Source organism: Carassius gibelio, chromosome A1 (genome assembly GCF_023724105.1).
Source record: "Carassius gibelio isolate Cgi1373 ecotype wild population from Czech Republic chromosome A1, carGib1.2-hapl.c, whole genome shotgun sequence".
Lineage (NCBI taxonomy): Eukaryota > Metazoa > Chordata > Actinopteri > Cypriniformes > Cyprinidae > Carassius > Carassius gibelio.
The window spans coordinates 34,304,955-34,377,043 of NC_068371.1; the positions used below are offsets into that span (position 1 = coordinate 34,304,955).

A 72,089-nucleotide genomic window follows, 5' to 3' on the forward strand; every position below is an offset into this window, starting at 1 on the left:
GCCGAAGAGACTCACTCGGCAACGGCGGTGCCCATGACAGGAAGCAGATCTGCTGCGACGTCTCTACTCAGAGTGAAGACGGAATCAGAGAACTGTGATGACGACACAACGGTAGCAAACAGCTAATCGCTAAACTGCTCATTAGTCACATGACCAATAAAACCAAACTTATGGATGTGCCGTTCATCATTCTGATGGTGACTGATGTGTACTGTAATCACATATGAAAATGATCTGTAGAATGTGGCATTAGGATGAAACACGTAGCATAATGCTGTTATATCTTCTGTTTTATTTATATTTGTAAATGTTTTGTTTCATATTCTTTTTTGATCAACAATGTTGTGTCATCCATGTATTTTTGGCAATGTAATATTCTGATTTTTAGTGAGGATATGTAATTAGTTTGAATAAATACTCAAATTAGTAAAAATATCATTACTTAAGTTCTTTGTGATTAAAGACCTTCTTAACGGCACAGCAATGCAATGTCACATGAGCGTAACTGTGATAAAGATGATAATTCTACAATTTATAACGGTTGAAAAATTCACTATGAAGGTGACTTTGAGATTAAAGAAAAATACAGATAAAGATAAAAAAGTATATCCAGCTATATACAGGCCTTAAAAGAGCATATCCACAAACTTATAGAAAATAACAAAAAGATTAACTAGATTAACAAATAACCAGACGCCACCTGATTCAAATATTCCATCAACGTTTAAAAGTAATGACTTTATGACTTCAATGATAAAATAGGTAACATTAGAAATACAATAGCGAATGTAGATTCTACAGCGTCTAACACTTCCAACGTTTCATCCAACGAACCCAAGGATAAACTGCAGTGCTTTACAACCATAGGACAGGAAGAGCTAAATAAACGCATTACTGTATCTAAACCAACAACATGTTTATTAGATCCTGTACCCACTAAATTACTGAAAGAGTTTTTACCTGTAGCCGAAGAACCGCTTCTCAATATCATTAACTCGTCGTTATCTTTAGGTCACGTCCCAAAACCATTCAAGCTGGCGGTTATCAAGCCTCTTATTAAGAAACCAAAACTAGATCCTAGTGTACTGGCAAATTATAGGCCCATTTCAAATCTTCCATTTATGTCTAAAATTTTAGAAAAAGTTGTGTCTGCTCAATTGAGCACCTTCCTGCATAAAAATATCTGTATGAAGAATTATCATTTTTCAGGTCCCACCAAACTGCACTTGTTAAAATTACAAATGACCTGCTTCTTGCGTCAGATCAAGGCTGCATCTCATTTCTAGTTTTACTTGATCTTAGTGCTGCGTTCAACACCATAGATCTTGACATACTCATAGATCGATTACAAAACTATACAGGTATTCAAGGGCAGGCTCTAAGATGGTTTAGATCCTACCTGTCCGATCGCTACCATTTTGTTTATTTAAACGGGGAGCCATCTCATTTATCACCAGTAAAATATGGAGTGCCACAAGGATCTATCCTAGGTCCTCTGCTATTTTCAATATACATGTTGCCCCTTGACAATATTATTAGAAAATACAGGATTAGTTCCCACTGCTGCATATGCTGATGATACTCAACTATCCCCAGGTCTCATGGGAAGTTGTAGCCTAGTGGTTAGAGAGTTTGACTCCTAACCCTAGGGTTGTGGGTTCGAGTTGAAGGCCAGCAATACTGCGACTGAGGTTTCCTTGAACAAGGCACTGAACCCTTAACTGCTCCCTGGATGCCGCAGCAAAAATGATGCCCACTGCTCCAGGTGAGTGCTAACTGGTGTACGAACATCTCCTTAACATTGTCAACAATCTCAAATTGGAGAGTGCGCTGCTCGGCCAGGTTAAGCAGCCATGGCCAGTGTGGCCAAGAAAATGAGAAGATGCACTTTTAATAGCGAATGGACCGCATCATACTCTTGGTTAAGACCTGTAGATGGTGAAGCAGAGAGAGCTTTTTTTTCTGTGGGACATGGAGGAGAATATGACGTGAAGCAACATGGTGCATGTGAGTATCTCAGAAAAAAAGTATATCATCAAGAAACATTTAACTCAGTGCAATCGTTTTCCAATAAACCAAATGACCCACAGGCTGACAAAGTTCCTATCATGCCATGCATCACATACATTCATATCGCTCGACTGCAGTAACAAGTTAGTCCCAGTCATTTTTCCAGATTCTGAAATAGCTAAGAAAAAAGCTGTAGAAACTTTGGGTGATATTTTGAGTCAGGTAGTGTCTCAATCTTTTAGTAGGTGGGTTTAAAAAGAAATATAGGCAATATATTACAGAAAGCTTGAAATGTCTATAACAAAAATATTCAAACCAAAATAAATAGGCTATTTCTAACTTTTTAAGGGTAAGTTGTGGCATAGTGGTTAGAGCGTTTGACTCCTAACCCTAGGATTATGGGTTTGAATCTTGGGCTGGCAATACCACGAGTTAGGTGCCCTTGAGCAAAGACACCAAACCCCTAACTGCATCATAAATGATGAACAGTGTTCACAGCTGTGTGCGTGCACTTTGGATGGGTTAAACGCAGAGCACGAATTCTGAGTATGGGTCATCATACTTGGCTGAATGTCACTTCACTCACTTAATTATAGACCGATCTTGAATCTCCCTTTTCTGTCCAAAATACTAGAAAAGGTAGTATACTTACAATTATATTCCTTCTTAAAGAAAAATGGTATCTGTGAGGATTTCCAGTCAGGATTAAGACCGTATCATAGTACTGAGTCTGCTCTCCTAAAGTTACAAACATTCTTTTGCATAGACTAGGCATGGTTTAAATCATACTTATATGACCGCCATCAGTTAATAGCAGTGAATGAAGATGTATCATATCGATCACAAGTGCAGTATGGAGTACCTCAAGGCTCAGTACTAGGGCCGCTACTCTTCATGCTTTATATGTTACCATTGGGAGATAACATGGTGTTAGCTTTCACTGTTATACTTATAATACTTAGCTCTATATTTCTTAGTGGACGGGTGAAACATGCCCAATTTGAAAAAGGGAATGCATAGTCGACATAAAAAAACTGGATGACGAGTAATTTCTTACAGCTAAATTCAGAAAAAACAGAGGTGTTAATTATAGGACCTAAAAACTCTGCTTGTAATAACCTAGAACACTGTCTAAGACTTGATGGCTAGTCTGTCAATTCTTCGTCATCAGTTAGGAACCTAGGTGTGCTATGTGATCGCAATCTTCCCTTAGAAAGCCACGTTTCTAGCACTTGTAAAACTGCATTTTTCCATCTCAAAAATATATCTAAATTATGGCCTATGCTCTCAATGTCAAATGCAGAAATGTTAATCCATGCATTTATGACTTCAAGGTTAGATTATTGTAATGCTTTATTGGGTGGTTGTTCTGCACGCTTAGTAAATAAACTACAGCTAGTCCAAAATGCAGCAGCGAGAGTTCTTACTAGAACCAGGAAGTATGACCATATTAGCAATTTGATAATACCTAGAATATCAAAATCAACTGAGGGCGACAGATCCTTTTCCTATTTGGCGCCTAAACTCTGGAATAACCTACCTAACATTGTTCGGAAGGCAGACACACTCTTGCAGTTTAAATCTACATTAAAGACCCATCTCTTTAACCTGGCTTACACATAACATACTAATATACTTCTAATATCCAAATCCGTAACAAGATTTTTAGGCTGCATTAATTAGGTAAACCGGAACCGGAAACACTTCCCATAACACCTGATGTACTTGCTACATCATTAGAAGAATGGCATCTACGCTAATATTAGTCTGTTTCTCTCTTATTCCGAGGTCACTGTAGCCACCAGATCCAGTCTGAATCCAGATCAGAGGGTCACTGCAGTCACCCGGATCCAGTACGTATCCAGACCAGTTGGTGGATCAGCACCTAGAAAGGACCTCTACTGCCCTGAAAGACAGCGGAGACCAGGACAACTAGAGCCCAGATACAGATCCCCTGTAAAGACCTTGTCTCAGAGGAGCACCAGGACAAGACCACAGGAAACAGATGATTCTTCTGCACAATCTGACTTTGCTGCAGTCTGGAATTGAACTACTGGTTTCGTCTGGTCAGAGGAGAACTGACCCCCAACTGAGCCTGGTTTCTCCCAAGGTTTTTTTCTCCATTCTGTCACCGATGGAGTTTCGGTTCCTTGCCGCTGTCGCCTCTGGCTTGCTTAGTTGGGGTCACTTCATCTACAGCGATATCATTGACTTGATTTCAAATAAATGCACAGACACTATTTAACTGAACAGAGATGACATCACTGAATTCAATGATGAACTGCCTTTAACTATCATTTTGCATTATTGACACTGTTTTCCTAATGAATGTTGTTCAGTTGCTTTGACGCAATGTATTTTGTTTAAAGCACTATATAAATAAAGGTGACTTGACGGCACTGATGTTCATTGGCATAAATATTTATTTTCTGAGAGAGGAACTAAAGATTTTGAGTAAGTTACAGGCTTTTGCAGGTTATCCATTTTGCGGTGTTGTTTGTACGAATTGTTTTGAAAAAATGCACATACTTCTTTGGAAATATTAAGGATGATTTGAGAAATGCACCAAAGTGACGGAGAAAAACTGTAAAGCAAGGACCACAATGGAAATACATGTAAATTACTGAAACTTTATTGTGTGATCCTTGACAAGAAGCTTGTAAAAGTGAATTGCTTCTGTTTGTCTCAGATAAACTCAACTCAATGAAAAGTACTAGAAGAGATGAGTTCAGAGACCAAACAACTGAATAAACATAAAACGCATTGGAATACTGTCAGTTACATTACAGAAATAAGTCAATTCATTCAGCATCTCCTGCCAAACTACATTACAGTATTGGTAGTATCCGTTTTTTTTTATAGCAGTTTCGTAGTCCTCTGACAGAACACTTCTCTGTCAGAGGGTGTATAACATGTGCTGCAGTATTTACTGTACATTGAATAATGAAATTTCTCTCATCTGAATTATTGTAATGATATTGTGTGTGTACAGTCGTGGCCAAAAGTTTTGAGAATTACAAGCACTTCATACGTTTCAAAGGCTTTTATCGACAAGTACATGACATTTATGCAAAGAGTCAGTATTTGCAGTGTTGGCCCTCCTTTTTCAGGACCTCTGCAATTCAACTGGGTATGCTCTCAATCAACTTCTGGGCCAAATCCTGACTGATAGCAACCCTTTCTTTCATAATCACTTCTTGGAGTTTGTCAGAATTAGTGGGTTTTTGTTTGTCCACCTGCCTCTTGAGGATTGACCACAAGTTCTCAATGGGATTAAGATCTGGGTAGTTTCCAGGCCATGGACCCAAAATTTCAACATTCTGGTCCCCGAGCCACTTAGTTTTCACTTTTGCCTTATGGCACGGTGCTCCATCGTGCTGGAAAATGCATTGTTCTTCACCAAACTGTTGTTGGATTGTTGGAAGAAGTTGCTGTTTGAGGGTGTTTTGGTACCATTCTTTATTCATGGCTGTGTTTTTGGGCAGAATTGTGAGTGAGCCCACTCCCTTGGATGAGAGGCAACCCCACACATGAATGGAGTCAGGATGCTTTAAGCCGGGCATACACTGTGCGATTTCTGTGCGATTTCGGCAAGGTACCAACTCACACTGTACGGGTAGATCGCATGCGATGTAAAGCCAAAGCTCACGATTTTTGTGCGCTCACTGTACGGTCCGAGTTGCGATTTGACTGCTCACACTATACGTGAGGAATCAACTGAATCAACACGTAGGATCCCTCAGAACCCGGATGTTTGTGGCCGTTTCAGAATAAACATGCTTTCCCGGGATAAACGAACTGCTTTGGTGATATGCGCAAAGCACAATTATGTGTGCTGAAACGTCCCAAAAAAAAAAGAAAAAAAAAAGGCGTCGGCGTATCTAGACGCGCAGGTGGCTGGGAAGACGTGGCCAATATGGTCAATCCATTTTGCAACGCGAACTGGAGGGAAGCAGGCGTTTTTTTCCCTCTTTATTTTTCTTTGCCATAACTCCACAAGTTATCCCTCCATCACTTCAGTCCACACTACACGCTGTGTCAGGTGTCACCATGGTTTCGTTTATGGTTTCACGCACGCGCAGTGAGGGAAACGCGGAAAATTGGTTCATAGCCCTGCTTCAATAGTGCGATACCCCACGAGAGGCAACCAAAATTTCTGACATATCAGAAATCCATCCGACCAACCGATTGCCGGTTGGGAGAGGCTTATCGCCTCTTGTTTCTCCTAGTACACTGCACGAACACTGCACGATAAACGACCCACGGAAATGCTGAAATTTGGCCCGACCCGAAAAAGAGTCGCACGAGTCAGAATTCGGCTCAAAATCGGATGAAAATCGCACAGCGTATGTCCGGCCTTACTGTTGGCATGACACAGGACTGATGGTGGCGCTCACATTTTCTTCTCCGGACAAGCCTTTTTCCTGATGCCCCAAACAATCGGAAAGGGGCTTCATCGGAGAATTTGACTTCGCCCCAGTCCTCAGCAGTCCATTCACTATACTTTCTGCAGAAGATCAATCTGTCCCTGATGTTTTTTTTGGAGAGAAGTGGCTTCTGTGCTGCCCTTCTTGACACCAGGCCATCTTCCAAAGTCTTGGCCTCACTGTGTGTGCAGATGCGCTCACACCTGCCCGCTGCCATTCCTGAGCAAGCTCCGATCCCGCAGCTGAATCCTCTTTAGGAGATGATCCTGGCGCTTGCTGGACTTTCTTGGACGCCCTGAAGCCTTCTTTATAAGAATTGAACCTCTTTCCTTGAAGTTCTTGATGATCCTATAAATTGTTGATTTAGGTGCAATCTTAGTAGACACAATATCCTTGCCTGTGAAGCCATTTTTATGCAACGCAATGATGGCTGCATGTGTTTCTTTGCAGGTCACCATGGTTAACAATGGAAGAACAATGATTTCAAGCATCACCCTCCTTTTAACATGTCAAGTCTGCCATTCTAACCCAATCAGCCTGACATAATGATCTCCAGCCGTGTGCTCGTCAACATCCTCACCCGAGTTAACAATAGATTTCTGAAATGATCTCAGCAGGTCCTTTAAATGACAGCAATGAAATGCAGTGGAAAGGTTTTTTTGGGATTAAGTTAATTTTCATGGCAAAGAAGGACTATGCAATTCATAACATTCTGGAGTATATGCAAATTGCTATTATAAAAACTTAAGGCCATGACTGTATTGTGGGAGTAGTTTTGAAACCCTGTAGATGAGCATGTAGTGCTTCGTTTTTCATCAGGAACAAATGACCTTTGACCACATCCCCTTCATTTTTATATCCCCCTCCACTTCCTCTTTGTCTCCCACTACCAGAACTCATTTTCCCAAACTCACAATCACCTGTGCTCCTGTTCATATCATCCAGAGACTCGGAGCGGTGTCATCAGTCCTGCTGCCGAATGGTCACACATGGATAACTGTGTGCTGTTTGAGTTCATTTTTTGACGCTTGAGTTAATTATATTGTGTGTTTGTGTTTTCTGAATGAGTACATGGTTAGACCTTTGCAAAGATTAGGCCGTTCTTGTGTAGAGGTTTGCAGAAAAAAGATTTGTGTGTGCAAACAGGTGAAATGTGTTAAAAGTTTTGAGAAATGTGTCTTTGTTTTGAGAACTGTATGAATGGTTTGAAAATAACTCAGTATCTCATTCAGTTAACTCATTTATTAATATTGATTGGTTATTCATGTCTCTTCTTCAAAAGACTAGAAATATTCAGTGTAAAAGTTACTTCCAGAACAATTTCTTTGAGATTAAGAAAATAGCTCAAGAAGAAAAAAAGATCTAATCTACTTATAAAATCAATAAAAACTATAATAACTCAATATTCTATTTTATTTTTATAGAAAAAAGGCCCAAATAGCAGAATAAATCTGGGTTATTATAAATAAACTACAATTTAAGTCTAGAGAAAAGACTAGACACTGGACAAGCTACACATGTTGCATCTCTCTGAACTAAACATACTGCACTTAAATCATATCTTCATACCACTAGACTATTAAAAGACCATTTTAAGCTTCTTCAAAACAAACATCTTTTGTTGTGTTGATTCTTCAGTCTTTGGAGGGTCAGGACTGGAGCTCTTTCTCTGTGATGTTGCTCTCGCTGACTCGGTTTTCTTTAGCATTCACATTCATGAGAGGAGAGTCTTCAACCACAGTTACACTTTCACCCTCTGGAAAAAACTCGTCAGGGCGATTTCGATTAAAAAACCCACACTACACACACACACACACACGCACACACACACACACACACAGATTAGAGAAGAATTTGAGAGGTGAATGATGAGAACAACTCTTAAGGTGACTTGATTGGACCTTACCTTCAGCAGAAGGATCAATATGATAATGAGGAAGAGGAACCCGCCCACTACACCGGTGCCAACAATCAGCAATCGACTGGGAGGAACGACAAACTCCACCTTCACTGTAGTCTAGAGGAAAATCATCACAACCACTGGCACTAGTAAGGTTTTTATATTTTAAATACATAAACACATAAAATACATACGGTATATTTAAATGTTAAGTAGAAAAAAATAAAAACATTTTCATGGTTTAATGGTTCAAATTTACACTGAAAATGAATGATATGGTTGGTACCTGAGATCTGTGGGGATTGAACTGCAGAGAGAAAAAGCAATAGATTCTAGTTAAATATATGTGATAAAACACTCTGCTTCTCTAACACTGTGAGATGAGCTGGTGAGCTGCAGGTCTGTGCTGTGAGTTCAGACTGACACTGATGATACACACACACACACACACACACACAGCTGCTCGTCTGTAGAGGGCAGCACAAGCACATCAACAATTATATGTAGCTGCAAAGATCATCTTTCCCAATTCATTAAGTTATAGAAGATGATTCACCGGCGCCTGATTATTTTTAAAGGATCTGAAAGTGTGAAATGGAACGCAGATTATGTGAGTGACCTCCAGGTGAAAATAAGGGACAGAATAAAATTTAAATAAAATATATTAAGCGTGTTAAAAAGGTTCTCAGAAAGAACCACATTTGTTTTGTTAAACCTATGCACAATTATTCTAAAAATAAAGTTTGTCATACAAAAGATGTCATGCAAGTGTCAGCCTGAGTACATTTGACCACTATAGATTGTGACTGCATAAGTGGTGTAGTAACTTGGGAGTAGCTTCGAGTATACTGTGAAATTACATACAATATTGCATACAATTTTAAAGTATAACAACAGAACATCTATGAAAATTCAATAAACAAAGCATTTTAAATAATGACAGTTCCTTTAACATTTTAGTTCAAAATATTAAATATGTAGCCTGTGAATTCATTAAAATTAATATTTGTTTCAATTAAAGATAACTTGTGAGTGTGTGTGCTGCTTTTGGTGCTTCAATTTCTTATAATATTAATAATTAAATGAGGTCCAGGTTTAGGAATATGCTAAACATTTTTTTTTTTTATGTAATTTTCTCTATTTAACAACATTAACAACATTAACTTACAATAGTGAAAGACATCTTCCCTCAGGTAGATTGCATTTGTCTTGTCTAGCTGGATGTTGTGCTTATGATCAATAATCAGTTTCTTTGCATGCACCCAAACTGATTGGGTGAAATAAAAACACAAATGGTGAAGGGGATTGCCTTTAGCATGACTGACTAGGCAATAAATGATTCTGCAAGGTCTTAAAGCCTTCCTGAGTGACTACATTCACAATTCAAACAATGATTTGTGCAAAATGAATGGTTAATTTGATATTATGGTGGTCGAATACAGCGAATACAGAAAAAAACGGCGTTCCGTATAGCTTTCATACAGAACGCTTATCTGATGCCTTAAATACAGAACAATTCTGTACTATACAGAACAGTTGGCAACGCTACCTGTAGATCTCAGATTTGTGTTAACATGAAACAGCAATGAATTATTGGTTCATACCTGATGTGAACTCACCTTTAGTTCGGTTGATGTCTGGTTATAGCGGCTTGTGTTGTAGTTGAGCTCAGCGCTGATGTTGAACACATGATCCCTTCTGAACTCATAGAAGGAGTATTTCTACAGCAGAAGAAAAGTTTCTAAGTTAATAATACATTTCATGTTAAACTTGATTTAGCAGTGCTGTAGTTCAGGTGTTTTTGATTGTGCAGTGCTGTAGTTCAGGTGTTTGTGATTGTGTGGTGCTGTAGTTCAGGTGTGTGTTTCTGGTGTTTATGATTGTGCGGGGCTGTAGGTCAGGTGTGTATTTCAAGTGTTTGTGATTGCGCGGGGCAGTAGGTCAGGTGTGTGTTTCTGGTGTTTATGATTGTGCGGGGCTGTAGGTCAGGTGTGTGTTTCAGGTGTTTGCGTGGTGCTGTAGTTCAGGTGTGTGTTTCAGGTGTTTGTGATTGTGTGGCGCTGTAGTTCAGGTTTTTTGTGATTGTCCAATGCTGTAGTTCAGGTGTGTGTTTCAGGTGTTTGTGATTGTGCGGGGCTGTAGGTCAGGTGTGTGTTTCAGGTGTTTGTCCGGTGCTGTAGTTCAGGTGTGTGTTTCAGGTGTTTGTGCAGGGTTGTAGTTCAGGTGTTTGTGATTGTGCGGGGCTGTAGTTCAGGTGTTTGTGATTGTGCAGTGCTGTAGTTCAGGTGTGTGTTTTAGGTGTTTGTGATTTTGCGGTGCTGTAGTTCAGGTGTGTGTTTCAGGTGTTTGTGGGGCGCTGTAGTTCAGGTGTGTGTTTCAGGTGTTTGTGGGGCGCTGTAGTTCAGGTGTGTGTTTCAGGTGTTTGTGATTTTGCGGTGCTGTAGTTCAGGTGTGTGTTTCAGGTGTTTGTGGGGCGCTGTAGTTCAGGTGTGTGTTTCAGGTGTTTGTGATTGTGCAGTGCTGTAGTTCAGGTGTGTGTTTCAGGTGTTTGTGATTGTGCAGTACTGTAGTTTAGGTGCGTGTTTCAGGTGTTTGTGCGGTGCTGTAGTTCAGGTGTGTTTCGGGTGTTTGTGGTTGTGTGGGGCTGTAGTTCAGGTGTTTTTGATTGTGCAGGGCTGTAGTTCAGGTGTGTGTTTCAGGTGTTTGTGATTGTGCGGTGCTGTAGTTCAGGTGTGTGTTTCAGGTGTTTATGATTGTGCTGTGCTGTAGTTCAGGTGTGTGTTTCAGGTGTTTGTGATTGTGCGGTGCTGTAGTTCAGGTGTTTGTGGTTGTGCGGGGCTGTAGTTCAGGTGTTTGTGATTGCTCGGGATTGTGCAGTGCTGTAGTTCAGGTGCGTGTTTCGGGTGTTTGTGATTGTGTGGTGCTGTAGCTTAGGTGTGTGTTTCAGGTGTTTATGATTGTGTGGCGCTGTAGTTCAGGTGTTTGTGATTTTGTGATGCTGTAGTTCAGGTGTGTGTTTCAGGTGTTTGTGATTGTGCTGTAGTTCAAGTGTGTTTTTCAGGTGTTTGTGATTGTGTGGGGCTGTAGGTCAGGTGTGTGTTTCAGGTGTTTGTGCGGTGCTGTAGTTCAGGTGTGTGTTTCAGGTGTTTGTGGTTGTGCGGGGCTGTAGTTCAGGCGTTTGTGATTGTGCAATGATTTAGTTCAGGTGTGTGTTTCAGGTGTTTGTGATTGTGCGGTGCTGTAGTTCAGGTGTTTGTGGTTGTGCGGGGCTGTAGTTCAGGTGTTTGTGATTGCTCGGGATTGTGCAGTGCTGTAGTTCAGGTGTGTGTTTCGGGTGTTTGTGATTGTGTGGGGCTGTAGGTCAGGTGTGTGTTTCAGGTGTTTGTGCAGTGCTGTAGTTGAGGCGTTTGTGATTGTGCGATGCTGTAGTTCAGGTGTGTGTTTCAGGTGTTTGTGATTGTGCTGTAGTTCAGGTGTGTGTTTCAGGTGTTTCTGATTGTGCTGTAGTTCAGGAGTGTGTTTCAGGTGTTTGTAATGGTGCTGTAGTTCAGGTGTGTGTTTCAGGTGTTTGTGATTGTGCTGTAGGTCAGGTGTGTGTTTCAGGTGTTGTGCGGTGCTGTAGTTCAGGTGTGTGTTTCAGGTGTTTTTGATTGTGCGGTGCTGTAGTAGAGGTGTTTGTGATTGTGCAGGGCTGTAGGTCAGGTGTGTGTTTCAGGTGTTTGTGCGGTGCTGTAGTTCAGGTGTGTGTTTTGGGTGTTTGTGCGGGCTGTAGTTCAGGTGTGTGTTTCAGGTGTTTGTGGTTGTGGGGGGCTGTAGGTCAGGTGTGTGTTTCAGGTGTTTGCATGGTGCTGTAGTTCAGGTGTGTGTTTCAGGTGTTTGTGATTGTGTGGCGCTGTAGTTCAGGTTTTTTGTAATTGTCCAGTGCTGTAGTTCAGGTGTGTGTTTCAGGTGTTTGTGATTGTGCGGGGCTGTAGGTCAGGTGTGTGTTTCAGGTGTTTGTGCAGGGTTGTAGTTCAGTTGTTTGTGATTGTGCGGGGCTGTAGTTCAGGTGTTTGTGATTTTGCGGTGCTGTAGTTCAGGTGTGTGTTTCAGGTGTTTGTGTTTGTGGGGCGCTGTAGTTCAGGTGTGTGTTTCAGGTGTTTGTGATTGTGCAGTGCTGTAGTTCAGGTGTGTGTTTCAGGTGTTTGTGATTGTGAAGTGCTGTAGTTAAGGTGTGTGTTTCAGGTGTTTGTGATTGTGCAGTGCTGTAGTTTAGGTGCGTGTTTCAGGTGTTTGTGCGGTGCTGTAGTTCAGGTGTGTTTCGGGTGTTTGTGGTTGTGTGGGGCTGTAGTTCAGGTGTTTTTGATTGTGCAGGGCTGTAGTTCAGGTGTGTGTTTCAGGTGTTTGTGCGGTGCTGTAGTTCAGGTGTGTGTTTCATGTGTTTTTGATTGTGCTGTAGTTCAGGTGTGTGTTTCAGGTGTTTGTGATTGTGCGGTGCTGTAGTTCAGGTGTGTGTTTCAGGTATTTTTGATTGTGCTGTGGTGTAGTTCAGGTGTGTTTCAGGTGTTTGTGATTGTGCTGTGCTGTAGTTCAGGTGTGTGTTTCAGGTGTTTTTGATTGTGCTGTGCTGTATTTCAGGTGTGTGTTTCAGGTGTTTGTGATTGTGCGGTGCTGTAGTTCAGGTGTGTGTTTCAGGTGTTTGTGATTGTGCGGGGCTGTAGTTCAGGTGTTTGTGATTGTACGGTGCTGTAGTTCAGGTGTTTGTGATTGTGCGGTGCTGTAGTTCATTGTCCCCTTTTAAATAAGGAGGTTCAGTCAGTAAGTCAACTCAGAGTTCAAGTTTTAATTCAAAGATGGGAATCTCTGAATCACTAAATATCTTATGTAATTTACTAATATATAATTTAGAAGTATGAAGTATTTCAACATCACTTGCGCTTTTAAAATGTGGAGCAGACTGAAAGAAAACTTGATCCTGACCAGGTTAGGTTCATAGGTTCCCATGGTAACTAACTCAGATTATAAATTAGCTCTCTTTCAGAAATGGGCTTGACTTAAACCTGCTTTCTCAGGTTTGACAAACCTCCTATTCTGAAATGGGAAAACCAGAGTTTCCCTCATTTTATGGTTAACATACTCAAAGTTTCCACTTAACCTCCTTTCTGAAAAAGGCCCCTGGTGTGTGTCTCCTGTGTTTGTGATTTTGCAGTGCTGTGGTTCAGGTGTGTGTTCATCACTCACACTCTCGTATTCCTTCACGTTTTGGAAAACTGCTTCTGCTTTCAGGTTAATCCGAATATCTGTAAATTGCTCCAGTGGAAATTCATGACACACAAAACCACAGCGACCATCCTGAAACAAAACAAAAAAAAAAACACTAAGAGCAATAAACCAGAGAAAATCAAGGGGCTGAAGTGGAGAAAGAGGTATGACTGCATGTGATCTGATCTTAATAGGAACATTCACCTGAAATTCATAATTCTGTCATTTATTCATCCACATGTCGTTCAATTCACATTACAAAATATATTTTATGAAATGTTTCAGTGTTTGTTGGTCAGTTGTTTTTTAATGGTATGAGAGTGAGACAAATTATGACCAAAACATAATTTCTCTGTGAATGAATACCAGTTGTAAAAGCGGTCCATATTCTCTTACCTGTGCAACGGACTTGCTGCACAGCACTGAGTTCTGGAGAGAAGAAAAGAAGATGTTTACTCAACAAACACATGATGATTTGATGGTATGAGTTGATGAGCGAGTGACGAACCTCCTGCATGCTGACTTTGTGAGTTGTTAAGGTCACATGTGTAGTTTGACAGGGCAGGCTGAGTGTGACCGACACGTTCAGACCTTTAACACCCAGATTCTCCACCTGCAAACACACAAACATATACACTGATACACCGTAATCTGATCACTCTGAATCATCTAGTGTCACATCTGTACTCCAGTTCTCAGATAGATCATTGTAATGTAACATGAAATAAATGCTATACTCGAGGGAAACTGTACATGTTTGTTTGACTCCCTGACCTTGTAGGTGATGTTGAGAGATTTTGGACCTCTGTCCTCCAGAGAGAAGTTCAGATACGTCACAGAGTCTTCAGCCACTCTGACAAACAGTAACGTTTTGTTTAGTCATAGCTAAACACTAAACAAGTAGCTGACACTACTTTAAAAACCAAAGCAATGTTGTTTTCCAGACGTGTTAGATTTAATTTGAATCATTCGGAGCTGAAGAGCAGATTAAACTGAAGAAGAAAAAGAGAAGAGTGTGATAAATGTTCCTCACAGACTGATGGCCAGATCAACGGCGAACTGCACCGGGATGCTCCCCCTCACCACCGTATCACTCACGTTCCCGTTATTATCACTGCCAACAAACACAGAATTTACTCATGGATAAACCTCTCACTCATTGTGTCTTTAAATGCAGTATAGTCATACATCTTAAACTTAGGGTTAGGGTTAGGGTTAGGGTTAGAAATAGATAGAATCTACGATCTTAAATAGATCGTAAGTCCATATCTCTTAATTTTGTTGTAGTCTATACTTAAATTGAAAACAAACTAATCTGTCGCTCTTTCAGGATCATTCACCTGTGAGCAGTGATCATCATCTCCATCCTGTCGGACCAGTCATAATCCCATTTCGTCACGCGGAAAGTTCCCAAAAATTTAGTCTAGAACACAGTAGAAACCATAGAAAATATAAACCGTAGAAAGATGTTGGTAGCTATGTAGAGGAAATGACTGAACTGATAGAATGAAAAACTGAAATTCTAAATTTAAAAGAAAAGAGGTCCCTAAACTCTCACACTGTACCAACTCTATGGAAGAAGGCAATCATTACTCCTTGTCTACGGGAGAACAATGTTTTAAGACCTTTTGCTTTAACTTCTGTTGTGATGAAGTGTATGGAAAAGTTTATTGCAAACAACTCACACTCTCTCTCTCTCTGTGTGTGTGTACGTGTCTCTATGTGTGTGTCTCTCTGTGTGTGTGTGTGTGTGTGTGTGTGTCTCTCTCTCTCTCTCTCTCTCTCTCTCTCTCTGTGTGTGTGTACGTGTCTCTATGTGTGTGTCTCTCTGTGTGTGTGTGTGTGTGTGTGTGTGTGTGTGTGTGTCTCTCTCTCTCTCTCTCTGTGTGTGTCTCTCTCTCTCTCTCTCTCTCTCTCTCTGTGTGTGTGTCTCTCTCTCTCTCTCTCTGTGTGTGTGTGTCTCTCTCTCTCTCTCTCTCTCTCTCTCTCTGTGTGTGTGTGTGTGTGGTCTGTCTCACCATGGTGCCGCTGCGGTACACTGGTAGATTAATGCTGCAGGTTGTTCTGTTTGTAGCACCGCTGTCACGATCACCACAGCTGCTTCGAGTCCGACTTGGCTGTTAAAAAACATTCATTGCAACATTTACTTCTCTACTTAGTTTAATTCTACTTCCTTACGCTGAGATTGTAATTGTGCATTCATGCAAATCTCATGTTTGATACCAAATTCAGGAAGAGAATTTAAAAGGTATTCTCATGTCAAATTCTCAATGCTCTGTTTAAGATCAGTGCTTTACTGGACACAAAATAAAACCCTTTTCTTCTCGTAGAGACAGGTTCTAAATCACGTGTAATCAGTTAAGGAAGCAGAATGAGATCATCTGATGGGAGTTTAGCTTAAACCAGTTTGAGGAGGGCTTTAGTGTGACGCGCAGACAGCAGTACCTTAACAGCTTCAAATTTAGAGAGCGAGAGGCCTTCTGGGTAATGCAGCACTATGCTGGTGTTGAAGGAGTCGTCACCGGGGTTTGCCAGGGTTACTTCCACTGTGAAATGAGCTTGATTCACCACCACTAATGTGCTGTTCCTGCAGAGCAAACCATCATCAGAAAAACTAAACTAAAGAATGCTAATATTCAGAACCATTTACAGTTATATCTCACATAATAATAGGTCTAAATTATTTAATGCTTCTCACATAAAATGTAAGCCCAGCTTCAGATCAGACACGCAGCTGGTATTTGAATTACAGCTCCTTTGAAACGGCACCTGGTCGCACACAAAATACAAACTTACTGAGCTTTTGAATGTCATGGGAACTTTATACAATAAAGAAGAAAAACTGTAGACACTTAAGAGTTGACCGACACTGAATATCTAAATAAAATCTGATATTAGTAGACTAACCTCGACATACTCCTCCGTCCTGCTGTGAACGTCAAGAACAGCCAAAGAGTTTCCAGACGACATCTCAGTTTGTGAGAAATTCATTAGTATCTTCAGAGGAGATACGGTGTCTGCAACACAGCGCTGAAACAAACACAACGTTCCCCGTCAGACCGAAGCTGTGACAGCTGAAGCTGTGAGAGACCACACGTACCAGCATGAAGATGGGGAAGTTAAAACAGGACGACCCAGAGTCCAGCAGGAAGGACTGCTGCAGAGTCCTGGACGATGAAATCCTGTGATCAAAGAATCCTCGACTCACTCCTCGTACCACATCCACATTCAGATTCAGAGAAACATTCATCTTCTTCTCCAGAGGACCTGACAGACATGAGGAGGTGAGACACAGAGGCCGTGTTCTTCACACGACAGAGAGATTCACTGATGTTACCTGTGCTGCTGGTCCGCTCCGTCACTGTGAAACACAACGTGAGATTGAACGCATTTAATGCCTCTACACCCGGACATTCAAAGTAGTTCCGACTGATTTCCACTGGACTGAAACTGAGATGCGCAGAGACAGACATCACAGGACGAGCGCTGAGAAGAGAGAGAAAAGAGTGAGAAAGCAAACACACTAAAATAATGCTTCTTATAGGCTGGCTTGAGAAAAATCCCATAGACTTACATTGACAGGATGTTCAAATGAGCAACAAACATTCAAACTGCAATTTTCAAAATTCAATTTTAAAGATTTTCTCAATATTTGGATTTTTTGCACCCTTAGATTCCAGATTTTCAAATAGTTATATATTTGTCCGATTCTGATAAACCATACATCAATGAAAGCTTATTTATTCAGCTTTCAGATAATGTAAAAATCTCAATTTCGAACAATTTACACTTAAGACTGGTTTTGTGGTCCAGGGTGTGCTCTCAAAATGCACCCTTTGTTTCCTGGACTATGAAAGATAGACCTAATGGATCCTTCAAGGCCCAGGCTAACACAAATCAATCTCAGAGACATGCCAGATTATACTTTTAAATGTAAGTATTGGGTTTCAGCTTCATCAAATTTTTAATGTACAAATGTTATAAATGTAGAAATGTGAAAAAGAAACTCTTTAAAGTGGTTTAATGTTGGCATATCTTATTAAGATGTGATTTTATAGATGGTGTTAAAGCAGAACGTATTTAGACAGGTTGTGAACCCTGTTTAGTTTGACGATCACGTAAGTGCACAAACATTACTGCCACTCATCAACAGCAGCTGTCACAGTTGCTAGGCGACGAGATCAATCATGAATAGGCTAAAGACTGTCCCATATAACACTGTTGTGTCACAACCTTCACTGTGTTAGAAATGCGTCATTGAAATAATGCAGCTTTCCAACTGGAACACACTTTACAAGATAGTTCTAAGCCATTTAGACTATTTTAAGTTTCCAATCTATGTAGTATTTTTAATATTTCATAATGTTAAATTATATTCGAAACATGTTAAAACATGCAAACGATGTGCTAAATCATGCTAGAATCATACAAGCAACATATCAGACATGTTAGTTTTGTGCTTATTCATGGTAGAAACAAATAACAACATGCTTAAACATTAGAAACAGACTGGCATTGTGTTAAGTCATGCTAAAACATGCTAGCATTTGATTCAATCATCCTAGCAACCTGTTAAAATAAGAGCAATTTGCTCATTCATTTTGCTCACTCAATTCATGGTAGAAACAAGCTAGCAATGTGTTAAATAATGCTAGAAACATGCTGACAACATAAAAATGTTTTGATCATTAAGTTTATTCTCCAACCTAAAGAATGACCTACTTGAGCAGGACGATCCCTCCTTGTGTTCCAATCACGATATCTGGCAGATTATCATCATTCATATCCATCTGACCACACAGAGACACTCCAAACTGCTGCAGACCGGGCAGAACTGACCGCGCTAGGATCCGCTACACACACACACATAAATACATGCATACATACACACACACACACACACACACATAAATACATACATACAATGCACAGACACTATTTAAACTGAACAGAGATGACATCACTGAATTCAATGATGAACTGCCTTTAACTATCACTTTGCATTATTGTTTTCCTAATGAATGTTGTTCAGTAAATTTAACTTTTCCACAATTATTGAGATGCACCTGTAAATTGAATGCATTCAGACTTAATCCCAAAGTATACTTTAGTTTTTACGAGTATGTATGCACACAGAGCAATGTTGACAAGCACTTTTGTGAGGCAGTTCTGAAATTCATGCAAATCTACTCCAAAAGAGTGCAAATATATTTTAATTGCTCATAACTTCTGGAGAGAAAGAATGCAGACACTGGACAAAGATAAAATCCATCCAGTGTGCATGTCTGAAGGGCCTGTTTTAATGCATGCTATTAAATGGAGTCTGCATGTTCAGTCATACAATTTGTTTCCCTCTCATTCACCTGATGGTGTTTGGGTTCCTTGCCATGGCTGCCTTCTGCCCTGCTTAGTAGGGGTCTGAAAGACACTTAACTTTTGGAAAATGACTAATATGAACTAAAACTGAACTAAGCCTGATGGTGACTACTGTTTTCTGTAGAGGTGTTTTACAGCTGAGTCACATCTTGCAGCATGGTATTAAACTGAATCAACATTGCACTTACTCAAGCTGAATAATGACATTGCTGCCTTCTGTAGAACTGCTTTTAGCTGAAATCAACTTTCAAATTTAAGAATTTCACATTGTTATTGGTCTGAACTGAACATACACTGAGTTTCCATCACTGATTCTGCTATTTTCCTATTTTCTCTGTCAAGCTGCTTTGACACGATCTATATTGCATAAAGTTCTATACAAATGAAGGTGACTTGACTTGACATGGTGAATACACTAAGAATTCACATAGAACTAAAGTATACTTTGGGCTTTAAATTAACATCTGAGTCACACTCATCATCTCCTGTCCTCATTATGGTTATTTACAATTGGTAGCGGAAAAAAGCCTAAGAAATATACTTTGCCAAAATATACTTTGTCTGTCTGTTTATATGTGAACATTTGGCTCGTCTGGGTTTCAGAGTTAAAGGTGGGCACAAACACAGCATTCACCTGAGGAGCAAGTTCAGGGTTTATGCCATGGGTAGCATCGCCCAGGTAGATGTAGACAGCTCCTTCATTCTCCAGTGGTGCCCCGACCGCCACATCTGACAGACCGTCTCCATTCAGGTCCTTTAGTGAAGCCACAGATGTAGCAAATCTGCCTGTGGTGGATTGCAGAGTCTTCCAAGAATCCTATGGAGAGAGAAAGAGAAGAAAACAATCTGTATTCAATGACACATGACCAGCTCCAGAACAATTTCCATGACTTTCACATCATGGGAACCGATTGCCACAGCTATCCCAATGGAATAACTCAATGTCTAGCAGCCTTCCAGTCAAAGACCCAGAAGACAGTATTATAATAATAGTGAATCTGTGTGTACCTGCTGTGATAAAGTGTAGACGTACAGCCTCCCTTCAGCCCTCGGCTGAGACTGGTAAAATAATGGAGCTCCGACCAGCAGGAAATCTGAGTCTCCATCAGAGTCCACATCCAACAGACTCAGAGACGCTCCGAAATATGAGCCAATCTGATGCCAGAAAAACCAACAAAATGAATGAAACTGCATTCTAGCACATGCTTATATAGCCTGATCTTCACAGATTTCTTTGTAAACTTATTTTAGTCCTCTTCTCTATTCAATATGGCATTGCAGAGTCTCTATTGTAAGTGGAATACTTGTTTGTTTTTGGTGAAATAATAGATTTCATGAGGAGTGTGTGTTTAAAGGGTCTGCTGATCTTCTTGGTGGACTGTAGGTTTGGGAGCCCCTAGTCTCACCAGTGGAGAGAGATAATATTGTGTCTGAGGGTTTTTCACTGACTTGTTCTCCTTTGAAGTTGCTCATCACTGTCCATGTGCTTTCATTCTTGGTGAAGAGGGTCACCAGACCTGTGTGTTCGGCCCGCGGCGCTCCAGAGAACAGATGAGAGACGCCGCGTCTCATTCCCAGCACAGTAGAGTAACCTGAACACCATCCGCACCATTAAAACACACACACACACACACACACACACCACACACACACAAGAACAAACAAAAAGTGCTACATACCCATGTACGAGTCTTTATTCACAGCTGGATCGAGGATCTCTGTCTGTCTGAATTCAGATCCTGATCCCATCACTTCATACAGAGCTCCACGCCAGTCATTCACTCCGACCGAACCCACGATCACGGAGTCCTGAAACAAACACTGCAGACTTAGCTTCAGTCTTAGCAGTAACTTATTACAAACCACCCTTCCTGTCAGCTGAGAAACAGTCACTAGTAGTGATGTCTCAATCAGGTTTGTAGTGTCCTCATCTGATTGGGTCATCGAATATTGAGTGTCTGCTGACACAGAGTTCCAATCTGATACTTGTATTTCCGAGTACTTGGTTCACAAGTTACAAGGTTATTAAAATCAATATATATATATATAAGCGATCAAGGTGCACACATGAGCACACACCCAGAGCAGTGGGCAGCAGGTGTGGTTTCGGTTCTTGCTCAAGGGTCTGTCCTCAGTCGTGGTACTGAAGTGGAAGAGAGCAATCCCTGCTGGTGCTGAGACTCGAACCCTACAACCCCTTGGGTTACAAGTCCAACTCAAGTAATGTAACTGTAGTAGTGAGCAGTGATTACTGTCAGACTTTCAAAATCCTTCTTCACTTCAATTAAGATTATAATAATTGAATTAGGATATTTTGTGTGAAAATATTCAGATGTGGAGGTTATTTTCTATTCATATTATTATTATTTTCTTTACTAAGGAGTGTTCTATCTTGAATGTCTAATTAATATGCGTAAGTTTGTCATGAGATAGATGACACATAACAGGAAATCTAAAAAATGTGTTTTTCCAGCATGATGGAGCACAATGTTACAAAGCAGGAGTGATAAAGAAGTGGCTCGAAGATCATGACATTGAAATGTTGGATCCGTGGCCAGTCAACTCCCGGGATCTCAATCCCATGGAGAACCTGTGGTCAGTGCACAGTGCATTGTGTTAACATTTGACCCCTGGACTCGACTGCCTCACGAACCAGGGTCAGTTCAGCGCTGGAGTTGTGCAAAGATTGCTTCTAAAAGAGAAATCAATACTAACGCTTCGTAAGCAAACGACCAGACTTTGGGTTAATGTTGTTAAAGCTACCATTGTCTCTGCCTGTTTTCACTAATGCTGCCTTCACTAGCTACCAGAATGATCATAAATTAGAATGTGGTAGTTATGAAATTGTGCTTGGAAGAAATCTGAGGTCAGTAACACGATCACCATAACACCAGTATGCCCACGAGCATGAGCTCTGGAAGCTCCGCACAAAGGGAGCATTGGTGTTAGGTTTTCACAAAACAAAACCCTCCCGCGGACATGAAAAGCAGCCCGCAGCAACAGTGTTACAGTAGCCCAAATCCATTGGAAATCTGTGGACTTCGCATCACTAGAAAGGGGGTGGGAGCACCAGCTCATTCTCATTTAAAGGGGACATACACATAAACAGAGTGACTGCATCCAAAAACTGCCTCCGGAGGAAACATTCCACGGTAGGAAGGCATCAAGGCACATCTGAATTCAGTGTTCGCTTCAGTTCCTGTCTGCTGAGATGCCTTTATCAGCATAGATGTATCCTACGCTTGTTCGCTTGAAGGACACTTGTAGATGTATCCTTCATTTATGATCAACTTTTTCCACTTTTGATGTCATTTTTAGCTGATGTTTAGCAGCAAATAAACCAGATCTGTGGTGCTCCTGGTTTACTTCAGGTCCCAGATTTTATATCAAGTGGTCACACAGCATTGATTACTGGACAGTGTCATAAACAAAAATGTCCTTCAATAAACATTTAAATGCTTCATTTACATTTACATAAATTTAATAGACACAACAATAGGCAGAATTATTAACATGACAGACTGGATAGGAAAATGAACAAGTTTACTATATTTATATATTTATCATATTTCTTAAATTTCCATAATTATAATTACATTTATAATAAACCATGAGTGTTCCTGATTCAGCTGGGTAGTTCAGTGCCTCTGCCTCTTTTAGTGCCCTGATATCCACACCCCAAACATTACCATAACCCAAAATACCAAAACCAAGGAGCATAGGACTAAAGACAATTTTAGAGAATTTATGAGATTTTGAAAGGGGAAGATTTCTTCAAAAGATTTGGATTGTAGTGCACAAATCCATTGGTATGACATGAACTATTCCTTAATAGAAGTAATTATTTATTACTTTATATGACATTTCTCTCACCTGCTGGTAGACGACACTGAATCCACTCTGCGATAACTCTTTCTGTCTGTCTCTGCCGTGAGCATCCTTTGATCCTGAAACACAGAAGGAAAACTCTTACAGTCATCTGTGGATTCTTCATTAGCTGCTTTAATTGTAAACTTATAGTGCAGGTGCATCTCAATAAATTTGAATGTTGTGGATAAGTTCATTTATTTCAGTAATTCAACTCAAATTGTGAAACTAGTGTATTACACAAATTCATTGCACATAGACTAAAGTAGTTTCACTCTTTGCTTCTTTAATTGTGATTATTTTGGCTCACATTTAACCAAACCCCACCAGCTCTCTCAACAAATTAGAATATGGTGATACGCCAAATCAGCTAATCAACTCAAAACACCTGCAAAGGTTTCCTGAGTCTTCAGGATGGTCTCTCAGTTTGGTTCACTGTGCTACACAATCATGGGGAAGACTGCTGATCTGACAGTTGTACAGAAGACAATCACTGACATCCTTAACAAGGAGAGTAAGACACAAACATTCATTGCCAAAGAAGCTGGCTCTTCACAGAGTGCTGTATCCAAGCATGTTAACAGAAAGCTGAGTGGAAGGAAAAAGTGTGGTAGAAAAAGATGCACAACCAACCGAGAGTACCACAGCCTTATGAGGTTTGTCAAGCAAGAAAAAAACTTCACAAGGAATGGACTGAAGCTGAGGTCAAGGCATCAAGAGCACCACACACAGATGTGTCAAGAGATTTGCTGAACCACAGACAACATCAGAGATGTCTTACCCGGGCTAAGAGAAGAACTGGACTGGACTCTTGTCCAGTGATCCAAAGTACTCTTTTCAGATGAGAGCCAGTTTTGTATTTTATTGTATTTTCATAAAATGACCACGGTGTTGGTGTGCTTGACTGGGCAGCAAACTCACCTGACCTGAATAAGATTCTCTATGGGGTATTGTAAAGAGGAAAATGAGAAACAAGAGACAAAAAAACCTGTGCTTCAGACCACCTCAGCAGTGCCACAAACTGATCACCTCCATGACATGCCCAAACTGATCCAGTAATTAAAAATAAATAGATAAATAAATAAAATGTATGCATTTAGCAGAAACTCTCCAAAGCGACTTACAGTGCATTCAGGCTAACAGCTTTTAACTGACATGTGTTCTCTGGGAATCGAACCCACAAGCTTGCACTGCTAACACAATGCTCTACCACTTGAGCCACAGGAACACTTAATTAATCATTTAATGCAAAAGGAGCCCCTAACAAGTATTGAGTACATATAGTAAATGAACATGCTTTCCAGAAGGCCAACAATTCACTAAACATGTTTTTATTGGTCTTATGAAGTATTCTAATTTGTTGAGATTTGTTGAAATGTGACCCAAAATCATCAAACTACTTCCATCTTTGTGCATTGAATCTATTTAGTACAAGTTTAACAATTTGAGTTGAATTACTGAAATAAATGAACTAATTTATTGAGATGCACCTGTAGATGTTAATTTCCTTTATGTTTGCATTTTACCTTCAATGTTGTAGATCTTTTTTTGCAGGTTGTCAAGAAGTCCTTTAAGTCCACTGTAGTCTTGAATGTAGAAGGTATTGTTCCGTTTTGGTTCTGATGCCAGCTGAGTGAGTGTGGTTAAATCAACATTCCCCACCTGAAAAACAAGTATCATTATATTTGACTGTGCAAAAACACTTTTAATAAAAATGTGAATTAAACACGACTCCTGGTGCCCCTTGAGGCTGGTACAGGGCAGGAACAGGGTGGAGACCAGGAAAGCCTCCAGGGCAGATTAGAGATAGAGTTCAGGAGGCCATGAAATGGTAGAGCCTTTGTGTCCAGGTCCCCCAGCTCGGCCACTATGGCCACGGATATATGCCACCCCCGCCCCCCCCCCCAAAAAATAAATAATTATTGAGGAAAACTATGTTTTCAATGTTTTTCAAAGCCCAGGGGGATTCTGGAGGGAGCTCTGGAGGAGTGTGCACTAGAGAGCACTCTGGAGGAGCAGAGCTGGCTGGAAACAATGGAGACTCAGGAGATGATGGCTGGATTGGGATATTTGGTGCTCCTTGGGCCAAACTGGGGAACAGTAGCCCTCTCTGGGCTTGATTCGGGAACAGAAACCCTTTCCGGGATGGACACAGGAAAAGGAGTCCTCTCTGGACTGAACTTGTGAACAGGAGTGGACTCAGGGGCTGTAGCGGACACAGGAGGGAACCCAGGGCTGGAGCAGACACTAAAGCAGTCTCAGGAGCTGGAGCCAACACTGTAACAGACTCAGGGGCTGCGATGACACTTGAGCTGACTCGGGATGGAGTGGACACTACTGCGAATTGGAGCAGACTCTGGGAGTTTATATCCGGGAGTTCAGGGACACGACTTTGCCCGTTTTTCTGGTCTTGAGATTGAAGTGGCCGGAGGGCTTAAGAGTGGAGAGGATGCTGTTTCTGGGCTGCGGACTGGAACGGAGGGAGCAGGACTATTGGAGCAGTATGATGTGAAGGGTGTGGAGGGTGCTGGTTTATGATGAGCTGGAGTACCAACATGCTTACGGATAGGCACTGAACGGTTACCATTATTGATTTCAACAAAGAAATCAGAGCAATTTCAATGAAGGACGAAAATAATAAAGTCTGCTACGGGTCTATAACAATCGTCTGGAGACAGGAATCAGAACAAATTATCAATGTCCAGTCCCATCAAGAAGCACACATTAAGCATATGATGACTCCAGCTCAACAGATGGAAAACACCCAGGAACTCCTCTACATATTGCTCCAAAGGCCATGATGTTTAGCAAAAAGTCCTCAGTCCAGTCCACCTTCTTGTTGGGGTATTGCGTTCTGTCAGTGAAAGGGTCAGTTAGGATGAAGCACATGCCGAATCCAAAATAGGGTCTCCTTCAATAACTCAAAAGGAGACACTAGAGAACACAGGAGAGCATTACCACCAAATAACATCAACACAAGACGAGGGAACTGAGGAAACCACAGGGCTTATAAACACATGAAACATAACCAGGGATAACTGAAGTAGGTGGAGTAATGTATCAAAACAGGTGAACAGAATGAACTTATCAAGGAAAACAAGTTAAAATTACAAATGACCTGCTTCTTGCGTCAGATCAAGGCTGCATCTCATTTCTAGTTTTACTTGATCTTAGTGCTGCGTTCGACACCATAGATCATGACACTATTTACAATAAAATGAAATGGGTTTTTTTTAACATTCTCTTAATCTGTCTTTGGTTAGTCAAACAATAGTCCCCAAACTCATGTGATTATTTGAGTCAGAAGTCAACATCTCTGGCTGCTCAAACCAACAGATGAATGTTGTGAAAGCGTCTCAGAGTCACAGCGTTTCAAAATACCAATGACTGACTTACATTACTCTGATCAGTAAACTGAACTAGCTGAAAAAAGACATTAGATGACAGGCAAACTCACCCCGATGATGTAGCGGAGGATATTCTGCTCTTCACATTTGCTGAGGACATTATCATCATCGTTATCACTGGGGTCTCCATCTGTGATGATCACCAGAGCTTTCTGAGCATTGAGATCGGCTCCAGACGACACGTTATTCAGCAGAATCTTTCTGATGAGATAATAAATCATGAATTATGACATATGAACAGCTTTCAGAATCAACCTTAATGTGGTCCTGTCATTTCTAGGCCAATATGTTTTTTCATGAGTTCCCACTCACATATAATCATACTGAGTCAATAGTGTGTATATTTGGTGTATATCTGTCCGAGCTCAGAATACAGCCAGAGAACTCCCTCATATCCCACGCTGGGACAGAGGTATTGGGCTTGAGGAGGGCTGGTGGTCGTAGGACAGAGGTAGGATGGCTGTATAAATACTTGTGTGCTAACTGACCTGATTATCTGAACGTGCTTCTGCCTAACTTAATTAATAAAATATAATTTAACTTCTAATTTATAGAATGACAAAAGTCTAACTTCAGCTTAACAGCCCAAAAAAAAGAGCACAACTACAGCATGAAACATAGTAAATTTTCATTTATTAAATTCAAGACTAATATCAAAGAGTAAATTCAGTGGATGTCCATAATCAAATGAAGGTTTCACTCACAGAACGTAGTTGATTGCTTTGTGTGTGTTTGTGAGAGATTTCATGTGTTTCTCTTTCATGAGTTTCTCTTCAGCAGAGCCAGTCTGATAATCGTTGAAGTCAAACACAGTTCGTACATCTGTTGAAAACTGGACAGCAGCAAACTGAGAGACAGAAAGACAACAGACAACAAGATTATCATCATTAGACGCCATGTGCAGTACCAGATACAGTTTACAGAACCACATTCATCATATGAGCTATTGCAGGTTGATATTTCCAGATTCAGCTGATGAACTGTTTTACCTTTATGGATGAGTTTGAGAGTTTTTTCATAACATCTTTAATGAATCTTTTGTTCATTTCAAACTCATGTTGTTTCATACTGCTGGATCCATCAAAGAGAAACACCAGATTGACTTCTCTTTTGGTGCATTCTGCATAAACACCACAACATACACAAACTCTGCTGTTACTTCATTTAGCAGTCATAAATATAATGTATAATCATGTTTTTTATTTTGATTTGATTTGTCAATAATAATAAAAACTCCACATGAAATGAAATAAAGCAACACATTTGGAGTTTGCGATTGTTAAACTGTCTTGGTAAAAGACTCATCAGACCTTGGTAAGCGGCAGTGAAGTTGGAGACGGTCTGTAAGCTGCTGTTGAACTGATAGCAAACACCGTTCAGATACGAGTTTCCATCACACTCATGAGGAACATACGGACTGCAGCTCTGAGAAAGAGACAGACCAAATCTGACACATCAGCAGCTTCAGCATAGCACAAAATCAAACAATATAAATGTCATACTTGTTTTTATAATGCATTTTTAAATGTTCAGTAATGACCTTAACACACTCGGCTTTCTACGGGTTTCTCTGTAATACTGTATTTCACAATCCCATGTTTGTATTTCCCATATTTAATGTGACCTGAGCATTCTGTGAACATTAGCATCTCATGAAGGAGGTCTGACTGTCAGAGACTCTGAACTTACAGTGAGAGCATCAGAAGACACCGCAGCAGACATGCCGAAGAAGAGGACGCTCTGCGCACCTGTCGAACCTGAGGGGGGGGGGGGGGGGAGAGAGACAGAGAGAGAGAGAGAGAGAGAAAGAACATTCTTGTAAATGTTCAACTCCTCTGCTTACAGAAAAAGTCATTTTCCATGCTTGTAGCATGGAGCGATAGAAAGAAGTCAGATTGCACAAATCCAGTTCATTAGTTCGAATTAAAAACAACTGCTTATCGTATCCAAGACATGATGTACTCCTCAGCAAAACACACGCTACATTACTCCACTCGATGTCTTCTACATACAACAGTCTCTGTAAAGCTTGTAAACGAAAAGTATTGATCCGACTTCTGATGTCCACAAGGCCTTGTCCTCCTTCTTGGGTTGACAAATACAGAGCAGGCCCAGGAATCCAGTGCTGGCCTGACCAGAAGAAATCCACCAACTTTCTCTGTATATCCTTGATCAATTTATCAGGTGGCTCTAGCACATTCAGCTTGTGCCACAGCATGGATGCAGCCAAATTGTTTATGACCAGGACTCTACCCCTATAGGATAGTTCAGGTAATAGCCAATTCCATTTAGACAACTTAGCTAACACCTTATTCAGCATCCCTTCCCAGTTCTTTTTTCTATAATTTTCTGAACCCAAGAAGACTCCTAAGACTTTAATGCCTTCTGTACCCCACTTCAATCCACCTGGAATGCGAGGTATCCCACCATTCCTCCATTCACCCATAATAAGCCCCTCACTTTTTCCCCAGTTCACTTTTGCAGAAGAAGCCTCTTCAAATGGAGTTAGACTCTTACAAATGTCTTGAATATCTTCTTGACCAGTTACAAACACAGTTATATCATCTGCATATGCGGACACAGAACATTTCACATTTTCTGCAACATAAAAACCTTTCAAATTACTTCTTAAATGACATAATAGAGGTTCAATTACTAAGCTATATAACTGCCCTGAAAGAGGACACCCCTGTCTAATGCCTCTTTTAACAGCTACTGGGCTACTCAATCCCCCACCTCCTGTCTTGATTAAAACAGATGCATTATTATACAACAACTTTATCCAAGCAACAATATTATTCCCAAAGCCAAAAGCTTCTAAAACCTCAAAAAGATATGTATGTCCCACACGATCAAAGGCTTTTTCCTGATCAATAGATAAAAACCCGACATCACAATTATTATTCATCGAAAAATCTATAACATCTCTCATTAAAAACAAATTATCCATGATTGTACGACCTGGAATACAATGTTTGTTCCTTCTTCACCACACTATGTAAATATTTCTTTAGCCTATTAGCTAAACATTTAGATATTATTTTATAATCTAAACACATTAAAGAAACTGGTCTCCAATTTTTCAACAAACCCAGATCTCCTTTTTTTGGAATTAGAGATAACACCGCCCTTTGACAGCTACTTGGAAGTATTCCTCTCACAAAACATTCACAAACTACTTCATGAAAGTCTCTGCCTAAAATGCTCCAAAAGTTCTTGTAAAATTCGGCTGGTAGGCCATCAATTCCTGGTGCTCGACTTGTAGAGAGTTGTTGAACCGCTTCAGAGAGTTCATTAAACGAAATCATCTGTTCAAGCTCATCTTTATCCATATCATTCAGCTTAGGTAACCCTTGCAACAGTTGATCCATACTTCCAGAAACACAGTCAGTAGGTCCATATAAATCAGTGTAAAAGTCCATAGCCATTTTTCGAATTTCCAATGGATTTGAAGTCAATGTCCCATTCTCACGACGCAAACAATGTAAAACTTTCTCTTGTGCAACTTTTCTTTCTAAATTAAAAAAATAAGAAGTAGGAGCATCAGTTTCTTTAATAGACATTATTCTTGCTCTAATCAAAGCACCCTTTACTCTTTCCTCCAAAAAAAACTTCAAATCCATTTTCTTATTCTTTAATTCCTTAATTAGTCCTTCATTATTAACATCAATCAACTGTTCCATATCATAAAGATCATTCTCCAATTGCTTTATTTTCCTTTTTATATGCACCGTTGAATTATAAGAATATTGCTGACAAAACACCCTGATCTGTGTCTTCCCAACTTCCCACCATTGAGTCAAATTTTCAAAGCCACTCTTATTCAATTTCCACATTTCCCAAAAGAACCTGAATTTCTCACAGAAGGAATTATCCTGCAATAATTTAACATTAAAATGCCAATAATACTTTGGACGCTGTACTATATTAATATTAAAATCAATGGTAACAACATGATGATCAGAAAAACCATTCATGCATTCATGATAATCTGTCTAATCTTGCTCCAGTAACAGAGGAATCAAACATCTTGATCCATGTATACTGTTTAACCATCTGATTCCTATCCCTCCAGACATCCATTAACTCAAACTCTTTAGTTAAACTGAGAAGTACATGGCTTGACTGTGGGTGAGTTTCCTCTCCATTTCTATCTAATAAGAAATTAGTTGTACAATTCCAATCTCCACCCATTATCACACAGATATCATCATTTTGTTGTCTTAATGTGTCTTGCAACTTTTTAAAAAGCTCTACACGATCTGGTCCTTTATTAGGAGCATAAACATTAACAAATAAACATACAATCCCCTTAATTTCTGCTTTAACTATTAAAACTCTACCCTTTTCTAATTCTATAGTAGACAAAATATTTAAATCCATATTTTTTGAAAAAAGAATAGCCACCCCCGCACTTATATTTGATCCATGGCTAATGAAACACTTCCCATCCCACCATCTATGCCATTCCACCTCATTATCACAATCTGTATGTGTTTCTTGTAAATAAGTAATGTTTATATTTTTTAATTTAATTATTTCAGCAACCATTGCTCTCTTGCTCCTGTCTCTTCCTCCATTAATATTTAAGGAGCCCACTCTTATAATCTCCATAAGAGGACTAAGAAAGAAAGAAAGAAGAGACAGACAGAAAAGGAAAAGTGTTAAAGTCACCTTATGTGAAGTGCAACTCATTTGGGCCAAATATTAAATTTACGTTTTGCATGACTTTTCCCCCTTCTTATCTTTGAAAGTATCTTTTTTAACCGGAATCTTTTCCTCTGACTCAGACCTTCTTCTCCAACCCTCTTCTGCCAAAAAAGAACTGACGTTTCAAACTTTTTCACATCAGGAAAAAAATTCCTTACATCAACTGTTTTTCCAAACGTCTCATCCATAAAATCATTCAACTCTTCCAATGAATATACTTGTTCACTTGTGATTTGTGAGAAATTAGATACATCTGAACAATCTGACAGAACACTTTCATCATCGTCCCCATCCTCATTACCCACTTCCTTATCAGATCCCAACACTATCTTTGGTATAGGAGGATCACCACCACTTACAGTCTTCGATTCTACTCCACTTTTACTTTCAGTTTCCATCTGACCTACTGTTAACTCATCCACTGCTTCAGTTTGCTGTAGAACTCCTCCATCAGTTACAACAGACTTACCATTTACAATCTCAACATTTTCCTGAAATTGAACATTGCCAGAACTATTTCCAATCTGATTTTCACTACTGGACAATTTATCATCAGAAAACTGTCCTTCTTGTTGGGAACTTCCGCCAATCTCATCTCCTTTCTCAATATTTAGCGACTTAGCTTCCCCACTATTATTTCCTTCCAACACTGGATTATTTGTTCTCTCACCCGAAACACCACTCGGGCCAGCCTCACTGCCTACTTCGTTTCTGAAAGGGCACGACAATTTCACATGTCCAACTGAGTTGCATTCATGGCATCTCATTTCCCCAGCGCTAGCATACACCATATACGACTTACCATCAAAAACGCACCTAAATGAAACATTTAAATTCGGTGAATTCAGAAACATATACACATGTCGTCTAAACGACAACACATGTTTCAAAGACGCATTCTTGCATCCAAGCGGGACCATTTTAATTCCACTCGCGAACTTCCCAAAACGTGAAAGTTCCCTTTCTATATCCGCATCGGGAATGAACGGCGGAACATTAGAAATCGTTACCCTTGTTGTTGGAGAAACCAAGGGTTGTACTGGAATAAAATTCCCACTTACCGAAATTCCACTTTCAACCAAACGATTAACGAGTAGTTCGTCCTTCAGGAAAACCACAACGGCCTTATTCATCCGAGAAGCCGATACAATATTTCCATGTCCCACTCGTTCTCCTACATCCACTAGTACATCCTCAACCGCAACTCCCGCGTTAGTAACACATCTAACCCCGTGTCTGAGTGATAGGGATGACGCCTCCACTCTCAGGTGAGACACCATCCCGCCCAAAACACGAGGCCAGGTACCAAAATTACAACGAGCTGAGAGTTAGATTCAAACTAATTACAAATTCTCTTTTAGGTGCAATTTAAAGAAAACTGAAACAAAGATAAAGAATTTTTTTTTTTTTTCTCACCACCACCTAACCCCCTTACTCTAACACCCCCCTTCCCAGCATGCACCGAGAGAGAGAGAGAGAGAGAGAGAGAGAGAGAGAGAGAGGGGGGGGGAGAGAGAGAGAGGGAGAGAGAGAGAGAGAGAGGGGAGAGAGGGGGGAGAGACGAGAGAGGGGGGGAGAGGGAGAGAGAGGGAGAGAGAGAGAGGGGGGAGAGAGGGGGGGGAGAGGGAGAGAATTTGAATTTTGAAAACACTTCTATTACAATTTAATTGTTTTTAAAGCATTAAGAACAAACTATTTAAAATAAATTACATAAATTGAGTAAAATAAAGATAGTCATCTAAACAGAGCACAAAGCCCCTCCATAACACCAAACATCCTCAAACATGGCAAGACATGAAGGAACTTTATAAAACTTAAAATCAATCAAATTTCTTGACTTTACCATAGCACCAAACATAGACACCAAATTAAATTCCTGATTTTGTTCAGTTTGATCTTTCCGACTCATGTATATTGCCATTTTGCTTTTGCCCAAAACAAAATTTAACAACTGACACTCTCTCTGTCGTCTCTTTGTATATTTAACACCAAGGGTAAAAGTTTGCATTGAAAATTCTTCATCAAAAGACTTAAACAAATTTTGTATAACTTCAAATAAAGGTTTAAGTCTATGACAATTCATAAAAACATGAAACACAGTCTCCCTTTGTGTGCAAACTGGGCATTCATGGCCTACATCAGGATTCAACACAGAGATAAAAGCATTCACAGCAATAATACAATGTAAAATCCTCCACTGCAAATCTCCAATTTTCGTATTTAACAGTGGCTTGTAAAAAGTTTTCCAATTTGGCTTAAAAACTTCATCCAAACCTAACACAGTTCGCCAAGGTGTATCAGTTTTTCCATTTAATGTTTTTTTAATAAAACATTTCACACGACTTGTACAATCTCTTGCCCTTCACTTCTTCAAGGTCCATGAGCACTACTTCTTCTGAATCCAGAAAAATTCCACCTTCCTCCTCTAAAATAGGTGAAACAGTCAAACTTGGAAAAAAATCTTTATTATTGGGAGTAATTTGTCCCTCACCATGTTTCTTAAGTAATTCGGTCTCTTCCACTGTAAGGATAGTCTGTATCTTCCGTAGTATTTTTTCAATCACTCGAGTGGATCTAAACCCCAATTGTGTTGCCACTGCATCCACTGTCATAAAATCTGGTCCTGCCAGACTCATTAATTGACGAAGAGTCACCACTTTAGCCTTTACAAAGGCTTTTCTCCAGTGATATTGATGCATTAGTAATGTCCAGTCTTGCACCATGAAGCAATGGCTCTTCCAAAAGCCAATACAACGATGTGGGGTTGCTTCTCCTTCGGAGTTTAAAAAGACTCCATACTTTAAAAAGATTCCGATAAAAAAACTGGAAATTTCTCCACATTTAAAGTTTTTGGGTCCAATAAAAATAAGGATTTGTCCAGATTTAGACCTGCACCAGTTTATAAAACAGCACTTGCCACTGGTATCCAACTTACAGACTCTGGGCCTGTCAGGAAACATTGTGTAAATTGTAGACGAAATGTTGCTGTCCTACTTTGTAGATGCACAAGTCCTTGACCACCTTCTTCCTTTGGTAAGTACAAGATGCTATGAATCACCCAGTGCATCTTATCCCAGAAGAATTCTATCAACATCGATTGTATCTTAGCAAGAAACAGTAGTGGTGGGTCAACACAAGTCAGTCGATGCCAAAGAGATGAAGCAACAAGGTTATTAATAATAAGGGTTCGCCCCCTATAGGACAATATTTTCTTAATCCACTTCCATTTTTCCAGTCTACCCTTTATTTTCTCAATCATCCCTTCCCAATTTTTTAATTGAAAAGACTCATCCCCCAAATAAACTCCCAAATATTTTAACCCATCTTTTTTCCATGTCAGACCACCAGGGAGTTTGAGGGGTGCTGTTATCCACTCTCCCACCAAAACAGCTTCACTTTTTGACCAATTCACTTTTGCAGCTGATACCATTTCAAAATCATCCAAAGTTTTTGTTAAGAGGTTCACATCATTTTGCTCTTTTACAATTACAACAACATCATCAGCATAATCTGCTAAAACAAAAGTACTTTCACAGTTCCTCAATGTGAGGCCTTTCAATACCCTTCTCAACCTTTGCAAAAGTGGTTCTATTGCCAATGTATAGAGCATGCCTGATAATGAACAACCTTGTCTCACTCCACGCTGAACTGCTGCTCTGTAAAAATAAACTCCATCCACTGGTCCCTTAATGCTGTTTCTCTTTTGGTAATCTGTGCAGGGTTGTCTTGACCTGGCAACCAAAAACACACTTCTTTTGTGACATTTGGCGCCGCTCTCGCTCTGATCAGTGAAGTCTGTTGTGCTCTCAGTGCTCTGCTATACGGGAGCGCGCTCTTCCGGCAGAAGTGCCTCAGGACCCATATAAGGAAATTCCGCTCCATCTAACGTCACACAGAGCCATACTCGAAAAAAACTTTCTGAAACTTGTGACAAACCGGAAGAGGTATTTTTGGAACAGAAATACTCCTTCAAACGTACAACTTAATTTTTGAAACTTTGTCCATGTTTAGCATGGGAATCCAACTCTTTAACAGTGTAAAAAACTCAGTATGCATGAAATAGCATTCCACCCCCCCTTTAATGATCGGCCGATCGTGATCGGAGCACCCCATCACTAAGTTTTGCATTGGCACACTCTGGTAATTTTGGCAGATCTTCAAAGAAGAAACCATCAACCTCTTGATCTATTCTATGATCAGAACTATAAAGATTTTTATAAAATGTTACTGCTCTTTTCCTCATTTCGACTGGGTCTGATAACAGAACCCCAGCTTCAGATCTTAAATTCTGAATATACCGTCTTTGACCATTCTTTTTTTCTAGTCCGAAAAAAACTTTGATTGAACATCCATCTGCTCTACATCCTGGAAACGGGATCTGACCAATGCCCCTTGTGCCTTTCTTTTATAGAATTCAGACAAAGCTGATATTTTCATGAAAAGGGAATCTAAATGGTCTTGATTTCCTGATTCTTGAATTAAAACTTGAATTTCAATCATTTCCTCTTCTAACTTCTTTATAGACTGAGTTAAAAAACTTGTGACATTAAGAGTATATTGTTGACATAGTTGCCTAATATTTACTTTCCCAATGTCCCACCATTCCTGTAAAGAGGAAAAAAGATGTTTTTGTTCTCTAAAAGACTCCCAATAAAACCTAAAAACATCTTTAAACTGTAAATCTGACAACAATGTCACATTGAAATGCCGATAAGAACTACTTATTTTAACAGAACTAACGATCATTCTACACACAACCAAACTATGATCAGAGAAACCAACTGGAAGAATTGAGCCATTTACAAAAAAACTAAGATGATGTTTGAAAACATAAAATCTAATCGTGCCATTGACAACACATTTTCACGAACATGCGTCCATGTGTATTGTTTAACATCATGATTAAAATTCTCCATACATCACAAAGCTCATTCCCTTCTATCATTTGTATCAGTTTCCGGCGTGAAGCCATATGTGCTTCTACATGATTCCTATCTATATTTCTTTCAACACAATTAAAATCTCCTCCCACAGCCAAAAATTCTTCATTATCACATTTTTCTATTACTGTATTTAACTGATCTAAAAACAACATTCTTTCTAACTGGGAGGTTGGTGCATATACACAAATAAAAACAAAAACATGATCCTCAAATTGAGCTTTTATCTTTAAGAATCTACCTTTTACAACCTCCTCTACAGAACAAGACGAGGGAGCAACATTGTTATTAAACAGAACTGCAACTCCTCCACTGAGTGAAGTATTATGACTCAGAAAAAGAAGACCGCCCCATTCTTTAGCCCATTCGACAGCAATTTTCACATCACTATGTGTCTCCTGTAAAAACAGGACATCGATTTTATTCTGTTTCGCTACTTCATATATCTGAGCTCTCTTTCTGCAATCTCTAGCCCCATTCACATTTAAAGATGCAATGCAAATGTCACTCATAAATAAAAATGAAAAAGAAACTACAGCACAGAGAGCAAAACAGAGGGCATAAATACTATACCATTTCATCATCATTATTCAATTGGAGTTGAATTTTTGTGACAATTTTTTTTAAACGATATACTTCTTTATCTGTAAATCTTCCTTCACTCATTAAACACTTAATATTTTCCAGAAGTCTTCTGAGATCTGGATAATATTCATCAATTTTCACTCCTCTCATATTTTTGGTCACTTTCAAGAGTTTTTTGATCTCATCCACTCCATATTCAAGACATGACCAATTGGATTGAGAATAATCAGAGCACTCACTCTCACTGCTTTCATTCTCCACTTTATTCTCTTCTTGGTTCTTTCTAGCCTGTTTCAGAATCATGCTCTTGTCTTTTTTTTCCTCTTCAGAGGTGTCTTAAAAACAACCTGATCCATATCCATTGATGTGTCCTCATTTTGGATTACACTCTCCACTTGTGACTCAGTATCAGAAAACTGATCTAACATCGTCTGTATGTTACCAAGAGCTTCTCCACAATCAATACTGTTGCTTTCAACACTCTCACCGATTACAAATTCAGATTTTTTTAGCGTTTCCTTCATCAAATTCAACACTTTGTCTAGTTAGCTCAGATTCAGCATTTTTTTCTACAGACACGATTTTTGGACCTCTAGAATTCGGCGCATTGGAACTACTGGCAACTTCCTCGTCTTCATTCTGCTCAGCGTTACTTTTCTCACCATCATTCTGCCCACTGTGAGGATGATGAGCGCTGTTTTCCGGGCAGTCGCGGACCAAGTGACCAGACTTTTTGCAAGAAAAACACCTCATCGTGTCTGTTGTCACAAAAACTGTGTAATCAAAATCATCCACTTTAAATTTACAATTTACATCAAGATCAGTTCTATTTCCGTTCAGAATCATATACGTGAAACGTCTAAAAGACACTACATGTTTCACTAAGTCCGATTTGCATCCTATAGCGATCTTTTTCATGGGAGCAATCAGTTTGCCAAAGCGTGACAATTCCTTCATCAACATCTGATCTTTAATAAAGGGAGGTTCATTTGAATAGCGGGAGTAGAAAGAGGCAGTACTGGAGTAAATAAACCACGTATGTTTATTCCCTTTCCAACAACTTCATTCGCTTTCTCTACTGTATTGAGGAACAGAACAATTGAGTTATTCATTTTGGACACCGCTAACACACACTCATCACCGAGCGCTACACTACACTCCTCCACACTCCCCAGAGCCACCACCTTCACACCGTGGCGCCGCGTGAGGGAATCCAGAAACTTTACCCCTGGAGTCGACATGCTTCCCAGTGCAAAGGACTGGTTTAAGCAGGCTCTCAGTCAAGCTAATTTCACAACAAACAAAACAAACAAGCAAAAAACACACACAAAAAAAGAGAGAAAATATGTTTTAAAGCCGCAGCGGGCACAAAAAAAGACCACACGCTCACCACAACACTCACTCCACTCAACAAACGCCCGCACATGTGCACAGAGAGAGAGAGAGAGGGGGGGGGGGTGAGAGAGGGGGGGAGAAAGAGAGAGAGAGGGGGGGTGAGAGAGGGGGAGAGAGAGAGGGGGGGGGGAGAGGGGAGGGTGAAAGGGGGGGGTGAGAGAAAGTGGGGGAGAGAGAGAGGGGGGGGGGGAGAGAGAGGGGTGGGGGAGGGTGAGAGAGAGAGGGGGTGCTCAGTGCTCAGTAGTGTAAGCGCTCAGCAGTGTAAGTGCTCAGTAGTGTAAGTGCTCAGTAGTGTAAGCGCTCAGTAGTGTAAGCGCTCAGTAGTGTAAGTGCTCAGCAGTGTAAGTGCTCAGTAGTGTAAGTGCTCAGCAGTGTAAGTGCTCAGCAGTGTAAGTGCTCAGCAGTGTAAGTGCTCAGCAGTGTAAGTGCTCAGCAGTGTAAGCGCTCAGTAGTGTAAGCGCTCAGCAGTGTAAGCGCTCAGTAGTGTAAGCGCTCAGCAGTGTAAGTGCTCAGCAGTGTAAGTGCTCAGCAGTGTAAGTGCTCAGCAGTGTAAGCGCTCAGCAGTGTAAGCGCTCACTAGTGTAAGCGCTCACTAGTGTAAGCGCTCAGTAGTGTAAGCGCTCAGCAGTGTAAGCGCTCAGCAGTGTAAGCGCTCAGCAGTGTAAGCGCTCAGTAGTGTAAGCGCTCAGTAGTGTAAGCGCTCAGCAGTGTAAGCGCTCAGCAGTGTAAGCGCTCAGCAGTGTAAGCGCTCAGCAGTGTAAGCGCTCACTAGTGTAAGCGCTCACTAGTGTAAGCGCTCAGTAGTGTAAGCGCTCAGTAGTGTAAGCGCTCAGCAGTGTAAGCGCTCAGCAGTGTAAGCGCTCAGCAGTGTAAGCGCTCAGCAGTGTAAGCGCTCAGCAGTGTAAGCGCTCAGCAGTGTAAGCGCTCAGCAGTGTAAGCGCTCAGCAGTGTAAGCGCTCAGCAGTGTAAGCGCTCAGCAGTGTAAGCGCTCACTAGTGTAAGCGCTCACTAGTGTAAGCGCTCAGTAGTGTAAGCGCTCAGTAGTGTAAGCGCTCAGTAGTGTAAGCGCTCAGCAGTGTAAGCGCTCAGTAGTGTAAGCGCTCAGCAGTGTAAGCGCTCAGCAGTGTAAGTGCTCAGCAGTGTAAGTGCTCAGTAGTGTAAGTGCTCAGTAGTGTAAGCGCTCAGCAGTGTAAGCGCTCAGCAGTGTAAGCGCTCAGTAGTGTAAGCGCTCAGCAGTGTAAGCGCTCAGCAGTGTAAGCGCTCAGTAGTGTAAGCGCTCAGCAGTGTAAGTGCTCAGCAGTGTAAGTGCTCAGCAGTGTAAGTGCTCAGCAGTGTAAGTGCTCAGCAGTGTAAGTGCTCAGTAGTGTAAGTGCTCAGCAGTGTAAGTGCTCAGTAGTGTAAGCGCTCAGCAGTGTAAGCGCTCAGCAGTGTAAGTGCTCAGCAGTGTAAGCGCTCAGCAGTGTAAGCGCTCAGCAGTGTAAGCGCTCACTAGTGTAAGCGCTCACTAGTGTAAGCGCTCAGTAGTGTAAGCGCTCAGTAGTGTAAGCGCTCAGTAGTGTAAGCGCTCAGCAGTGTAAGCGCTCAGTAGTGTAAGCGCTCAGCAGTGTAAGCGCTCAGCAGTGTAAGTGCTCAGCAGTGTAAGTGCTCAGTAGTGTAAGTGCTCAGTAGTGTAAGCGCTCAGCAGTGTAAGCGCTCAGCAGTGTAAGCGCTCAGTAGTGTAAGCGCTCAGCAGTGTAAGCGCTCAGCAGTGTAAGCGCTCAGTAGTGTAAGCGCTCAGCAGTGTAAGTGCTCAGCAGTGTAAGTGCTCAGCAGTGTAAGTGCTCAGCAGTGTAAGTGCTCAGCAGTGTAAGTGCTCAGTAGTGTAAGTGCTCAGCAGTGTAAGTGCTCAGTAGTGTAAGCGCTCAGCAGTGTAAGCGCTCAGCAGTGTAAGTGCTCAGCAGTGTAAGCGCTCAGCAGTGTAAGTGCTCAGCAGTGTAAGCGCTCAGTAGTAGTGTAAGCGCTCAGCAGTGTAAGCGCTCAGCAGCGTAAGCGCTCAGTAGTAGTGTAAGTGCTCAGCAGTGTAAGTGCTCAGTAGTGTAAGTGCTCAGCAGTGTAAGTGCTCAGTAGTGTAAGCGCTCAGCAGTGTAAGCGCTCAGCAGTGTAAGTGCTCAGCAGTGTAAGTGCTCAGCAGTGTAAGTGCTCAGTAGTGTAAGTGCTCAGTAGTCACTGGTAGATGGCTGTGCTGCTGATACCTGGACGCTGCAGTCGTGTGCAGGACTGAAGATCTGCTGTGCAGCTGTACATCTCCCCTGTTGAGTTTCCTTCTAATGGAGCTCCAACAATGATCCTGAGAAACACACCCGCACAACCAATCAGACAGTCACGATACACCTAGCAACCACACAGAACACCCTAGCAACCAGTGTGTGTCTGACTCACTGCTTCCTGTTTCCAAACTCAGTCTGATAAACGCTGTAACCAAAGAAATCTTCCACTGTGCCGTTAAATCTCAGTGGATGTTCAGTGTCGATGTTGAAGGCCTCTGAGAGAGACGCTGGAGATTGAGAGAGACAGTTAAGACATCAGGAGACCTTTCTTACACTTCAGCCTCCATCTTTCTAAATGATTTGTTCTGGTTTCTCTTCCTGTTTGTCAGCGTTTCGTAAGATGCTGAAACTAAAGCGTCTGACACTGGTGTCCATCAGGATTCAGCCAGCTGCACTGGAACAAACAAACTGTGTGTGTGTGTGTGTGTGTGTGTGTGTTTCCACCTAGCTTCTATCAGCATCATTCATCTGGAGTCGGACATTAAACTAATGAAACAATCACAACAACATGCTGCAACAGAAGAGAGCAGTCTGTGTGTGTGTGTGTGTGTGTGCGTTCCTGTCACATATAACTTCTAACCTGCCACACCTTGTTCCCAACACACACACTCACACACACACACACTCACACACACACACACACACACACACACACACACACACACACACACACACACACTGCTGAGCTCCAGCTACTTAAATTAGCATAAATAGTTGTTTAAATGTAGATTGAAAGTCACACACACAAACTCATCTAAATGAACACAATAGCCTTCTGTTTTATATTAAAAAAAAGTAATAATAATTGAATAAGAATGCAAAAATTACAATGAAGATGAACAAAATGATGTAGTTTCAAGTCCAGAATGTTTGAGGGCATTTCTTACCCCACATGAAGAGAATCAAGCCGAGCGTCTTCATCGTGCTGCTGCTCGTCTGTGTGACGTACAGCTTCCTGTTCATTTCTTCATGACCAACTCATTTCCTCCTTAACACGGTGTTTCTCACCCTCGCAGGGCACGTGTGTGTGTGTGTGTGTGTGTGTGTGTGTGTATAACAGCAGCAGTGTGTCCATGCTTTAGAGCCTGATGTTTGTAATAATCACGGAGGACACACACATCCACCGAAACATCCGTGTAATGGTGTGTTGAACACACACACGTTTCTTTGCAAGTTCCACTTGTCTCAAACTTGGATATTGTGCAACACAGATCCACACAAACTTTAACACACACACTGCATCAGAAAAAGGGAACAAAAGCATTGTGGTAATAATGTTTTTTAAAAGCTGAGTGAGCTGTTCACCCCCAGAAACAAAGCTGTGCTTTTTTGCCTTATTTTCTTATATATATATATATATATACAGACAATTATTAATTATAGAAATAGAATAAACAAATTACAGGAAATATGAAACAGAAAATAAACAAATACAAAAGCAATGCCTCGCTGCAGGAACAATATTCAAGGAACCGTTCACCACAAAAAAAAAAAAAAAAAAAAAACCTATAATACTTTTAAACATAATAAAAATAAAAATAAAATACTATAACATTAGAACTGAACGATTTTATTGAATCTATGCATCATAACATTACATTACGTCACCTTGATGGAGATCTGTCTGATTCTAGCTCAGTCAGTAAACCTCATGAAGGCATTAACACAGTCCATCTGTTGCAGTATTGCTAGTATTGGTCCATTCTCTCCATGTTTAGGGCACAGGTCACAGTGTCAGTTATTCAGTGTATTGTGTCCAGTCCAGCAGGACAGAACCAGGACTGATAGAAGAACACATCTGGAACAATCATTCAGTCTTCCTTCCTTATTCCTACACCAGATTCCTTCTCCCATTTCTGAGTGGACTGGGTAGTTGAATATTATTTTAAGACCAGTTTCCTATTGTCATTGTTTTTATACATATCAATAAATATATCAACTAAGTTAGTCTCATGTTTCTCCTTGAATCTTATGGCATTATTTAAACAAGTTCTGGTTTGTTAATACCTAAAAAGTGCAGTTTTATCAGAGATTTCTTGAAAGCGGTCTAGTTCTCCCTCTGAAGATCAAGTGATGTCACACTGGCGGCTCCCATCAGTCCGTGCTGCTTTAGAGCAGGGTCAAACGCACCCCATCTCCTGTCTTTCAGCTGATGGTAAGGACATTCTTTAAACCAGAGGAAAAGGAAATTTAGTCCATTGATATTTCAACTAGTAATGTACTGTTCATATAAGGTTTGAGAGCCAACGCTGACTCTAATGGTATAGCAGCAAAATCTCTTCCAGTTTGCCATGTATTCTGGGTTAAACTTTATTAAGCATTTAATTCTGAGGTGTATAATTATATTTTAAGATTAGGAAATGTAGCTTATACCCTGGAGTAAAACACATCAGTGTAGGAATACTAACCTCTGGAGTTGAGACTAACAGCACATATACAGCAAACAAATATAAAGAAATGTTCTGCTCTACACCTCTAACTGTGACACCAATAAATAAAGTGAAAGGCTTCCTCGTTCCAGATTAATACTCTGAGGAAGATGCCTTCTGATTCTCATGCTAGCGTTAGAAAGTGAAGTGAAAATGAAAGTCGTGACAATTGGCAAGTGTGGTGACCTATACTCAGAATTCATGCTCTGCATCTAACCATGCCTGCGCACACACACACACACACGCACACACACACACACACAAACACACAGCCGTGAACACACACACACACACGCACACACACACGCACACAAACACACACACACACAGACACACACACACACACACACACACACACGCACACACACACACACACGCACTCTCTCTTTCACACACACACACACACACACAGCATTGAACACACACACCGTGAACACACACACACACACACACAGCAGTGAACACACACACACAGCCGCGAACACACACACACACACACACACACACACACAGCATTGAACACACACATACACACGCACGCACTCTCTCTCTCACACAAACACACACACATACACACACACACACTCTCTCTCTCACACACACACACACACACACACAGCATCAGTTGGGGGTTAAGTGTCTTGTTCAAGGACACCTCAGTCATGATATCACCGGCCAAGTTATATGAAATTGTATTTTGTTTTGTGTAAGGAAAAGATTTAATTTATTAATTGAATTATTAATTATTCACTGAAAATCGCCCCCTCCAGAATTAAAGTGAGCCACGTAAATGATGTAACGAGAGTTTGCAACACAAGTGCATGTGCACCATGAGCATGAGAGATGTGAACATTAGGAGTCATCAGTGGGAAGCAGTGCAGTCTCCGGCTGAAAGACCCCGAGCCGTGCCAGGTCAGTCCTTGAACCTCTGCAGCATCTCACAAGTCTTCTTGTCCAGAACCTGCTGAATCTTCTTGAGGCGTCGATCAGATATTGGTCTGACATAGCTGTGGGGCAGGATCACGGCCGTGCCGTCCTGCACCTCTCCCATCACCAGCAGGGGGAGCTGGAGGTGCTGCGTGATGTTGGGACAGGGGCAGCTCCAGTCCATCTGCACCAGCAGCACCTCCAGGTGTTGTGTCTCAAAGAGCTGCAGGCCCATCTTCTCATCACGCAGCACCTGCTCCAGCTGGAACCGCGCAATTCCAGAGTCTAGCTCCTCAATGATTTCGGTCAGCCGTCCCACGATGGCAAAGTCACTGCGGCACAGACTTGCCAGGATTTTTCCTTTGGGTCGGCAGGTTTTACAGCGACGCTGCTTGGGCTGGGGGCAGCTGTCTTCACAGTCTTCACGTGTGTGGAAGTTGTTCTTGTTGGCGAGGCATCCGCCGTAGACGAAGGCCAGGCACTGCTTCATGAGGCTGTTGTAGGCCCAGCGCGCCTCCCAGAACTTACAGGGCCCCTGCACGGCCGGCAGCGAGCACACGCCCAGCCCCTCGCGCTGACACGACGCCCGGCACTCCTCGTACGTCTCGAAGCGGTTGCGGCCGCCCTCACAGCCTCCATGCACAAACTCATGGCACTCGCCCCGGGCCGCGTCGTAGTACCAGTCCACCCGCTTCTCACCACACTCCCCCCGCTCCACCGCAGCCAAGCAGTCGGCCGGCGAGAACGGCTGTCCCAACGCCAAACCTGCCTCTGGGTCATCGAAGAAGTCCTCGCTGTCACGCCTCACCACAGAGAGCGGGTAATCGGCGCGCAGTGCTCCTGCGGTGTTTCGTGCGATGCAGGTGTATATCCCCGTGTCCCACACCTGGGCGTTATACACCACCAGCTGACCAATGTTGGTTATGACGACATTCCCATACATCTGGTCCGGCCGCATGACGATGGTCTCTCCTCCCTCGGACTGCTTCTCCCAGGTGACGTCCGGCTTGGGGTGTCCGATGGCGTCGCAGTGGAAGCTGGCCGTTCCTCCCTGGTAAATCACCTGCTGCTGGGGGTTGGAGTAGAGCGTCGGCGGGAAGGGCTCGGATTCGGCAGATGCAGACGTGGGTTGAGCAGTGGTGTCCTGCGGCAGAGGGCTGGTGTTTGGGCCAGACAGATGATAACGGCAGGTGACCACGGTGAGTGTGATGCCCTGAGCGCAGGCCTCTGCATCCATGTAGCAGCGGTTGAAGTACGTGAGGCCATCGGAGGCGCAGGTGAAGCTGGGCTCACTCTCGCAGTGGTCCTGACATTTACACACCGGCTGGCCCTCCCACACGTCACACACCGCCCCCTGCTGGCTGCACACAAACCCATCACAGCTAGCCACGCCCCCCGCCGAAACCCCGGCCCCCGACTGAGCGTCATCGGAGGCGTCGGACACACGGGACGCCACGCAGCTCAGCAGGCCACACACGTTCGTGCAGCACTTCTCAAAGACAGCGCAATCCTGCAGAAACACACACAAACACGTCTTTGTTTTACACAGTCATGCTTCACGTTTCACTGAACTATTTGGTTACACACTGTTTTGATTGTCCGCCGTAGACATCAACTATACGTCATTCTAACTCTCATTAGAATATTAGGGATAGAGTTAGTAAAATAAGTTGACATGAACTTGGGGGACCTTCAAAATAAAGTGATAGCAGATATTCACAGTCTGTTAATAATCTCTAAAGTCCATTTACATTATTCCATCTGTGTGTGTGTGTGTGTGTGTGTGTGTTTCTTTCTACAGATTATTTTAAGGGTTTTCTCCATTGTTTTAATTTTAGCTTTAGAATACCATTTGAATACCATGCATATTTTATTGTACTTTTACTTTTTTAATTTAAAGAAGAAAGCAAGTTGACATTTGAGGCTTAATAATAAAAGTGTTTTCAGCTAGTTTATTTTCATATAACAATTTGGCATGCAGTTGCTTTTTTTATATAAAACATAATTCAATGTAAATTGTCATAATCATAATTAATAATCACAATTAAAATTTCAAGGGAATGATCTCCAATTATGATTTGTCATAATCATGCAGACCTAGATTGCAGAGTAACTTAAAGTTAAGTCTGAAGTGCACCATCAAAATAAACTGTTCCCAACTATTTATACACATTATCTAACTTCACCCATATACATACTCACATAAAGTGATATTTAGCCAACTATATGGCAACTCTAAAGCATAAAATATAGCATCTCATCTGGTTGTAAACTATATTAAAGTATGCATATTAGCGTCTAGCTCTAATCCGTAATTGCATGAAAATTATATTATAAACATTAACATCAAGATTTGAAACACACCGACAGATTTAGCTCTGCTCAAATGCAACGCACCCACACACACATTATATTGGTCTGTGATCACACACACATGCCTCATAACGAGCCTGTGAACAACAACACAAACACACACAGACTTCCTGTCTGAGCGAATCTACGTGCAAAAGTGCAACATGTACAAGACTGAGACTGCAGGGTGTGAAGTCAGGAGAACAGCTACAAAACCCCCTGCAGCTCTCAGCAAAAACATTCAGATTAATACTGTTCTCCAAACTCTCTGTTGACCTGTGAATCATGACAAACAGACACCGTAGTGTGGTTTCCACACTTCATGAAGAAGCACAACTGTTTTCAACACAGATGATAATCAGAAATGTTTTTTGAGCATATCGATCACGTGTATAGATCGTGTGACACTGAAGACTGCAGGAATGAAGCTGAAAATTAACCCTAACAGATATTCACATAGAAAACTGCTGTTGTACACTAGAATAATAGCTCACTGTTTTACTATGTTTGATCAAATACTGTAAATGCAGCCTTTGTGAGCAGAAGATACTTCTTTTACAAACATGATACAATCTCATTTACTACAAATTTTTAACAGTATATTCATAATCTAAAATGAAAACTACTGAAAAAAAGAAAAGAAAAGAAAGACAGAGGTCAGTGAAATAAAAAGTAAGTTGAAGGAAACTCAGAAGAACTGTTTCTCCAGTCAGAACTAGTTAATGACTGAGCGAGGGTCTGTTCACCTGGTCGGTCTGGCATTCCCTCTCACAGGTGCTCTGCGCGTCCACCCACAGATTCAGGTTCAGGTGATTGGGACAGACTCCCGGATGATCCGCAGAGACGGGACAGAGCCGCATGAGGAGCAGAGAGCACAGGAGTCTGAGGAGAGATCCGGAGAGCCGCATGAGTGAGACGTCCAGACGCTGTCTGTCCACGGGGGTTACCAACACAAGCAACTGCACAAACGTCGTTAAGAGATGAAAGAAGCACGAGCCGTGTGATCCTGGACCATTTCCTCTGTGAATGAGATCCGGCAGACCGGACCGGACAGGACAGCCGAGCGATGGAGGTGGACATGGAGGAGGTTTTTCCTCAGTGAGGCTGGTGTGGCCTTTGTTCCCTGATCTCTAGAGCGATGAAGCTCCTCTCTCATGCTTTAGTATGCAAAGCCCGCTGGGAAAGCAAGTCAAGCTCAATATCCGACCACGTCTCTTTGTCCTCTGAGGAGCCCCAGGCCTTTCATTCGCTGACCACGGCCCTGACACCTCCGCTGACTTCTGACCGGACCACAGAGAAGGTCACAGCCCTCCGTGTGAGACGAATGAAAGAGCTCCAAATTCATTCATTCAGCTCTGATTTATGAGGACTGGCCTTCACTAGCCTGGTTCTGTCCTGATTGAGTTACTGATGTAGAAACACTAAACATGTTCTGATAGAATTTGATAGAATCATTTTTTTTTTGTACAGTAAATAACCTGTCAATTAATGTTAAGGGGAGAGAGAGATACAGAGAGAGAGAGAGACAGAGAGAGAGAGAGAGAGAGAGATACAGACAGACAGAGAGAGAGAGATAGAGAGAGAGAGAGAGAGAGAGAGAGATACAGAGAGAGAGAGAGAGAGAGAGAGAGAGACAGAGAGATACAGACAGACAGAGAGAGAGAGAGAGATACAGAGAGACTTTTGACTTTTACAACTCTTTATTTAAACATTTCCTAAACTACTATGATCAAATATGTTCTACTCATTCAGACATACTGTCACAACACGCATATATGCAGAGACCAACCACAAAACCATATAAAATATATAAATGTATATGATAAATAAATATTAAATACATACAAAAATAAGAAAGTAAACAAACAAATATTACCAGTTAAACACTATAGTCTCATCTTCACATATTGACAATATAGCAACATTTACACACCATTTAAACTCAAATGCAAGTAAATTCTTTGTACTTTGATAATATTTATGTTCCACCCTGATCCTTGATTCAACCAAAGCAGTAAAAATCAGCAGTGCATTTACGTTTTTCCCCTCAATTGCCATTCTACATGTCTTCCAAATGGCTAATTTAGCTTGTCCAACTATAAAATTTGCCAAAATACACTGTTCTTTGTGTGTTTTTGAATACTTGCAGCCATAAATAAAAAATATCTCTCGTCTAAATCCCTTAAGAACAGTCCAGGAATTTAAAACTGAAGCATAGAATTTCACATCAGGTATATATACTGGGACATCAAAAACAATTGTTTGTCAAGGGAAAAACCACCAAAAGTTCTAAGCAAAGCCAAGCCAAATGACACCCAAGGATGTGGAAAGCTCCCTAACATAAAGTAAAGTCTGAGCAACTTTCAGCCTCATAGCTTTCACTTTGCCTGCCAAATCGATCATCCCCTGACCTCCTTCATTAACTGGCAAGTAAAGAATTGCAGGGGGAAGCCAATGATGGCCGTCCCAAAAAAAATTTACTAAAATCTTCTGCAGATGTTGTAATAGGATTTTTGGTGGATCGAGTACATTTAACCTATCCCACAGCATAGATGCTGCCAAATCATCAATAATAAGCACTCTACCCCTATATGATAGATAGGAAGTACTGGCGGACCTCCGTTTTCCCATTTGCCCAGCAAAAAATTGGCACTCTTATGCCAATTTATTCTTGAAGAAGGGGCCCTCTGATAGATATTCAGTGATGATATCATTTTCTTAACATCTTCATTTGACCTTATTACTTAAGTAACATCATCAGCATATGCGCTTAATTTAACTGTTGCAAAATCTGTGCCAGAAGAGCACACTGTGGAAATCCCACTTAACTGATGTCTCAGAACTGCCATGAGTGGTTCAATAGCAATCGTGTATAAAATACCTGAGAGACCGCAGCCTTGTCGTATACCCCTGCCAACTAAAAATGGTCTCGATAGAGTGCCATTTATTTTCAATAAACTATATGCATCCGTGTACAAAAGCTTAACATAGGAAATAAATGATGGACCAAAACCAAAAGCATCAAAACATTTAAAAAGAAAGCCATGATCAATTCGATCGAAGGCTTTCTCCTGGTCCAAAGAAACAAAACCTACATCAAGTTTATACACCTTGGCAAAGGAAATCAGGTCTCGAACCAGAAAAAGATTGTTAAAAATGGATAATGTTCCTCTTTCCAGACACTCCAAGAAGACAGAAAACAAGTCCCTTCCAATCACCGGCCAAAACTGTTTATAAAATTCTGCATTTAGTCCATCCAATCCTGGTACTTTTCCTGAAGAAAGTTCATGAACAGCTACTGTCATCAAAAGTCAAAGGCTGATCAAGTCTAGATTTCTCTTCTTCCGCAAGTTGAGGTAAATCTTGAAGAAGCATGTCAACCATTTCATCTTCACAGGGTTCCGCCTTATATAGATTCTCATAAAAAGATAAAGCATAGGACATTATTCCACGATCGTCAGTCACTGCTCCTCCTCCTGGAAGTTTCAAATGACATAAAGTCTTCTTATTCACAGTTTTTTTTCTCCAGACTAAAAAATGTAGATGTCGGCGCATCCATGTTATTAAAGGAGGTAAACCTGGCACGGATAAGTGTCTCTTGGGCCCTTTCTTCCAAAAGATTCCGTAAGAAAAATGTATTCCTTTCAAGTCATTCGGCAGTGTCCACCTCATCCATTTTATCCTCCGTGTAAAGAATATCTTGTTCAAGCTTTTTCAATGTACTTTCCAAAATACCTTTGTTATAGGTGGTGTAACTCTGACAAAAAAGTTTAATTTGTATTTTGCCAATATCCCACCACTGACTTAGGGACTTGTATAGCATTTTTCTCTCTCTCCAGGTTTCCCAGAAAAGGGTGAAAGAGTGCACAAAATTGTGCTCTTGTAACAGTAACAATTAAAATCCCCAGCCAGAACAACAATTTTATCATGCGATACATCACTAAGAGCAGTCTTTAGTTTTCTAAAGAATAGAGTTCGCTCTGAACCAATATTTGGGGCGTACACATTAAATAACGAAAAATGTAGTCCATGAATCGTTACATCAACATGCACCATTCGACCAGGAACCAATTCAAAAACACTAACAGGTTGTTGCTTATATTCTGATCCAAAGAGAACAGCAACCCCTGCACTAACACTAGAACCATGACTTAGTATAGCCTGCCCCTTCCATTCACTCAACCACTGTACTTGATTATTTGAATCTGTATGAGTTTCTTGAAGAAAAACTATACTTGCCCTCTTAATCATAATATATTTAAAAAGACTAAACCTTTTAACAGCATCACAACACCCATTAATATTCAAAGAACCAAATCTCAAGGATGTCATGAAAAGAAGAAGAAACCAAACATAGAAATGCGTCCAAGCCATCTCACTTTTTACCTTGCAAAAGCAATATACTTCTTACATTACAGAGAATCTTTTTAAGGCGGTACCGTTTTGGTCTATCAAGCTCATCAAAGTTTGTCTTTCGCATAGCTATGGTACAAGAACTGAGAAACAGTTTTAAATCTGGAAAGTATGACTCAATACTGATCTTACAAAGCCCTTTTGTATTGTCAAGGAAAGCATTAATCTGCTGTAATGAATACAACTTCAGAAGTATTTTCCTAGTCCATAGTGTCATTCTCATCATATATTTCCTCGTCATCCTTATCGAAATCCTCCGTGTGTAGACTTAAATCCATTACCTCTTGTGAAACCGTCTCCTTGACTCTGATCGATCGATTCATCAGTACTTATTTTAACATTACATCCCACCCAGCAAATTTGAGATATTGAGATTGTGGACTCCAATAGGTATCTTGGGTTCCAGGTAAACAATAAATTGGACTGTACAGACACTGTTAGTGCCCTCAAAAGAAGGGCCAGAAGAGACTGTTCCTGCTCCAGAGACTTAGGTCTTTTGGAGTACAGGGTTCACTCCTAAGGACCTTTTATGACTCAGTGGTGGCGTCAGCCATCTTTTTTGGTGTGGTTTGCCGGAGTAGCAGCATTACAGTGGCAGACAGGAAGAGGCTAAACAGGCTGATTAGAAGGGCTGGTTCTGTCCTGGGTTGCTCACTTGAGCCAGTGGAGGAGGTGGGAGAGAGGAGGGTGAGAGCTAAGCTCTCATCCATGCTGAAGAACTCGTCCCAGCCACTTCATGGGACACTAACATCACTGAGCAGCTCCTTCAGTGACAGACTGATACACCCACGCTGTGCGAAGGAGAGATTCAGGAGATCCTTTCTTCCTGCGGCCGTGAGACTTTATAATCAGCACGGTTTATAATCAGTACTAAACAGAAACCACAACTCAGAGACGGAAAGAATGCCATCTATGCTATTCACTTGCACTGTTTTTATATTTGGTACATATTTTTTTTATTTTTATTTTATTTTGTATTGTATTATTTATTGAATGTGACTCATTATTTATTGATTATTTCATGCTATCCACTTTCTGCTGTAAATGTTGAAATTTCTCACCTGTGAGACAAATAAAGGTTGATCTAATCTAATCTAATCTAATCTAAAAACTCGTTGAAAAGACGTCGAAAAGACCCCGGTAATTCGGCCTCATGCGCCTCTTTTGCATTCACCTGCTCCAAACTCAACTCTGGCAGCGTGACTATGTCATTTTGTTCGCCCGCTGTCTCAGCTATAGAGCTTGGGAAACTACGTCACTGTGCATTGCATTTTGGGTAGTCGCGGCCATGTTTGGGGACACGCTCATCAGTAAAAGTGAAAGTGAAAGTGACATGACATACAGATCAAGTGTAAGATTACATATAAAGAAAAACTCAACAAGGAAGCAAAGATGAGGTATTTAGAAAAAAATCAAGACAATCAACGAACTGAATCTGCACGAACACAAAGAGTGGTCGGATGATCTTAAAGAGCTGCCGCTCGTAACCTTACCCAATGTCTTTTCTTACCTTGTTTCTAGTGTCAGAGCGTACACCTCTGATCAGTTTAAAAATGATAAATCTCTCGAGTCTCACCTGCAATTTACAAATGGATGGGTGCAGAACCTTCAAATATTCTGCGTCAATGAGCGGAAAACTGTTGTCGGCACAAAGGTCTTGAATTAATAAATTTTAACAATTGTCTTTCTATGTACCTTTTTCACTTATTACATATCTATGTTCTTGATACTTGAAGGTTACTGTCCTATACTTGAAGGTGTCACAGTGCCTGGTCTGTGTATCCCTGGGTGTCCACTAGAGGTCTCACTTTCCCTTATTTGGTCACTTTCCTCCTTGTTTGTGTTAATTGATTGTTCCCCGCCTGTCTCCACTTCCCTCATCATCCTTCTGTGTATTTATACCCGGTTTGTCTCAGTCTGTGTCACGGAGTCCTTGTTTAATGTCTGAGTATTATTAATGTCCGTCATTCTTGCCTTGCCTTGCCTTGCCTTGCCTTGCCTTGCCTTGCCTTGCCTTGCCTTGCCTTGCGTTTGTATCTTGTTTATGTTTTGTTTTTGATCTTCTGGTTTTGACCCTGCCTGGACTGTTTACCCCTTTGGATTATCCCTTAATAAACGACTTACCTGCAATTGGTTCCCTCTCTGTGTTTTCCATAAAACCGATCGTGAAAGAAGGACTCCATCACCGTAGGAACCAGCGGTATGTCGTTTTTCCGTTCCCCAGCCAAGATGGCGGAGAGGCGAGCCAAGTATCTGAGGTTAACCGCCCTCCGCCAAGAGGGCAATGAAGTGGGAGCCCTGGCTCAGGTGTTCTGGTCCCTGGCAGAGGGCATGGGCTACAACGATACGGCCCTTAAAGATTATTTTAATGGCGTTCTGGATGATCCAGTGTCTCTGGAGAAGATGGCGCAGTTAGAGACACTGGAATTCTGGGAATTCGTGCGCTACCTGCAGCATCGGTGTCGGTGGGATGCCCCAGCCACTCCTGTCTCTTCCGGAGTCACGTCAGGTTCCGGGGGACTCTTCGGAGTCGCGTCAGGTTTCCATAACACCGATCGTGACAGAAGGATACTTGAAGTGCACTGAACGTATAAATGAAATAATCTTCCTTTTTTTTCAATTTTCACTGCCCTACCTGTGGTCTTGATACTTGTTTACCTAATTACCTTTTTTGTGTTACACTGCCCCTTTACTTTTTAATATGCGTTATTGCAAGCTGTACAAATTAACCTCAGTGTGTTATGATGCACAAATAAAGAGATACAGAATTGATCAATTTTGCTGTTTTTTCTGTAACAGGTGGTATGCAATATGCATAACACTGATAATGCAGGAGATGTGGTTCATGCATAGGTTAGTTTGTCAAATTGATTAATCACATCAAAAAAAAAAGTTGTTTATATAACGTACATTTCTGTTTATTTATATATATATATATATAAATGCACATACATACGTGTGTATATATCAGACCAAAGGGACAATCCTTCTTTTCCTTCTTACTGCTGCTAACCAAGCTATGTGATGCCGCTTTGTTAACTCGGAGACCTGAGATCAAGGTGCGGTTTTCCAGCGGGAAAGCTGAAAAATCGCACTCCATTCAAATTATTTTTCCATGCCGGTCATGAGTACGGGTATGGCAGTTAATTACACAACAAGCTTTTACCATTGTAACTTATTTTTTAGCTGTAGAGAGCAAACAAAACAGTCTATTATCAATACAATACAATACATACAGCAGCGTCCTTGTCCCAAAGTCCCAGAATGCATTGCGTTGCTGACGTCATGTTCCCAGACTCTTCGCTATTGCTGGAATCACCCAACAGGGATCTTCCCTCGCGTAGCTCAGGCAAACTAATGGGCGTGGATTCTACTCTGGCCTGTGGAGGTTACATCAGAAGTGCCCTGTCGCTAGGGTGACCATATGCGCGGTTCATACGGGACACGTCCCAGCCAGGATTTTAATAATGCCTAAAACATCCAGAGCAGTTTAACCAAAAACATGCAGGTATTGTACATAATCGACCAATCGTGGTTGCGTGTGAGAAGGGTGAGATCAAGACGGGAAAGATCAAAGCGATGCAAATATGCGCACATGTTTGTTCGTTCGTTCGATTGACTAGAAACGTCGCTGCGCACAAATCCAAAAAAAAAAGTGCGCCACAATGCTTCAAGTCAAACGAACTAACAAACACGTGAAAGTGATTTGAAAGCATAAGTAGCCATCTGCTCTGCTCTTTATAGCTCTCATGAATGTTACACAACGATCAACTTGCACAGTGCAAATGGATATTTTAGGCAATATTAAAATCCTGGCTGGGACGTGTCCTGTATGAACGGCGCATATGGTCACCCTACCTGTCGCGCTCTGTCATTTTTCACATTAACAGTCAAATCTCCATTAGCGCCATTATTTCCATGACGATTCGGGCAAGTCTGCCGGACGTGACCAAAATCCCCGCAAATAAAACATTTCATGGACTCCGAGCTAATAAAAATAGTATAATCCTTCCCCTCGATAGTTAATTTGACAGACAGGTTCAAAGGATCACTGTGAGAATCATGAAGACCTGGCGCCGAAAAGACATTACATGTTTAAGTTCGGGATTTTTGCATCTTAGCGTAATCATCTTAATGGGACTCACTAATTTACCATATCTCACGAGCATTTCTTCTAATTTCTAATTTTTAACAAATGGAGGTACATTTGACAAGACAACCTCTTTGATGGACTCGACAGAGGCAAAACAGGAACAAACATTTCATTGATCGTTAATCCGTTCTCAATTAAATCATTTGCCATATGACTTTGACTCAAAAAAATAACTATGGCCTTGTTCATACGAGAGGCAGATCTGATATTTACACCGCCAACAGCAGCACTCACGGCCACTAAACAATCTTCTACTGACACAAACTCATCAGGCATACACTTACAGCCATGTCTAATAGTCAGTTGTGAAAAATCACCCACATTTGTCCCCATTTTCCCCACTCGCTGACCGACGTCAGCCGAGGAAAAAAAAAAGAAAAGAAAAAAACTACTGCTTTACCTAAAACAATTCAAGAAAGAGAAAAAAAGAAGAGAAACTCAACCACAACAACTCTCACCCACGCCAAACTCCGTTCACTCGTTCCCAGCATGCAACAGGGGGAGAGAGAGAGAGAGAGAGAGAGAGAGAGAGCAGTGTTGCCAACTTAGCGACTTTGTCGCTAGATTTAGCGACTTTTCAGACCCCCATAGTGACTTTTTTCCAAAAAAGCGACTAGCGACAAATCTGGCGACTTTTTTTGACAGACCTTATTTAGTCTCTGAGACTCTCCGGTACTGCAGCACCAGCTCTCTCTCTCTCTCTCTCTCTCTCTCTCTCTCTCTCTCTCTCTCTCTCCCCCAGCGTGTGCACACGCCTCTCTCTCTCTGCATCTGCTTCTGCTATGTTCAGCGAGCAGAGAGGAGCAGCACTTTCAGTTAAAAAAATATAGTCTGTTGCTTCTAACTCTATTTTACATACAAGTATAGCCAAAATCACAGTACAATCATTATCTTAATCTTATGTGTATGTGATTTCATTAGACAATGTCGTGAATAGGATTTTAGTGCAGAGATTAACATCTTTGAGAGCTGGTTATGTATTCTTAATGGACTGTCATTATAATATTAATTCCGTTGTCGGACAACAGAAACGTTAAAATATAATAATAAAAAACTTTTATTGAGAATTTTGGCTGCCTTAAAACGCAGTACATGAGCATAGAAAGGGCAAGATAATATGACGCACTTACGTCATGGATATGCTAATTAGCATATGACGTCATCTAGCGACATTTAGCGACTTTTCAGGCAGGGTTTAGCTACTTTTCATTGAAAGAAGTTGGCAACACTGAGAGAGAGGGACAGAGAGAGAGAGAGTAGCTGTTATACTGATCAACCACTCTAAGATGAGCTCCTAAAACATCATTAAAGATTAAACCAAGAAAGTGAGACAGAGAGCGAGATAACGACAATAATCAAGTACAAACAACAGAGGAACAATCTGGATTCAAAGAAAGTAAGATTTTTCTTCTTTAAAAATTTTTAAAACAAGAAAGAAGGTTGGAGCCTGTGGATTAGCATCTGATGCTTGATCACCACACTGACAGCTAACTGCAGATTTCCCTCCAAAACCGTCAAAGATTTTATTAAAGAACTCTAGCTGAAAAACTTCTCACAATTTTTGATCTTCAGCTACTAAACAGAGAGGTGAGCACTATTTGGCACAAAACTTTGACAAAAAAGTGATTTTAACTTTATTAGAGAGAGTAAAACCTCTCATAATTAGAAGCTAAAGGCTAAAGCTAGCTGCAGCTGTGACTCAGCGGCCCAGTGTGATCACCATGGCAACCCTGGCGCAAACAGACTGCAGGGAGGTGTGTTACCCAGAGAAGTGCAGAAGTGTGCAGGCACGAAAGAAACACAAAGAGAAGACTCTCAGAGACAACCCTGATCTGCTGTATGCTGACTACATTCAGCTCAACGGTAGGAGAATCAAGAACAACCTCATCTTCTACACCACTCTAATAACTGCATGGAAACTGACCATCTGTGAGGAATACAAACACGTGTTTAAAGAAGGAATTGGCCGAGGGGGAAGATTAACTATATGTAAAGATGAAATGCTGGATACAGACAACCCCATTCTCACCATAACCTACTACACTAAAGGCACCTTCCTACTGCAAGGCAATGAAGCAAGCTTGAACTCATTTGAGGAGATGTTTCCCCTGCTGAAGGCCAGAGTCGAGGAGGAGAGAAACGAGCCTCAGGGAGACTGTACAGACTCTGAGGAAGAAGACCCAGTGAATCCTCCTCCTTCATCATCTGAACGCCGAATGAGAGACAGCTTAGCTTTACTGGAACTGGACTTCACTGAATTCAGAGAACACACTCAAGCCAAACTCTCAGACAAACACAACACAAACCTTCACATCCAAGAGCTCAAAGAAGAACTCCAGCAGCTGAGGAACAACACTCACTCCTCCATCACTGAACTCACCAGAGCTGTCAGAGATCTACAGGAAGACAACCGAGCTCTACGTGTACAGATAGGCAAGCTAGAGGAGGACAAAGAGAGGAAAGAGGAGATCTTCTCCAGACAGCTGCAAGACATGAGAGAGCAGTTACAGAATAACACAACAGACAACACACTGTGCTACAGTACAGCTCCTACTACAGACAGACCTAACTACACAAACACAGAGAGTGTACCTGCGACAAACACACAGACACCTGCAGTAACACAGACCTCACCTGCCCACAGTCCTGAACCTGACCCAGATGTGCTCCTCCTCATGGACTCTAATGGGAAGTTCTTGGACCCAGAGAAACTCTTCCCACACCAAAGAGTCACTGCAAAACGATGCAGTACAACAGGCCAGGCCCACCAGATCATCAGAGACTTCACAGGACACCCCTCACGTGTTATTATACACACTGGGACGAACGACCTTCACACACTGCGCAACAATACTGCTGACGCTGTGAGGAAAATAGCAGAAGTCACCAGCAAAAGATTCCCAGAGTCCCGAATCGTAATCTCCACACTTCTCCCACGATCCGACACACCACCACACATCATCTACAGCATTAATGATGAAATCTCCCGTAGATGTTCTTCACTCCCTAATGTACACCTGGCCCACCACCACAACATCGGCCTCCATCACCTGTATGATGGGCTCCACCTGCACAGAGATGCAGTGCGTGTTTTTGCAAAAGACCCTAAAGGACGCAGCCCTGGGCCGCAGACCATCATCACCAAGACCCCTGTTACCGACCCCAGAATACCATCGACCCATTCACCCCTACATGCCCAGACACACCCCTCCGACCCCGGTGAGGAAGGACATCGCCTGGACCAGGATCCCACATCATCCACCTCCAGCTCCCCACAGAGCTGTACACCTACAGTCACCGACCTCACATCCACCTGCTGCCCAACAAACCCCAGTCAGAAGGAAGAGACCGAAGGCCCCCCCACAGCAAGAGAAGCCCCCCGAGCTGAGAGCACAGAGCTATGCTGAAGCTGCAGCCCGCCCCCCCCGCTGCCCCCCGCAGTGAACTGAGTCAGATCAGAGAGATGCTGCAGACCCTATGCAGACAGCTCCTCAGCAGATAAGGACTACACACACTAACACATTATAAAAAATAAAAGCACTAATGTAAATTGTTTAGCATGTACTGTACATTGTGACAGGTTATTTTCTCTCTGTCTTACAAAATAGGTTTATCTTTAATAATACTTATGCGTTCATTTAATATATGTTGTTGGAATATTCAGGGTCTTTTTTCTTCAACTTTTGGTCCTAAAAGCACAGACCCTGAATTCCTTAAAAATATCAAAGATGCGGATGTAATCGTTCTCACCGAGACCTGGTGTAGAAGTGATGCGCTCACCTACTGTCCCTCAGGCTACTATGAAGTGATTGTGCCCTCAGTTAAATTAAGTACAGTACATCGTGGACGAGACTCAGGAGGAGTTCTGCTGTGGTACAAGGAGGATCTGGCCAAACACATTTCTGTCATCACACTCGGAAGATTTCACTGCTGGTTAAAACTAAATAACCAAATTGGCATTTCAACCACTGACACATACCTCTGTGCCATCTATATCCCCCCAGCAGAATCCCCTTACCATGATGAAGAGTATCTGAACAACATCCACACAGAGATCAGCCGTTTCCAGGCCGTTTCCAGGCCCAGGGAAATGTGCTGCTGTGTGGAGACTTTAATGCAAGAACTGGATCTGAACCTGATTACATAGATCCAAAGGGGAATCAATATATCTTTGGCCAGAGCTCCCTGGGTCTCACAAGAAATCTTCCAGCGAGAAATAATCTTGACCAAACTGTAAATAAAACTGGTTCCGAGTTAGTGCACCTCTGCCGAGCTTTAGGCCTGTACATCCTTAATGGCAGGATCCGAGGGGACTCTTTAGGGAGGTTCACGTGTTGTTCAGCTCTTGGAGCTAGTGTAGTTGACTACGCCATCACTGACATGGACCCCTCCTCCTTCAGTGCATTCACTGTCAAACAGCAAACTCCACTTTCTGACCATAACCAAACTAACATTTATATTAAAACAAATCACACACCAGAACAAAGCTGGAAACCTGCACAATGTTTCCGGTCCAGCAGAAATACAGATGGACTTCAGACAGCGCAGAGAAATTCATCCATGCCCTGAACTCTGAAGAACTGACAAATCTAATCACTATATTTATGAATAAACAATTTGAAACAACTAAAGATGGTGTTAATTTGGCTACAAATGAAATCAATAACATATTTCAAAAAGCAGCATATATAAGTGTGTAGGAGCCATTTATATATTCACCTTCTCTGGATCGGTTAATATTGCTATTATTATTCTAGCCACTGGGTGGAAGTGTTGCACTGTGTGACACGTCACTGGGAGCTAGATATATTTATAGGTCAGGGATCCTCAAATCTGGACCTCGAAATCCATTTTCCTGCAGAGATTAGCGCTAACCGAGGTAAGTGTACACCAAAAACTGTACAATTTGGTGTAAAATCTTTGATAGTGTGCTTCAGCCCATAGCGCTGTATGGAAGTGAGGTTTGGGGTCCACTCAGTGATCAGAGCTACACTAGATGGGACAGACATCCAACAGAAGCCCTACACACAGAATTCTGCAAAATGATTCTAGAATTACAAAGAAGAACACCCAATAATGCATGTAGGGCAGAATTAGGCCGATTCCCATTGATTATCAATATACATAAAAGATCCCTCAAATTCTGGATGCATCTGAAATCAAGTCCCACAGAATCACTTAATTTTAAAGCGCTACAAACCCAAGAACTGAACCCTGAAAAGAGTCCACTCAGTCAGCTAGTTCTGAGACTTACTAACCTGACTAACTCTACTAACACTAACCAGTCTCAGACCAGCACTGCTTCTCACACAAACATCAAAATCAACCAAATTACCAAACAATCTAAAAATACATATCTGGAACATTGGGATCAAGAAACTAAAACACAAAGTAAATCACAATTCTATCGAACTCTAAAATCAGATTATGAATATGAAGATTATCAGCGAAAGAGCTGGTTACCCAGAGAGAGAAGAGTGTGTGCTCACTGTCAGACAGGAGAGATCGAGACAGAGACGCACTTCCTCCTGCACTGTCTGAAATACACCTCCATAAGAGAACTATACTTCAGCAAATTCACTAATTTAATACAGAACTTTACAGCAATTAGTGAAACAGAACAATTAAAGATATTATTAGGAGAGGGACACACAGCAGCACTGGCTGCGAGATACGTGTGGACGTGCCACAGCCTGAGAGACAGCAGGTGAACGTGTGTGTGTGTGTGTGTGTGTGTGTGTGTGTGACCTCAGTGTGTCTGACCCTATTGTGCACCACAGTGATCCTTAGTATGTTTGTGTATTTCTATGTAAGTTTAAGACTGTGGAATCAAACGTTCACACAAATGTTATAATTTGTTAGTTTAATATTATAAGATGTTATTATAATCAGTTCCATTACTGTGATGTCCATTTTTTTGTTATAATTTATTTTATTTTATTCTATATATGTACACTAAGCTTTGGCAATATTGTATAATTTACATTCATGCCAATAAAGCAATATTGAATTGAATTGAATTGAGAGAGAGAGAGTGTGTGTGTGAGAGAGAGTGTGTGTGTGTGTGAGAGAGAGAGAGAGAGAGAGAGAGAGAGAGAGAGAGAGAGAGAGATAGTGTGTGAGTGAGAGAGACTTTTGACTATAGAATGTCCTTTATTTATACATTACAAAATTGCTTTGTTGGGAAAAAACACATACGTTTATACATTCCCAAGCTATAAAAACATGAAAAAATAAACAATAAAAGACCATAAACACTCAATTACAAACCTTCTCAAAAAATGTTAATTTTAAATCCTTCAAAACCATCAGGTTCACATAAAAACCCATCAACTCCCCAAAAATGAAAAAACATCACATTATTAGTAAGTTTGTAAAAAGCATATTCCAACGTTAGTCTTTTTTAAATAAAACAATTAACCATAAAAACAGGATCTGTTTCACCCCCCTTTGCTTCCACTTTATTTTTCCTTGTAACCCAAATTGCAAGCTTGATTAAACCATACAAAAAATTAAAAATAATCACTTTCTTCTTTTTATCAACGGAGTACTTTAGACCATAAATGAACAGATTAAAACTAAAACAACCCAACAGTCTTATACTCCAACATTTTGCCAATTCTAAAATATTTTTTAAACGAGAAAATTGCATAAAAACATGTGAAACACTCTCAGACTCACCACAGAAAGGACATCCCTCCCCAACTAAAGGATCTAACCGTGCTATGTGTCTGTTCGTGGCTAATATCCCATATACAATTCTCCATTGAAGATCTCCTATTCTCTTCTCAATGGGTCTTTTGTACAGGGACCTCCAGCTTCCTCTCGGGGAAGAGTCTGACTCCAACACTGAAGTCCATTTTGTTCCTTTGAAGTCTTTAAAAATGTTATAGTTGCAGTTTTTAACACACACTCTGTAAAGAGTTTTCCTGGTAAGCGTTCTAAAACAACTCAACTCGGGGATTTTCATAGTCACTGTGTTTCCAGGGGTTTCCTCCCAATCTTCATCCTTTAGGGAGATTTTAAAATCAGGGAAACCATACGCCTCTTTACAGGTTTTTGGAGCAGTTACAATTAAAAAGTCTCTTGCTGCTCTTGGGAGTGCCGACTCTAGTTCGTTAAACAACCGTTGGGTGGTCCTTACGGATCTGAAGCCCACCATATCAGCCAGTTCCTTTGCCTCCATCCATTCACATCCTCTTCTGAGATCAGATACCGATGATATCCCAGCACTACTCAGTGCGACACTGATGGCATCAGAGGACAAACAAGCAGTGTGTAAAAGATCATTAAAAAATAAGGGCTCTTCTAGGATCCAGGCATCAGGACTCCCCCATTCTCTGGAAAAATTAAAAGTCTGCCACAGCTCCAATATATTACTATAAAAGGGTGTAAGTCCTCCGAGTGAAGTTCTATTAAAATTCATTAAAAACAGTTGTCTGTCCAAGCCCATTCTTCTGGTCTTGAGAAGCAGGGCACACGCGACGTCCATCCACACGTGAGGCTGATGATAGAGGAGGCGCTGGACCGCCATCAATCGAAAGGTTGCCAGCCTCGCCTTTATGTCGATGAGTCCCTGTCCACCTTCATGCACCGGCAGGTAGAGCATCGCTGGCTTTAGCCAATGTTGTCCAGACCAGAAGAAGTCCACCAGCATCTTTTGAATCTCTCTGATTAAAACCATCGGTGGGTCGAGGACCATGAACTTATGCCAGAGTGTTGAGGCGATCAGATTGTTGGTGATCAGAACTCTTCCCCTATACGAAAGCTGGGGTAGCAGCCATTTCCATTTAGACAACTTGGCGCGGACCCTATCTACTAATCCCTCCCAATTTTTATTTTCAAAGTCATCGTTACTTAAAAATACCCCTAAATATTTAAGACCTGTTTTATTCCATTTAACATTTTTTGGAAGTTTAGGTAAGTTAAAAATATCATTACTTTTGGATCCAAACCATAAGGCTTCTGTTTTTTCCCAGTTAAGTTTGGCAGAAGAAAGTTTGCCATACATTTCTAAGCTTTCTTCTAAACACTGCACATCTTCTGTATTTTTAATTACAACAGCAACATCATCAGCATAAGCAGAGAGAACAAAAGCTTCTTTTCTTAAACCTCCTGTTATAACTATGCCTTTTAATTTGTTCCTTATCATGCAAAGTAAAGGTTCTATTGCTAAACTGTAAAGCTGTCCTGACATCGGACATCCCTGTCGAATGCCTTTCCCCATTTTTACAGGAACGCTTAACCCTCCTCCCACTTTTATCAAACATGAAGCGTCATGGTATAACACCTTTATCCAAGATAAAAACTTTTCACCAAAACCATAGCATTTAAGAACATAAAAGAGATACTGGTGATCTACACGATCAAAAGCTTTCTCTTGATCAAGAGAAACAATCCCAAAGTCCACATTGTACAGTTTTGTATACCTTAAAATATCTCTCATTCTTGGGAATACAATAAGCTTGGTCTTCAAAAATTAGCTTGTCTAACACTTTTTTAAGTCTGTTAACAAAGCACTTAGACAGTATTTTGTAATCTGTGGTGAGTACAGACACAGGCCTCCAATTTTTTAACATAAGCAAATCTCCTTTTTTGGGGATTAGAGAGAGAACGGCCCGCTGACAAGTTTTAGGGAGCATATTCAGATTAAAACTTTCCTTTAAAACACAAAACAAATCTTGTCCAATAACTTCCCAAAAGGACTTGCCGGCAGACCATCAATGCCTGGAGCTTTCCCTTTATTAAGCTGATGAACTGCTTCCGTCACTTCTCCGAAACACAGGTCACTTTCAAGAGTTTGTGCAGTTTGTTCATCCAATACTGGCAGATCTTTAAAAAAGTCACTTGATGGATAGAAGTCAGTCTCCTCTTTTGCATATAAATTAGTGTAAAAGTCTCCTGAGGATCTGAGGTAACTGTCCCGTTTGCTTTTCGAATGCCATGCATAACATTGGATTGGGAATGTTTTTTCTCCAGGTTAAAGAAGAAGGTTGTTGGAGCATCCATATCCTGCACTGATATAAACCGTGCTCTGACCAAAGCTGCTTTAACCCTCTCCTGAAATATATCTCTTAATTCCTGTTTTTTTGTCTTTAAGCGTTCTTGTAAACAAGGATCATTTTGGTTCATCAGGCTATTTTGAATTTCACATATCTCTTTTTCTAAAACATATAACGTATATTTGAGCTCGTTTCTTGTATGTGATAAAAATTGTTGACTAAAAAGTTTAATCTGAGCTTTCCCCACTTCCCACCACTGCAGGAGATTGTTAAAATCACTTTTTTGAGTTACCCAATAACTCAAAAATTGTTTAAAATTTTCGCAGAAGTCGTGATCTAAAAGAAGTTTGGTGTCAAACCTCCAAAAATAAAAACGAGGGGTTGTATGTGACAATAACACATGTAAAGTGATCATATGGTGGTCTGAAATAACGTTTGGGATTATTTGTGTGTCCATTGCTCTATTATACATAGTTTTCTTCATATAAAATCTATCGAGACGAGCAGCACTAATTCTATTGTCAGTAACTCTAATCCAGGTGTACTGTTTCACTCCTTCATTCTTTCCTCTCCAAATATCAATGAGTTCTGATTGTTTTATAACATTTTTTAGGGATAGGGCAGATGATGGATGAGGTTCTTCACCATTCCTGTCAGTGATAAAATCTACAGTACAGTTCCAATCCCCACCCATAATTAAAAAATCATCTTGATCTAAATCATAAAGAACTTAAGTTTCTGAAACAGTTGAATTCGATCACTTCCTACTGTGGGAGCATAAACATTAATAAAAACAAAAACATTACTGTTTATTTCTACTTTTAAAACAAGGAGCCTTCCTTTTTCTACTTCCTGTTTTGATAAAATATTGATCTTTGTTTTCTCTGCTGGAGGACGAGGGCTTCTCTGTGTTGCGTAGCTCTTGACCAACACAAGAGTTACGCAGCGGCCGCTCAACAACCACTGAACCCTGCAGCCGCTGAACTCAACCAGATCCGACATCTGCTGAACGTCATCTGCTCCAGGCTGAGGACATAACCTGCACAGCACACACACACACACACACACACACGCACACACACACACACACACACACACACACACACACACACAGACACACACACACACACACACACACACACACACACGCACACACACACACACACACACACACACACACACACACACAGACACACACACACACACACGCACACACACACACACACACACACACACACACACACACACACAGACACACACACACACACACAGACACACACACACACACACACACACACGCACACACACACACACACACACACACACACACAGACACACACACACGCACACACACACACACACACACACACACACACAGACAGACACACACACACACACACACGCACACACACACACACACACACACACACACACACACACACACACAGACACACACACACACACACACACAGCACACGCACACACACACACACACACACACACACACACGCACACGCACACGCACACACACACACACACACACGCACACACACACACACACACACACACACACAGACACACACACACACACACACACACACACACACACACACACACAGACACACACACACACACACACACCTATTCATGAAATCATTTAAAATCAGTTGTTGGAATATACAAGGTCTGCACTCTTCTACTTTTGGTAATAAGACTGCAGACCAAGACTTACTCAGCAGTGTAACAGACATGGACATCTGTATCTTTCATGAGACGTGGTGTTGTAGTAATGAGACCTTACATTGTCCAATAGGATACAAGGAAATTATGGTTCCTTCATCAAAAAATTCTAAAATTAAATGTGGCCGAGACTCAGGTGGAATACTTATATGGCACAAAGACGATTTAAAACATTTGATTAAAGTTGCTAAAAGTGGAAAATCATCCATTTGGCTTGAAGTGAAATCCGTCATATATCAGTCTAATCTTTATCTCTGTGCAATCTATATTCCACCTCATGACTCTCCCTATTACGAAGAGCAAAGCTTCCCAACATTACAGACTGACATCTTACACTTTCAGTCCAGAGGAAACATCCTCATCTGCGGAGACTTAAACGCCAGAACAGGGCGAGAAATTGATTATGTAAATATTGTAGATAATGACCACATCCCCAATGACACCACGTTTCATCCCTCATCTAATATCACACCGAGAAACAGCTATGATACTTCAGTGAACATTAGTGGAAAACAAATGTTGAAACTCTGTAAAGGTTTAGGATTATACATCATTAACGGCAGAACTCGTGGAGATACATTAGGTAGATTCACTTACTGCTCCAGATTAGGAGCCAGTGTGGTTGATTATTCAATAACAGATATTGATCAAAACTTGATCAATGCCTTCACAGTCAGACCTCAGCTCTCGATGTCCGATCACTGCCAAACTGTGCTTTATCTGAAAGCCCCATGTCAATTAACCAAAACTGCTCCACCTGAAGCTGAAAAACTGTTTCCTCTGAAACATAAACTCAAGTGGAATCAATCCAACTCAGAACAATTCAAAGAAAATATGAACAATCCGACTATATTAAAAATGCTAGATGACTTTATGTCCACTGATTTCACCTTAGATATTAATGGAATACATTTAGCAACAAAAAACGTAAGTAATATATTCATAACATTGATAACTCTATCTAATATTAAACAGCAAACCAAACATAGAACCAATCGACAGAGAAAGAGAAAGGATGTCTGGTTTGATGATGAATGTGCCGGTCTCAGAAAAGAACTCAGGAGACTTTCCAACAAAAAGCACAAAGATCCGTCCAGCCAGACATTACGGCTTTCTTACTCAGACTGTCTGCAAAAGTACAAAACACTTCTGTGGAAAAAAAGAGAGAAATATTTTCAAACTAAAATTGAAGAAATTGACGATTCAATAGATCAAAACACTTTCTGGAACCTATATAAAAAACTGGAAAAACCCAAATTAGAGATATCACTCCAGAATGGCACAATTTGGAAATCTTACTTTGAAAATCTGTATCAAAAAATTGAACCGGCCGACCTCAACCAACCCCAGAGTAATCTAAAGAAAACACTAGAAGACATGGAAAAAACTATTAAGAATTATCAAAATCCATTAGATAAATCAATAACAATATCTGAAATATTAGAACATATTAAAAATCTTAAATTAAAGAAAGCATGTGGACAAGATCTCATTAATAATGAAATGCTTAAACTCAGCAGTCCCAGCATGATTCAAACAATAGGCAAATGATTTAATCTGGTGTTCTGGTCCGGACACTTCCCTGAGATCTGGTCTGAGGGACTCATCACCCCCATATTTAAGAGCGGCGACCCCAATAACTACCGCGGGATATGTGTGGGCAGTGTGTTGGGAAAACTGTTCTGCAGTATCATTCACACACGCATCGTCTCACACATCTCAGCACACAACATCTTAAATAAAGCACAGATTGGCTTTTTACCAAAACATCGCACATCCGACCACATCTACTCTCTCCACACTCTAATCAGCAAGAACATCAACGACAAACAAAGGAAGATATTTGCATGTTTTGTAGACTTTAAAAAAGCATTTGATTCAATTTGGCATGATGGTCTACTGTACAAAATCCTACAAATTGGCATTGGCGGAAAAACGTTTGACATTATTAAATCTCTGTACACCAACAGCAAAAGTGCGGTGAAGATGGGTAACCGCAGAACCGTGTTCTTCCAGCAGAGCCGTGGAGTGAGGCAGGGCTGCAGTCTGAGCCCAACTCTATTCAACATCTACATCAATGACCTGGCGTCAGCGCTGGAGAGCTCTACTCTACAGGGGTCAGAGGTCAGATGTCTGCTGTATGCGGATTTGTAAATATATGTTTTGTTTGTTTGTTTTATTATTTATATATAATATGTTGATGCTTTGGCAACATTGTGTTCCACACTCATGCTAATAAAGCTCATTTGAATTGAATTGAATTCAGAGAGAGACTATGTGTGTGTGTGTGTGAGAGAGAGAGAGAGAGAGAGAGAGAGAGAGAGTGCGTGTGTGTGAGGGAGGGAGAGGGAGAGAGAGAGAGAGAGAGAGAGAGTGTGTGTGTGTGTGTGAGAGAGAGATGGAGAGTGAGAGACAGAGAGAGAGTGTGTGCGTGTGTGAGAGAGAGAGAGAGAGAGAGAGAGAGTGCGTGTGTGAGGGAGGGAGAAAGAGAGAGAGTGTGTGTGTGTGTGTGTGCGTGTGTGTGTGTGTGTGTAAGAGGGAGAGGGAGAGTGAGAGACAGAGAGAGAGTGTGTGCGTGTGTGTGTGAGGGAGGGAGAGAGAGAGTGTGTGCGTGTGTGTGTGAGGGAGGGAGAGAGAGAGAGAGAGAGGGAGTCAGTTTTCTAACCGTCATGCACTGTTTCGCTCGGTCTGCGCAGCGCCGCCTCCAGTCGAACACACACACACACACACACACACACACCCCAGTAACGCGACAGACTCGTTATTAACACACAAGCGGTCGTCGCGGGACACTTTGATCCGGATCACGGATGGACGCCCCTGATGCGGGTGAGTTCCGGCACAAGTTTATGATTATGATGATATGTGTTGCGCGTAACTTCTTGTGAAGTGTAATCACACACACGAGGTTTAACACGGTTAATGTGATGAACCGATGGCCATCCGATGAAATATGAAACCCGCCACACCCGCGTGTTTTACTTCAGTCTGAGTTTCTCTCGATGTTCGACTGTAAAGTCTGAAGTTAGGCTTGTTTTGTTGTCGTGAGTCGCGAACCGAAAGTATGCGTCACTGCGAGTCTCGACGCGTCTGATGATGAAGATGAAGATGATGAAGAAGAACACACTACACCATTACAGGGGTTAACGTTAGTTGGTGATTTTACTGCCGTCCGATCCAGGATGACGGTGTTTTTCTCACACTGTAAAAATCTGTTTTGAAGTGAAGAAATCGATTCAAAATGCAGTGTTTAAACCCTTTTTGAGCACTCTTGAACACCAGAAGGTAACGTTGTATTTCTGAAATGCTGGAATACTTCATATCTAAAGTGAAGAAAAGCACGTAAACATTCAAAATGGGTCTTTATTATGGAAGCAGCGTAATAAAGTAAAATGTGTATTATTCGCGGTGGTGTTTTAAAATGAGGAGGCAGATTTATATGTAAATATCTATTATATGATATAATAATTATAATTATACTACGGGACGGTTGAATGCTTGAATCTGATTGGCTGACGAACGTTCTGAGGTGTGTAATTATTTTCTGGGAAATGCACGTCGAACGTAGTTCCAGGCAGCTCTCTTGACCGCATTACAGTTCCATATCACTTCGCGTAGTTAACAGTAATTACGGTCACGCAGTTTGCACAGAAAGGTGTTGTCAGTGCTCTTTTCTGATGATTCGATCAGTTCGCGTGTAGTGTAGCAACATAAAGGCTACACATGACATTTCTCAATAGTGAGGTAATAGCAGTGCTGTTTAGAGACGCAAAGAGGTAAGTTAGCCTAATTCACACAAGCTCTCTTATGGCTTATTATATTTTTTTTAAGGTATTTAAATTACATGGGTTGTCTTAAAACACTTTATTATAATATTTCACCACCCAAATATGTATTTATTTCCTGTTGTCATTGCAGGCTCTGTTATATTCATCATTAAAAAAGCGATTAGTGTAGGGCTGTAGCTATCGAATATTTTAGTAATCGAGTATTATACCCAAAAATTCCATCGATTAATCGAGTAATCAGATAAAATGCGTTTTTGCTTAATAAAAATGCAATATTAATTATGCAATATAAAATAACACTCCTGGGTCTCTTAAAATTAACAACTTAGTTTTCTTTTTTAGAAAAAAAATGTATTTTTTAAATGCATAGAATGCAATGCATACATCAAAAATAAACATTTAATTATTACCAATTGTTTCTCTGTCTGCACTTGTACTGTGAACAATGACAATAAAGTTGACAGATGAATTAAGTGCATTTAAGTGCCATTCAGTTTTTTTATAAAGTTTAGGGTTTTAAATAAAGCATTTTTTTAGATGCACATTAAACACAACACATTAATTTATCTTTTAATTATTGAAAATTAAGCAAACTTAAAGAGCACCTATCATGGAATTTTGACATTTACCTTTCATGTAGTCTTTAACATAGACCTAAGTGAACAAAGACATCCTGCAAAGTTTGAGATATGACAGTGCACCGTATATAAAGTTACTTTCAAAATTAAGAGTCGACTCAGAGTCATTTTTATGAATCGTTAGAAGACCGATGCTGAGTCCCAATTCGCATACTATCCGTCCTAAATAGTATGCGAAACTAGAATTAGTACGTCCCAAATCGTAGTATGTTGAAAATAGTATTCCAAAGATACCCGGATGGTCTACTATTTCCGGTTAGAATTCGAAGTGCAGATCAATGCACACTAGTGCTAATATTGCCCACAACCCATTGCGTGCGGGAGGGAGGAGCTTTGCGATGGCTTTGCGGTGATGTAAACATGGCAGCTGTAGCAGCAGCGGAGATGCGCCCTCAGCTTTTAAGTGTAAGAATTCAAATGTTTAACCCTAATTAAAGTTATATTTTATTTCGTTACACACATTGCACATGAACATCAGAACCAGCCGCCTCACAAACGACCTGCGTTTGGTTCTACGACGACGACGCCCTGCTTCTTCACTCCTCAACTTGGTAGAAGCACACATAGTAAAATGTATTGTGAAAAAAAAACAATGAAAAAAAAGTTGAGAATAGTAAATAAAATTTTATTGGACATAAAGAATGAATGAAACGTTAACAGTTGTGGTGTGCGTAACTAGTAGGGCTGCACGATATTGGGAAAAAATTACATTGCGATATTTTATTTTTCTGCGATATATATTGCAATATTTTTTCTTACAAACAAATGGGGTGAGCACACTTACATTCTCATTTTAAATGATTTAAACATCGACACCATCGTGTCAATTGATTAATATGCGCGAGGGAGAGAGAGCTTGTGTTGTTTGAAAACGGCTCGCTCTCTCTTGGTCTCTCTCTCTCTCTCTCAATTCAATTCATATTGCTTTATTGGCATGACATACAAAGGTACATATTGCCAAAGCATTGTACATATCAGAATAGAAACAAACAAAACAAAAATACATATATTCATAAGAGGAAAAAAAAGAAGAAAAAAATTACATGCAAAATAAACCCATATACATTTCTATAAACATTGATGGTACTTCTAATGTACTCTGTCTCTGTCTCTCTCTCTCTCGCGCGCGCGCTCTCTCTCTCTAGCAGCAGCGTGCCAGCGCTGCGTCAGGCACGGTTCTGGTGTGTAAAGACACCGAAAACGCGAGGCAGCCACCAGGCTTCTGGGACGTTTCAGACACGCGACGCTCACGCCGCACAGCCAGTGTGTCACCGGCCTCTGTCTCTCTCGCCCTCCCTCTCTCTCTCTGTCTCTCTCGCGCTCCCTCTCTCTCTCTGTCTCTCTCGCGCTCCCTCTCTCTCTCTGTCTCTCTCGCGCTCCCTCTCTCTCTCTGTCTCTCTCGCGCTCCCTCTCTCTCTCTGTCTCTCTCGCGCTCCCTCTCTCTCTCTGTCTCTCTCGCGCTCCCTCTCTCTCTCTGTCTCTCTCGCGCTCCCTCTCTCTCTCTGTCTCTCTCGCGCTCCCTCTCTCTCTCTGTCTCTCTCGCGCTCCCTCTCTCTCTGCCCTGCTAAACTTGCATGTGGTTTTCAGTCCTGTCAATGATAAGCTTTCACTCTATGATGGTTTAGCTGTGCAATTAATCCGCGAATCACATTCGTCAAGGGCCGGGGAGCAGGTGGCCCGTACAGTTAATGAATAACGGATCAGCTACGACAGCCTACATCGCACATCCTGCGATGTGACTATCGTGGATTCGTACATCGCGATATCGATGCTTAAACGACACATCGTGCAGCCCTAGTAAATAGGCAACCACGTTGTCGTTCACGTTGCATGACGTCATCGAAGTATGTCCCAGAATGTGCATACTCTTTTGCTACACACTCAAAAGTATGTACTTTTTCCCTACAACACTTTTAGGTCGTAGTATAAGTAGGCGAATTGGGACTCAGCGAAGCTTTTTCTCTGACTAGATGACGTCAACTTGTCTAGTTATTTGAATACGATGCGCCCACTTATTGCGCTTCAAGACGCCAGTGAAAACTAGAAAACATCATGGCGACGAGACGCTGTGTTCTGAAGTGCGACTCAAAAGCAAACTTTTTTCATCCGCCCAAGGATGAGCATTTGAAGACTAAGTGGCTACAATTCATATATACAACTGTAGCACAGAAGTATAGTCCGAGCCTTGTGCTTTGTTCACGCCATTTTGAAGACGATTGCTTTACTAACTTAAATGTAATCAAACTTGGATTCGCGAGCCGGCTGATATTGAAGGGAGGTTCAGTTCCAAGTGTATTTGCATCAGCTTCCTCCTCCGTATCACAACCTGTAAGTGTTATTAATAATTGTTGCTTTTATGTTTTATGTAGCATGCTTAATAATTGTTTGGTTTGTTGTGTAAGCACTGTTTAGCTTCTAGGTCTTCAATGAGATATGTGAATTGTCGTTGTTTTCGGAGTTTTCATTAAGAATAGAGTCATACC

General features: G+C 41.2%; 4 protein-coding genes and 1 long non-coding RNA gene across 24 annotated transcripts in view; 3 read left to right on the plus strand and 2 right to left on the minus strand.

Annotated features, from left to right (window-relative positions):
* Positions 1–435, plus strand: part of sp6 (Sp6 transcription factor) — a 10,278-nt gene extending 9,843 nt beyond the window's left edge. For all 4 annotated transcript variants that reach the window (XM_052603711.1, XM_052603737.1, XM_052603721.1 and 1 more), the window contains exon 2: positions 1–435. This exon is cut by the window's left edge and continues 827 nt beyond it. In XM_052603711.1, coding sequence (XP_052459671.1) covers positions 1–126 — 126 coding nt within the window. In that variant the 3' untranslated portion in view covers positions 127–435.
* Positions 436–7,661: 7,226 nt separating this feature from the next.
* Positions 7,662–41,217, minus strand: zmp:0000001082 (integrin alpha-D). Its single transcript, XM_052603751.1, is given in 31 exon segments — positions 7,662–8,236; positions 8,344–8,454; positions 8,624–8,644; positions 9,957–10,058; positions 13,558–13,657; positions 13,659–13,668; positions 13,975–14,191; positions 14,353–14,431; positions 14,612–14,692; positions 14,919–15,001; positions 15,597–15,695; positions 16,024–16,165; positions 16,277–16,347; positions 16,486–16,608; positions 16,679–16,845; positions 16,916–17,064; positions 18,301–18,431; positions 19,589–19,771; positions 19,963–20,109; positions 20,404–20,546; positions 20,634–20,763; positions 22,828–22,901; positions 24,348–24,483; positions 26,279–26,429; positions 26,933–27,075; positions 27,218–27,348; positions 27,539–27,653; positions 27,918–27,985; positions 40,090–40,184; positions 40,277–40,391; positions 41,052–41,217. Coding segments are annotated over 31 exon segments (3,543 nt in total). The 5' UTR covers positions 41,128–41,217; the 3' UTR covers positions 7,662–8,086.
* Positions 10,096–13,314, plus strand: LOC128018311 (uncharacterized). 16 transcript variants are annotated; one of them, XR_008184822.1, is made up of 12 exons: positions 10,096–10,238; positions 10,441–10,635; positions 10,838–10,992; positions 11,125–11,155; positions 11,360–11,555; positions 11,587–11,697; positions 11,767–11,823; positions 12,009–12,209; positions 12,355–12,416; positions 12,549–12,703; positions 12,781–12,954; positions 12,999–13,314. It is a non-coding gene; the product is annotated as an uncharacterized LOC128018311 (long non-coding RNA). The 16 variants fall into 16 exon arrangements; XR_008184825.1 differs by lacking the exons at positions 10,096–10,238; positions 10,441–10,635; positions 10,838–10,992; positions 11,125–11,155; positions 12,009–12,209 and having other exon boundaries at positions 11,253–11,480; positions 11,767–11,810; positions 12,273–12,416; ... (1 more) ...; positions 12,606–12,824; positions 12,911–13,314; XR_008184823.1 differs by lacking the exons at positions 10,096–10,238; positions 10,441–10,635; positions 10,838–10,992; positions 11,125–11,155; positions 12,781–12,954 and having other exon boundaries at positions 11,254–11,480; positions 12,549–12,741.
* A 2,035-nt stretch (positions 41,218–43,252) lies between the features above and the next one.
* wfikkn1 (WAP, follistatin/kazal, immunoglobulin, kunitz and netrin domain containing 1) lies at positions 43,253–47,266 on the minus strand. Its single transcript, XM_052542707.1, has 2 exons — positions 46,619–47,266; positions 43,253–45,030 (listed from the first exon to the last, which is right to left on the minus strand). The coding sequence occupies exons 1-2, from the start codon at positions 46,778–46,780 to the stop codon at positions 43,507–43,509; spliced, it is 1,686 nt and encodes a 561-aa protein (XP_052398667.1). The 5' UTR covers positions 46,781–47,266; the 3' UTR covers positions 43,253–43,506.
* Positions 47,267–67,844: 20,578 nt separating this feature from the next.
* The window catches only part of LOC128018360 (transmembrane channel-like protein 7), a 20,933-nt gene continuing 16,688 nt past the window's right edge, over positions 67,845–72,089 (plus strand). Inside the window, exon 1 of one of the 2 annotated variants that reach the window (XM_052603837.1) lies at positions 67,845–68,009. In XM_052603837.1, the coding sequence (XP_052459797.1) occupies positions 67,991–68,009 (19 nt within the window). In that variant the 5' untranslated portion in view covers positions 67,845–67,990. Of the gene's footprint in view, positions 68,010–68,797; positions 68,957–72,089 lie in introns of those variants that run through there. The other variant, XM_052603845.1, reaches the window with a different exon arrangement.

Excerpts from the sequence above, each read along its gene's own strand:
- wfikkn1 (XM_052542707.1), bottom strand. The coding sequence starts at position 46,780 with ATGCGGCTCTCCGGATCTCTCCTCAGACTCCTGTGCTCTCTGCTCCTC. Across the intron at positions 45,031-46,618 it reads GGGAATGCCAGACCGACCAG|GATTGCGCTGTCTTTGAGAA; the intron begins GTGAACAGACCC and ends GTGTTTCTGCAG.